The sequence below is a fragment of the Sus scrofa genome, chromosome X (genome assembly GCF_054392235.1).
Source record: "Sus scrofa isolate SSC_HxYL_T2T_F1_AM1 chromosome X, Sscrofa_HxYL_maternal_Yorkshire_Landrace_v2.0, whole genome shotgun sequence".
NCBI lineage: Eukaryota > Metazoa > Chordata > Mammalia > Artiodactyla > Suidae > Sus > Sus scrofa.
This window is the reverse complement of record NC_139401.1, coordinates 131858402-131926008: the sequence shown is the minus strand read 5'-3', so window position 1 is coordinate 131926008 and position 67607 is coordinate 131858402. Positions and strand designations below refer to the sequence as shown.

The window sequence follows — 67607 nt, the reverse complement described above, 5'->3', positions numbered from 1 at the left end:
CCAACTGCGGCCCTCCTGGGACTGTGGGGCGCCCTGGGGCTGGGCTGTCAGGCTGAGCACTCCCCCCGCCCCACCTCCTCAGCGACCCTGGGGAGTCAGAGTGCGGGTCTGAGGGGGGCAGGCTCAGGAGAGCAGAGTTGGAGTCCAGGTTCTGCTAAGGTCTAGGGGAGGACCAGGGGAGGACCGAGGGTCCGCAGGGAATCCATCTCGCTCCCTCCTGGCAGCCCTGGGAGACCCCTGGGAATGGGGTCTAGAAGGGCTATGCCCTGCTTCTGCCTGAGACATGAGATATGGGAGCTCCTGGGTCAGAGAGGCCAGATTTGGGTCCGCAGAGGGAAGGAGCCCAGCCCCGCCAGGGATCAGCGTAGAACCCTGAGGGTGTCTCCGGGGCCCCAGGGAATTCAGGTTCGCCCAGCCGTGGCCCTGGGTGACCCCAGGCAGGGTTGTGGGCATGACCACACACACTTCTCTCTCTGGGGTCCTGGCGGGGGGCGGGTTGGGGGGTGGAATCTGGTTCTAAGGGGAGCAAATTCAGGTAGGCAGAGGGTGAGGGACCCAGGTCTGGCTGGCGGTGGAGTTGAGGAGAGGGGGAGAGCGGAGGGACCCCACGGCATCGTCTCGGCCCCTGGGGTTCTCAGCGCTGGGAAGTCCTGGGCTTGGCGGTCTCATACGACCGCCCCAGACTCCCGTCCCCCCAGTGTCACAGGGCAGGCAGGGCCTTGGCGAGAGGATCCTGCCTGGGGTCAACACGGGGGGCATCCCAGGAGCTGCCAGGCCTCAAGCTGAGGACGCCGAGGGAGACCAAAAGGGACCCCACAGGCCCCCGACCCTGAGGTCAGCCCTGGGAGGCCCTGGGGCGGGATGAGCCCCTTGGCAGCCTGTCCTGACTTCCCGCCCTCCGGGTCCCAGAGAGCCTGGGGCCCAGGTCCCAGGCGGGGCGGGGCCTGAGGTGGGCCGAGGGGAGGGGCTCGGGCTGAGGCCTCAGGATGAGGGGCCCGAGCGCGGGGGGAGGGGGAAAGAGGGCCGCCCGGACCCCGAGTCGGAGGGGAGCTCAGCGACGCCCTCCCCGGAAGTCAGCCCCATCCCCCCGCCTCGGGAGCGACGAGCACGTGGCCCCGTGGCCTGACTTCCTGACATCCGGGTCTCAGGGCGGCTGGGGCCCTGGGATAAAAGGCGGGGCCTCCAGGGGGCAGAGGGAGCATCCGGGGTCCCGCCGGCACCCAGGTGAGGCCGCTCAGGGAGGCCCGAGAGACGCCGAGGCCTGGAGCGGAGGGAGAGGGCGCGGGGCGGCCCCGGGCCGGGAGGTGCACACGAGGCCGGGCCCGTCGTCGGCTCCCGGGGCTCAGGCAGACGGGGGCCTCGGAGAGACGAGCGGGCCCCTCACGGGCAAACGGGGCGATCCCGGGCCCTGCCGGGCGTCTGGGCTGGATGCCGGGCAGGGTCGCGGCCCTCAGACCCCGGCGCCGCGAGGGAGCCTTTGCCCTGGCGCGGGGAGCAGGAGGCCCGGGGGAAGGAGGAGCAGAGGAGGCGGTTCCTGACCTCTGGCTGAGGGTCTCCGGGCCAGGAGGTCCCTGGTCTGAGGGGTGGGGCTTCGGGGCGGCGGAGGTGGACGCCCAGGACCCCCGGGGAGCACGGAGCAGACCCCACCCCTGGCAGAGGGGCCCTGGCAGAGAGCTGCCCTGTGCTGGGTGCTGGGAGGCCAGGCAGGAGGGGCGCACCCAGCAGTCTCCCCGGCCTCAGACCCGGGGTGGGGGTGGGGGGGGCTGGGCAGGTGTGGCCACGTGTGGGCCCCTCACCTCTTCCGGGTCCACATGGGGTCTCGTTCTGAGTTTCCCTCAGGCTCGCAGGGGAGAGGGCCTGGGCCTGGCAAGAAAAGGCGAGCAGAGGCCGGAGCCCTGAGGGGACCACCCACCGGGGACTGGGGGCCCTCCCAGAGTCCGGTTCAACCGTCCTACCAGCACTGGAGACCCGGGCTGTGCCACGGTCTACACCCGCGGTGCCCCTCCATTCCTCTTACAGCGTCTCCAGGAACCGGAGGTGAAGGCCCAGGTGTGAGGCCCGCGTCCTCGTGTCACAGAGCAGGAGGCCCAGGCCGTGCCAGGCATCCAGGTGAGGTGTGGGCCCTGAGTGTGGACCCGGGGGCTCCCCATCCCAGAGCAGAGGGGACCCCACAAGGCCAAGTCACCCCGCCCCCAGGGACCCCCAGATCCACACGCTGAGCCGGCTGCACCCTGAGGAGCCACCTTGCGTCCCCCTTCAGGGTCACAGGGGACAAGCCGCCCAGGAGGAGAGCCCCCGTGAGGCCCGAGAGCCCCCCTAAGGAGGAGAGGTGTAGGGAGGTGGCTGCGGTGCTCAGCCCGGGCCCCTCCCCCCCCTCGGTCTCTCCAGGCCCAGGGTCCCCATCTGTCACCTGCCCACATTCCTTTCAGCTGTCCAGCCCTCGCATCATGCCTGTGGATCGGCTGAGTGATCTCCGCAACATGGTGGTCCAGCTGTTCGGGTCTGAGGAGGCGGCGACCCCGTCGCCCTCCTCCTCCTCAGGCCCCCCGCCCTCCTCTGTGGAAGCCGAGGCATCGCAACAAGATGCACTGCTGGCAATGATGGCTGACTTGGTGGAGTTCCTGCTCCTCAAGTATCGTGCTAAGGAGCCCATTGCCAAGGCAGAGATGCTGAACGTGGTCCCCAGAGGTGCCCAGGACCAGTTCCCTGACGTCCTGAGCCGCGCCTCCGAGTGCATGCTGCTGGTCTTTGGCTTGGATCTGAAGGAGGTGGACCCCGGCGAGCACACCTACGCCCTGTTCCCCACCCTGGGCCTCACCTGGGATGGGGTGCCGAGCGATGAGCTGAGCCAGCCCAAGACCGGCCTCCTGGTGGTGGTCCTGGTGGTGATTTTCCTACAGGGGGACCGCGCCCCTGAGGAGGTGGTCTGGGAAACGCTGGGTGTCATGGGGGTGTGTGCCGGGAAGGTGCACTGCATCTATGGGGAGCCCAGGGCGCTCCTCACCCAGGCGTGTGTGCAGGAGGGGTACCTGGAGTACCGCCAGGTGCCCCACAGCGACCCCGCCCGCTACGAGTTCCTCTGGGGTCCCCGGGCCCACGCGGAGACCAGCAAGGTGAAAATCCTGGAGCACCTGCTCAGGGTCAACGGGAGGGTTCCCAGGTCGTGCCGTTTCCTGGCTGAGGAGGTGGTGAATGAGGAGGAAGAGGGGCCCTGAGCCCGAGGGGCGCCCAGGCTCCTTGCAGGCCAGCAGCTTGTCCAGCAGCTTCGCTCTGTGTTTGAAGAGCGAGCAGTCAGCCTGCCAAGGAGCGGGGGCCGGGCGAGGGGGGTACACGGCGTTGGGTGCCTTGGGTGCCGTTTCTTTGTGAGCCCGTGGGTGTTCAGCCCTGTTTCCTTTAGTCGTGTTTGTAATGCTGTTCCGTTCACTAGAAATCTTGATAAACTTCCGGGTCTAACTTGGCGAACTGTATCAACCACACTCGCATTGGTACTTACCTCGTTCAAGAAGACGAATTTGCCTTTCTGTAAAAGACGTTTGTCAATGTGCCATTTGATTTAGTGACCTTGAGCCGCTGGAATCAGAATGGTTTGGGAAATGTGACAGTCCTTAGCAGTAAATGAGATGGGCCATGAATTCACTCAATAAAATTAAAACGGTTAAGCCTTGCTTCCTATCCTACCTGTTTGTCATTCTTTAAAACTAGATTTTTTCTCTTCTTTTTTCTTTTTTTTTTTTTTTTGCCTTTTCCTGGGCCACACCATGGCATATGGAGGATCCCAGGCTAGAGGTCGAATCAGAGCTGTAGCCGCCAGCCTCCACCACAGCCACAGCAACGCGGGATCCTTAACCCACTGAGCAAGGTCGAGGACCGACCCCCAAACCTCATGGTTCCTAGTCGGATTTCTTAACCACTGAGCCACGACGGGAACGCGGAAATACCTATCTTTCGTTGGATGTGTGTGGTTTTGTTGAGAAAGCAGGAGACGAGGCATCTGCGTCCGTAAGACCTCTGCTCCCTGGCTCCTTTACTCCCAGACTCTCCCTGAGCCTCTGCTCTCTGGAAGGCCCCGCGTTCCGAGTGGGGACACGGCAAGTCCGGACACAGCCCTCACCCAGAACGAGCGTCTAGGAGGCGCAACGCTGAGAAGGACGGTGGAGAGATGCCTCCCACGTCCCACAGAGCAAGTGGAAACGGGGCGGGCACGGGGGCTGCAGGAGCGAGCACCCGAGGCTAAGCGGCCCGAGCCGGGGCGGTTCGGGGCTGCGGGAGGGACGCCTTCTGCGGGAGGCGAATGTGATGACGTTGCGAGAGGTGGCGGCGGCCCAGCCTGTGGCCGCCGTGTCCTCGCGGGGAGAGGCAAGCCTGAAATGCCCGCTTGCAGGAGACGTTCCCTTTGGGTCATGGGCACAGCTCCCGGGGCCACAGGTGAACGTTGCCTTTGGTCAGGGAGAGGCAGACACCTGCTTCTCCCGCCTGAGGTTCTTCATGTATATTCCAAGGATATTCAGTATTTTCCAAATGGGCGATGCGTGGAGTTTGGTTCCTTATCTACTCGGTCTTGCTGTTATATCGTGGAAGCAGTTTTGCTACCCACCCCCAGTTTTTCCGTAGGATTTCAGTGGGGTGTCTGCTTTGAAACTGGCTCCTGGAGTTCCCATCGGGGCTCACTGGAAACGAATCTGACGAGCATCCATGCGGTTGCAGGTTCAATCCCTGGCCTCGCTCCGGGGGTTAAGGATCCGGTGTTGCCATGAGCTGTGGTGTAGGTTGCAGAGGCGGCTCGGAACCCGCGTGGCTGTGGCTCTGGCATAGGCTGGCAGCTACAGCTTCGATTCGACCCTTAGCCTGGGAACCTCCATATGCCGCGGGAAGCGGCCCCAGAAAAGGCAAAACGACAAAAAAAAAAAAAAAAAAAAAAAAAAAAAAAAAGACTTTTTGAAGTCCAAAAATAGTTAAATCACAAGAGTATATTGGTGGGAAGAAACCATTCCACTGATGCTGAAGCTCTCTGGGCTCCAGGCGGTGACCGCCCACCCCAGGGCTGGGCTCCCCCAGAAGCAGGAAGGGCTCCTGAGTGAGTGTGTGATGGAAGCCCTGCCCAGCCCATGTCCATTCAGGGCCCAGGCGAGGACCTGGGCGGCTGCTCCCAGGGGCACAGTCAGAAGGTGGCTGTGGGTGCTGGGCCTGCTGTCCCCTAGAGCCTCCAGGACAGCCGGGATGCAGAGAGGGCGGGGGACGGGACACCCAGGAGTCTGGGCACCTTGGGAGGTGTCCTGGGCTGGTGCCGCCAGAGGGGCCCAGGAGGGGTCCAGACCCCTGGGGGCAGGCGTGGGCGTGCAGCCCGGGGCGGGCGCTGAGCTTCAAGGCAAGAGCCAGGTGGGGCCCGTGCAGTCCCCTCCCCGCTGCCCTCCTTCCGGGCTCCCGGCTTCTCTTCCATTCTCCTCCCTGCGAGGCTGGGCTGGCCGGGGGGAGAGGCCAGAGCAGCTGGGGAGCTGGGGGCCCATCCGGGGATGCTGAGGAGGAGCCCCAGGAGTCAGGGCCGTTCTCCTCACCCGGGGACAGCACGAAGCGCAGGCCGCGCTGACGCGCCCCCCAGGAGCTCAAGTCCTGTGTGTTTGTCCCGGAATGGGAAGTGTCAGCCGCTGGCCCTTTCTGGGCCTGGGCAGGCCTGGAGCACATCCAGAGAGGCGCCCTCGTGGCTTGTGGAATTGCCCAGGCCAGGGATGGAGCCCGAGCCACAGCACTGACCCACGCCACGGCTGGGCCAGCGAAGGCTCCTTACCCCACTGCACCCCAGCAGGAACTGCAAAGCAAACCAACACACAGAACCACAGCTACAAACCTTTTCATCAGGGCCGTGGATGCAGACAAAGCCTTTGAAACCTCTTCAACACGGGCTCGTGGTCAAGCCTTAAAGCAAATAAGGGTGGAAGGGAAATCGCCTCTCCTACAAGTGGCAGCAAATAGCCAACACTGTGAAATACTAGGAGCATTCTCACGAGGGCCAAAGCCCAGGAAAACGCTGTCACCTCTGGTTTTTGAGGCTGCGCCGAAACAGAAAGCCGGAGCCACGGACGGCAGAAGAACTAAGAAGGGCCTATGCCGAAAAGAGTGACTACTTGGGGTCACAACAGGATCACCTGCCCAGCAGCTTCAAAGGAATGGGCCATGGAGCAGTCCAATGAACAAGAGACTTCAGAAAGCCAGTGGCTGGAAGGTCTCCACGGCCAAATCGAGAGCCTTGCCCGGCAAAGCAGGCACTATTCAGAACAGGTAACAGGAAGTGACTCGATTCAAAAGTGCAATACACTTTAAAAGATACCTGAGAAGAAGCACAAGAACCAAAAATGTTATGTACATGTAGTCTGCATGGAGGCATTACACAAGTTTAGTGGGAGACTCGGGTTAAAGAGATTCCCAGTAAATCAAGTAGACCCGTGTGTGCTTTGCTGGGGAACAGAATCCGGGGAGCAGGTCGATACTTTTTTTTTTTTTTTTACGATATGACGGAATTACTGCTATAAATTGATCTGTCAGGATGATAGTCCATCTTGACCTTCTGTCTTTTGTTCTCAAAATAAACCCTGGAGAAATATAGAAGGGAGACTGAATGCCTAACCCATATCTATAGCTATCTGTAAGTCTCTCCGTACATATATCTTTTTATATACGTGTAGATCTGTATATCTATCTGTATATCTATATCTGCTTATATATCTGCATACCTATATGTTTTATAGGTCTATACCTGTATATCTATCCATTTATCTCTCTGTATATATCCTTCTAAGTGCCTAATCCATATCTAATCTGTATAGACATATATCTGTATACATATGAACACTGCCTATCTATCTGTATATCGATCTTATATATATGCATATACGTGTGTTTCTATAGCTATGTATATGCATATATCCATATCTCTTTCTGTGTATACATGTAAATTTATATTTATATCTCTATATATCAAAATGGAGTTTCCGTGGTGGCGCAGCGGAAACGAAGCTGACTAGGAATCATGAGGTTGCGGGTCTGATCCCGGGCCTTGCTCTGTGCATTAAGGATTTGGCATTGCCGTGAGCTGTGGTGCAGGCCACAGATGTGGCTTGGATCCCACATTGCTGTGGCTGTGGTGTAGGCCGGCAGCTGTAGCTCCCATTAGACCTCTGGCCTGGAAACTTCCATAGGCCACGGGTGCAGCCCTAAAAAAAAAAAAAAAGCCAAAAAAAGACTCAAAACTCCCTAACCCATATCTATATCTATCTGTATATACATCTGTATATATGTTAATACCTGCATATATATCTGTGTATCTATCTGTACATATATATCTATCTGCATATCTATGTGTTTATATAGATATATATCTGCATATCTATCCATATATCTTTCTGCATATATATATCTACATGCCTGACACATATCTATGGCTATCTGTACATATATATTAATAGCTGCATATATACCCAGACATCTATTTTTAGATATCTGTATATCTATCTGTACACTCATATCTGTGTGTGTATATATGTATATATGTACCTGCATTATATCTGTATATCTACCTGTATGTATTATCTCTCTGTACTGTATTAATATGTATTAATACATATCTGTATCTCTCTCTGCATGTTTCTATCTGTCTATCTAAACGCCGACGCCACATCTGTATCGACGGGTAGCCTGCATAGAGCAGGTGACAGGACGGGGAGGGGAGAAGTTTCAACTTCTGCCTCTGCTCCCTGGTGGAAACTGGGAGCCAGCTGCTCAGGCCGCAGGGCAGGGTGGGGACAGGAGGAAGGAGGGGGCGACTGAGGGCAGCAGAGCTTGTGCTCATCACCCGTGAAGTCACCGTAGTGGCTGAGGACAGGCCTCTTGGAAACGGCCCACTTCCACACACAGCAGCGCGGGGCTGGACCAGACCGAGGGAGGGGGGAGCGTCCGGCCTCAGAGGGAATCAGGCCGCGGAGGACTTGGTCACGCCTTGGGAAACTCGGCCAGAAGCACAGTGTCCCTGGGAGGCTGCCTGAGGCTGCAGAGAATGAGGCTCCGTGCTCTGACCTGCGAGCGGTTCGCTCACGTCAGAAGCGCGGGCCCTGCCCGACGGCCGCGGCTCAGCCTCCTCTGCGCAGACAAGGAGTCTTTTCGAACAAAATGTTTCCACCGTGGAGCGGGCGGGTGGAGAGGCGCCGCTGGGAGGCGTGTGTCTTCTCTGGCCCTCCCCCACGTCGGGGGCGCTGCAGCTCCCATCCAGCAGGGGGTCTGGGTGCAGAGCCTTTCTGGGCCCGGGGTGCAGGGGGCAGAGGCTCCGAGCGCACAGCGAGCGAGCTTCTCCCAGCCAGCATCTCCGCGGGGAGGCGGGAGCCGCGCTCGGACCCTTGGCCGTGAGTACTTGGCAGTGGGGGGGGGCGTGCCTCGTGCCCAGGGGGTCCGGAGGATGCAGCCCTGAGGGACCCCGGGGCTTGCTGTCCCCAGGTGATTCCCCTGACTGCTGGCTGGGAGGTCTGAGGAGGGTGCGGGCCTGGGTCTGGGGGAGGGTCCAGGTCGGCCGAGAGGAAGGCCGGCCCCCTGGGAGGCAACGGAGGACCAAGGCCCCACGGGATCCTCTCTGCGCTGGGAGACCCCCGCGGGGCTGGCCAGGGTGGGTGCCCCCCCAGTTCCACCTCAAGGGGACGCGGAGGGGCAGGGCCTGGGTCTCGGGGGCAGGAAGCTCCTGTGGGCAGAGGGAGGGGCCCGGGGCCTGAGGGGAGGCAAGGGGAGGGGCTGGGGGCCTGAGGGGAGCCTGGAGCCCCAAACGGGGGTGGGGGTGTCCCAGAGAAGCCCCCGCCCGCAGGTGGCCCTGGGAGCCGCGGGCGGGATGAGCACGTGGCGGCGTGTCCTGACTTCTGGGTCTCAGAGCATCTGGGGACCTGGTACCAAGAGGGGCGGGGCCTCCAGGGGGCAGAGGGGAGGGTCCCGTGGTGCCTAGGTCAAGGTGAGAACCCTGATGGGGGCCTGGACCCCAAAATTGGGGTGGGGGTGTCCCAGAGAAGCCCCCGCCCGCAGGTGGCCCTGGGAGCCGCGGGCGGGATGAGCACGTGGCCGCGTGTCCTGACTTCCGGGTCTCAGAGCATCTGGGGACCTGGTACCAGCAGGGGCAGCGCCTCCAGGGGGCAGAGGGGCCAATCCTGGAGGGAGGACGGAGGGGACCCGGGACCCCAGGGCAGAGAGGGCCCTGTGGAAGCCGCAGGGCGGGGTGAGCTCGTGGCCGCGTGTCCTGACTTCCGGGTCTCAGAGCATCTGGGGACCTGGTACCAAGAGGGGCGGGGCCTCCAGGGGGCAGAGGGGAGGGTCCCGTGGTGCCTAGGTCAAGGTGAGAACCCTGATGGGGGCCTGGACCCCAAAATTGGGGTGGGGGTGTCCCAGAGAAGCCCCCGCCCGCAGGTGGCCCTGGGAGCCGCGGGCGGGATGAGCACGTGGCCGCGTGTCCTGACTTCCGGGTCTCAGAGCCTCTGGGGACCTGGTACCAGCAGGGGCAGCGCCTCCAGGGGGCAGAGGGGCCAATCCTGGAGGGAGGACGGAGGGGACCCGGGACCCCAGGGCAGAGAGGGCCCTGTGGAAGCCGCAGGGCGGGGTGAGCTCGTGGCCGCGTGTCCTGACTTCCGGGTCTCAGAGCATCTGGGGACCTGGTACCAAGAGGGGCGGGGCCTCCAGGGGGCAGAGGGGAGGGTCCCGTGGTGCCTAGGTCAAGGTGAGAACCCTGATGGGGGCCTGGACCCCAAAATTGGGGTGGGGGTGTCCCAGAGAAGCCCCCGCCCGCAGGTGGCCCTGGGAGCCGCGGGCGGGATGAGCACGTGGCCGCGTGTCCTGACTTCCGGGTCTCAGAGCATCTGGGGACCTGGTACCAGCAGGGGCAGCGCCTCCAGGGGGCAGAGGGGCCAATCCTGGAGGGAGGACGGAGGGGACCCGGGACCCCAGGGCAGAGAGGGCCCTGTGGAAGCCGCAGGGCGGGGTGAGCTCGTGGCCGCGTGTCCTGACTTCCGGGTCTCAGAGCATCTGGGGACCTGGTACCAAGAGGGGCGGGGCCTCCAGGGGGCAGAGGGGAGGGTCCCGTGGTGCCTAGGTCAAGGTGAGAACCCTGATGGGGGCCTGGACCCCAAAATTGGGGTGGGGGTGTCCCAGAGAAGCCCCCGCCCGCAGGTGGCCCTGGGAGCCGCGGGCGGGATGAGCACGTGGCCGCGTGTCCTGACTTCCGGGTCTCAGAGCCTCTGGGGACCTGGTACCAGCAGGGGCAGCGCCTCCAGGGGGCAGAGGGGCCAATCCTGGAGGGAGGACGGAGGGGACCCGGGACCCCAGGGCAGAGAGGGCCCTGTGGAAGCCGCAGGGCGGGGTGAGCTCGTGGCCGCGTGTCCTGACTTCCGGGTCTCAGAGCATCTGGGGACCTGGTACCAAGAGGGGCGGGGCCTCCAGGGGGCAGAGGGGAGGGTCCCGTGGTGCCTAGGTCAAGGTGAGAACCCTGATGGGGGCCTGGACCCCAAAATTGGGGTGGGGGTGTCCCAGAGAAGCCCCCGCCCGCAGGTGGCCCTGGGAGCCGCGTGGGGGATGAGCACGTGGCCGCGTGTCCTGACATCCGGGTCTCAGAGCATCTGGGGACCTGGTACCAGCAGGGGCAGCGCCTCCAGGGGGCAGAGGGGCCAATCCTGGAGGGAGGACGGAGGGGACCCGGGACCCCAGGGCAGAGAGGGCCCTGTGGAAGCCGCAGGGCGGGGTGAGCTCGTGGCCGCGTGTCCTGACTTCCGGGTCTCAGAGCATCTGGGGACCTGGTACCAAGAGGGGCGGGGCCTCCAGGGGGCAGAGGGGAGGGTCCCGTGGTGCCTAGGTCAAGGTGAGAACCCTGATGGGGGCCTGGACCCCAAAATTGGGGTGGGGGTGTCCCAGAGAAGCCCCCGCCCGCAGGTGGCCCTGGGAGCCGCGTGTGGGATGAGCACGTGGCCGCGTGTCCTGACTTCCGGGTCTCAGAGCCTCTGGGGACCTGGTTCCAGGAGGGGCGGGGCCTCCGGGGGGCAAAGGGGCGATCCTGGAGGTAGGACGGAGGGGACCCGGGACCCCAGACCAGAGTGGGCCCTGGGGAGGCCGCAGGGCGGGGTGAGCACGTGGCCCCGTGTCCCGACTCCCGGACATCCGGGTCTCCGAGAGACTGGGGACCGTGTCTCAGGCGCGAGGAGGCGGGGCACCCTCAGGTGGGCCGCGAAAGGGCCCCAGGCCTACCACGTGCTGCCTGGTCAAGGTCCGTGCCCTGAGGGAGGACGGAGGGGACCCTGGAGCCCAGGTCAGAGGGGACCTCTGAGAAGCCCGCGCTGCCGGGGGCGGGGACGCCCAGGCAGGAGGAGCTCACGTGGGGTGCCCCGACTTGCACTTCTGGTCTCAGCGCGCGCGTTGGGGACCTGGGGGCAGGAGCGGTTCCTCAGGTGGAGACGGGCCAGCCCAGGACCCACGGGGACTTTCGGTGGAGACCCTGGGGGAGGGTGGGGCCCTGGATCCCAGCCCGAGGGGCCCCCTCTCGGCCCCTGCCATCACTCTGCTCCTGGGTTTCGGGTGCCACCCCCTGATGGCAGCCTTGCACTTGGACCAGGTGAGGGTCCGGGTTGCCCGCCAGGAGGCTGCTGGTGGGCAGAGGGTGGGCCGGGCTCCCTCTGGCAGTGAGGGAGGACCCGAGGGAAGACTGCAGGTCCCTGCTCCCGCAGAGCTGGGACCCACGGCCGCGGCCGCCCCTGCCCCACCCTCAGGAGCCCGGGCAGGGAGCCCCCCCTCCTGCCAGGTCCTGGGGGTGCCAATGCCCCGGCCAGGGGGCAGTCCGGGTCAGCAGAGGTCAGGCCAGATGTGGGGCCCGTCACCCGCTTCCATTCCTTGCGAGGAATGGCTTTCGAGGAGTTTCCCTCAGACCAGCCGCGGGGAGGATCCCGGCCGGGCTGGGGGGAAAGGGAGCAGCTGCCTGAGCCCGGGGGGTCGGGGGGAGACCACCCACCCGGGACTGGGGGGCCTCCCAGAGTCCCACCCACCCCTCCTACCAGCACTGAGGGCCCCGGGCTGTGCCACGGTCTACACCCGCGGTGCCCCTCCATTCCTCTTACAGGGCTCCAGGAACCGCAGGTGAAGGCCCAGGTGTGAGGCCCGCATCCTCGTGTCACAGAGCAGGAGGCCCAGGCTGTGCCAGGCATCCAGGTGAGGTGTGGGCTCCGAGTGTGGACCCGGGGGCTCCCCATCCCAGAGCAGAGGGGACCCCACAAGGCCAAGTCACCCCGCCCCCAGGGACCCCGAGATCCACACGCTGAGCCGGCTGCACCCTGAGGAGCCACCTTGTGTCCCCTTTCAGGGTCACAGGGGACAGGCCGCCCAGGAGGAGAGCCCCCGTGAGGCCCGAGAGCCCCCCTAAGGAGGAGAGGTGTAGGGAGGTGGCTGCGGTGCTCAGCCCGGGCCCCTCACCCCCCTCCGTCTCTCCCAGGCCCAGTGTCCCCACCTGTCACCACTGCACACCTGTCAGCTGTCCAGCCCTCTCATCATGCCTGTGGATCAGCTGCGTGATCTCTGCAAGATGGAGGCAGAGCTCCAGGCCCCAGCTCAGCCCCAGACCCTGGCGGAAGCCCTGCCATTCGGGTCCGAGGAGGAGGCCGAGACCCCATCGACCCCATCGCCCTCCTCCTCCTCAGTCCCCCCGCCCTCCTCTGTGGAAGCCGAGGCCTCACTCTGGGATATAAGGCGTGTGATGATGGCTGACCTGGTGGGGTACTTGCTCCTCAAGTATCGTGCTAAGGAGCCCATCACCAAGGCAGAGATGCTGGGCGTGGTCCCCAGAGATGCCCAGGACCAGTTCCCTGACGTCTTCTGCCGTGCCTCCGCCTGCATGCTGCTGGCCTTTGGCTTGGATCTGAAGGAGGTGGACCCCGGCGAGCACACCTACGCCCTGGTCCCCACCCTGGGCCTCACCTGGGATGGGGTGCTGAGCGATGATGAGCTGAGCCTGCCCAAGACCGGCCTCCTGGTGGTGGTCCTGGTGGTGATTTTCCTGCAGGGCGACTGCTCCCTCGAGGAGGAGATCTGGAGAGCCCTGGGCAGGATGGGGGTGTGTGCCGGGAAGGTGCACTATATCTATGGGGAGCCCAGGGCGCTCCTCACCCAGGTGTGTGTGCAGGAGGGGTACCTGGAGTACCGCCAGGTGCCCCACAGCGACCCCGCCCGCTACGAGTTCCTCTGGGGTCCCCGGGCCCACGCGGAGACCAGCAAGGTGAAAATCCTGGAGCACCTGCTCAGGGTCAACGGGAGGGTTCCCAGGTCGTGCCGTTTCCTGCCTGAGGAGGTGGTGAATGAGGAGGAAGAGGGGCCCTGAGCCCGAGGGGTGCCCAGGCTCCTTGCAGGCCAGCAGCTTGTCCAGCAGCTTCGCTCTGTGTTTGAAGAGCGAGCAGTCAGCCTGCCAAGGAGCGGGGGCCGGGCGAGGGGGGCACAGGGCGTGGGGCAGCCTTGGGTGCCGTTTCTTTGTGAGCCCGTGGGTGTTCAGCCCTGTTTCCTTTAGTCGTGTTTGTAATGCTGTTCCGTTCACTAGAAATCTTGATAAACTTCTGGGTCTAACTTGGCGAACTGTATCAACCACACTCGCATTGGTACTTACCTCGTTCAAGAGCAAGAGTTTCCTGTTTTAAAAAATATTGGGAAATGTGCCATTTTATTTTGTGGTCGTGAGGAAGATAGCATGGAATTGGAATTCAAATTTTAATTGAAAAATGAAAGTACTTGCAGTAATATCGATGGGGACATAGGCCCGCCGTCAATATGGCCAAGCGGTCTAAGGCGCTGCGTTCAGTATTTGCTGAATAAAAGCAAAAGTGGTGAAGCCTTGCTTCTTCTGCTCTTGTCTGTCGTGTGAAAGTATAATGTCTGTGTTTATGGGGTTTGCATTGGTCATTGAAGGAAGCAGAAGATTCATCTTCATCCAGAAACCTCCGCTCACGGGCTCATTTATTCCCAGGCTTTCGCTGACATTCCTTTTTCTTACGTTGTTCTGTTTAATCGAAATCTTAATATAGTTCAGTGTCTAACTTTGTGAACTACATTTATCACATGTGTATTTGAATTAATCTAGTTGAAGTACAAGAATTTGCTGTTTGTAAGAGAGCTTAGGAAATGTACTATTTTATTTTGTGATCCTGAGCAGGTAACATTCAATTGGGGTTCGAATATTTTTGGAAATATGAAAGTAATTGGCAGTAATATAGACGGGGCCAGGAGAATTAAAAAAAGAATTAGAAAATAAAAGCACAATAGTTAATCCTGGCTTCTTATCCCTTCTTGTCTGTCACTGGATAAAAGTCAATTGCATCTAGTTGGGTCTCCATGACTTCTTGGAGAAAGTGGGAGAAAGATTCATCTGAGTAAATAGCTATACTGCATACCCGCGGCGCTGGTTCCTGGGGTGAGGGGGGACCCCCCGACTTCGGGGGCTGGGCTCCCCCAGAAGCAGGAAGGGCTCCTGAGTGAGTGTGTGATGGAAGCCCTGCCCAGCCCATGTCCATTCAGGGCCCAGGCGAGGACCCGGGTGGCTGCTCCCAGGGGCACAGTCAGAAGGTGGCTGTGGGTGCTGGGCCTGCTGTCCCCTAGAGCCTCCAGGACAGCCGGGATGCAGAGAGGGCGGGGGACAGGACACCCAGGAGTCTGGGCGCCTTGGAAGGTGTCCTGGGCTGGTGCCGCCAGAGGGGCCCAGAAGGGGCCCAGACCCCTGGGGGCAGGCGTGGGCGTGCAGCCCGGGGGCGGGCGCTGAGCTTCAAGGCAAGAGCCAGGTGGGGCCCGTGCATCCCCTCCCCATGAGGCTGGTCCGGCGGGGTGGTGGTGGGGTGGAGAAAGGGGATAGGGATCAGGCCCTGGGTTGTCAACAGGATGCTGCGCTAGGCCTCCAACATCCTGAGAACCAAGTGTGGATTTGGCCAGGAGCCAGGCATGAGGGAGAGCCTCGGTTTCCCTCAGATACACCTTTTGAAGATGCTCATTTCAATCATGGTGGAAGGATGGGGCCCGAGGTCACGTCTGAACTGCCCTGCACTGGCCACTGGTGTGACCTGGTAGCCCTTTCCCTGAGAAGCCACCATCCCCCAGCCACAGCTAAATTCTGCTCTCAACTCCCGCCTCCTTGGCAAAGAGCTGATCTCCTCCCTGGCTCTGGCCTACCATCCTCTGTGGCAAACATTGCTGGCTGCTGCTTTAGGGGCCTTCGTGAGCCAGTAAAGGATCCCAAGTCTTTGCCTGTCCTTGGTCCGTGAGTTGGGGCTGGGCACGGGGTTGGGCTGAAACAGTGGTGGGATGCAGGGTGTGAAGCCAAAGGACACTCACAAGACAGCCTCAGGACGCAGGGCCGCATCTGCTCAGACACCCAGAAGGAGGTTTGTCCGAAGCACCCAGGTGGTGTCAGGGTCCACCAGCCCCTGGGCACTGCGCTCTGACGTACAGGCTTGCTGCCTGCCTGACATCCAGTCTGCCCAGCGGAGTGAGCCTGCAGGAGAACGCTGGGTCACCAGGTGAGCTGGGAGAGAAGAGTAGAGAGGCCTGTGGAATGAGGGAGCAGGGCCCAAGCACCCGTGCCCAGGGCCCTTCTCCATCCTCGCACTCTCTGCCGTAGACCCCAGCTCTCGTGTAGGGCCTCCTCCTCATCTCCCAGGACGTGTTGTTTTGTTTGTTTGTTTCCGCTTTTTAGGGCTGCACCTGCGGCATATGGAGGTTCCCAAGCTAGGGGTCCAAACGGAGCTGTAGCCGCCGGCCTACGCCACAGCCACAGCAACGCGAGATCTGAGCCGCATCTGAGACCTACGCCACAGCTCACAGCAATGCTGAATCCTTAATCTACTGAGCGAGGCCAAGGATCGAACCTGCAACCTCATGGTTCCTAGTTGGATTTATTTCCGCTGCGCCACGACGGGAACTCCAGGGGACATGTGACTTGAGGGGCTTTGGAAAGTCCACATGGGCAGCGCCCAGTGTCAGGCTCTCAGTTTCCTCATCTCTAGAATCAAGAGCATGAAGACCTTGATAAGAGGCCTTGATGGGACATTCGTTTCCCAGAGCCGCCCAACAGGTCCCACAGATTTGAGTGGGTGGCTCACTTTTCTGAAGGCTCAATTTCAAAATTCTGGGTGGCAGGGCCGTGCTCCCTCTGATGGCTCTGGAGGAGGGTTTTTCTTGCCTCTTCCATCTTGGGAACGCTTGTGTCCCCACGTGTTCCCTGGTTTATGGCCAGATTACTCTTTTCCCACACGACCGACTTCCCTCCGGGCAGGTTGATGTCCAATTTCCCCTCTTTTTACAAGGGCCCCAGTCCCGTGGGGCCAGAGCCACTTCAATGACCTTATCTTAACTCGACGACATTTGCAAAGACCCTATTTCCCCGTAAGTGGCCCTCGCGGGTTCTGGGGGTGAGCATTTCAGCATGCCTTTTGGAGGGCAGAATTCAAACCCCAGCAAATACGGGACAAGGTGTCCCCTGCCTGTGAAATGCCTGACCCGCCGTGGGGGCTCGAAGAGAAGGGGCTGTTATTACTGCGGGTCCGAGATGCCTCCTCCCCGACGTCTGAACATTCCTGAATCTGTATGTGTCTTATGATCCACATGTACAGTGACTGATGCATTTTTTCCCTTTTCATTGAAAATCTGTGGTCAGATGGATGGTCCGTCTCACACCTGTGCATTCAGGGTGGAACTTGTCCTATGATACGACTCAAAAGGCCTCACCGTGTCCAGGCCCAGCAGCAGTGCTGGGAAAGTGGTCGCCCTGTTGGCAGATACCACCTATAGCCACGGGAAACTTGGGAAGCAGAGAACATGGCTCTGGCCGAGGTGGGGAAGGCGGGGTGAGGCACGGAAGAGGGGGAACTGCCTGCCTGAGGGACCCTTGGGTGGGTCCGACCCCTACTTTGTGACCTGAGCACTCCCCCAGCAGTGTGATATACCAGGCGGCAGGGGGTGGCTGTGGCGTACACAGGGGAGCCCCACTGGACTGCAGGCAGGCCAGGGCAGGGCAGAGCGTGCTGTCCATGGGGCTGGAGAAAACATCCACGGTGGTGGCAGGATCCCAGTGTAGACTGGAGACCAGGACAGAGCCGCCTACCTGGCTGACCAGGTATGGAACCGCCTCGTTGAGCCGTCACCTCCCACTGCCTGGCTCTGGGTGCTGTGTTTGCACAGAATCCAGCACGGCCTGGGCTGAATCCTGTTCTGATCCAGGGGCCGGTCCGAGAGAAACAGTTCTGTGACACGCTCTCAGCGCACAGACTGGAGGACCTGCCCTCAGGTGGGAGCTTCAGAGACGTCACAGAGGACTCAGCGCACATGGCTTTGTGTTCTGGAAGGCTCCGCCTGCCTCTGACTCGCTGACTTCCGTCCCTTTGCAAGTGGGGTTCCCTCTGCCTGGAATCCTCTTGCTTCTCCTCCTGGCCTGAAACCTTCTGAGATATCCTTTCAGCTTCAGCTCAGCGGTTCTCACGTCTCGGAAGCTCACCACACACAACACGCATCTTGATTATGTGTAGCTGTGTCTTCCCACGGCCTCCCGTGGTGCCTGGCACAAAGCAGATGTTTCAGAATACACGGGGCTGGATGAAGGTGACGAAGGGCTCAAGGTTACAGGCTGCCCCAGCCACCAGGGTGCATTAAGAGAGGGCATGGGAGTTCCCGTCGTGGCGCAGTGGTTAACGAATCCGACTAGGAACCATGAGGGTGCGGGTTCGGTCCCTGCCCTTGCTCAGTGGGTTAACGATCCGGCGTTGCCGTGAGCTGTGGTGTAGGTTGCAGATGCGGCTCGGATCCCGCGTTGCTGTGGCTCTGGCGTAGGCCGGTGGCTACGGCTCCGATTTGACCCCTGGCCTGGGAACCTCCATATGCCACGGGAGCGGCCCAAGAAATAGCAACAACAGCAACAAAAATAAAATAAAATAAAATAATAAAAAAAAAAAGAGAGGGCATGGGGAGGAAGGGGCATCTGATTAGTTAGGGCAGAGGGTCCTGAGGAAAGTGACAGGAAGCCAGCGTGGAAGCACAAAGGGCAAAGGGCAAGCAGTGAGGGGAGACTCAGGGGCAGGGCTGAGGAGAGAGAGGAATAGTGTGGCAGCTGGTTGGTGACCCAAAGCAGGTTCCTTCCTGTCTGCCCCATGGACCTGGTCACATGCGCTCTGCCCAGACTTTGCAGGTGCGGCTACAGGGAGGAGGGGGCCCAGGAGCCCCCATCTCCACCTGGGAAGCCTTCCTGGAGCCCTGGGCAGCCAGAGAGGTCCCGGGGGGAAGCACAGAGACACCCTGGTGGCTCTGGAGGCGCAGACACAGCCACCCCACTCCTCCAACAGGAAATGGCCCTTGCTCCCTTGGGTGGGAAGCTTGCCTGGGGTGCGGGGGCGCTGCTCCACTGTCTCCCCGGGGCCAAGTGACAAGAGGGCCGGTGCAGCCTTGAAGCTCCCCGCTCTCCCTCCTGTCTCATCAGCTGCAGTTTGCAACCCCCCAGGGAAGCCTCCCTGGCGAGCGGAGGCTCTGTCTGGGCTCCGGAGCAGACGGAAGACAGGGGCGATGCAGCTGCTAATCCAAGCTGAGCCAGAAGCCCTACCACCTCAGTTCCTTCCATTGCACCCCAGCCACCTCCCCGAGCTCCTCAAGCCCCATCACACACCTGTCCAGACTCCAGCCACCTCCCAGGGAGCTCTTGGGGACAGAAGGACCACGCCTTTACCAAGTCAGGCTCAAGTAGCCAGAAACAAAGGGCCTTCTCAGGAAGCGGTGGGCGGGGTTACATCTTGTAAGTGGCGTTCTGGGGACTCCAGGGATTTTCTAGCAGTGACATTCAGGCTGCGGCCTTTCAGGAACTCAGGGTGGAGAATTTGGGGCCTGTGGCTGGCACCTCGCATCTCCTGGCTAAAGAAGTTATCAAGCTGGTCCCCCAGGAGCCCTGCGGCAGGCCCACTGGCCTGGCCCGGGACTGGACCCCAGCTGTCCCCCCTCGGCTGCAGCAGTGGTGAAGCTGGTCTGAGCGCTCTGCTGCTGCAGCCCGGGGGAGAAGCCCTGGCGCTGCGGAGAGCTGGGCCACAGCCACTGCCCTCCGGGACCCGAGTGCCCAAAGGCACCAGGGAGCTCTCTGTCCGGGCCCTGCTCTTCCGAGGTCTGCCCTCCACCCCGTCACATTGGAGTCAATATGAATGCTGAACTGCACGAGTCACCACCTTCTCAGAAAGGTGGCACAAATCCAAGGTCGTCTTTAAACCCACGGTCCAGATATACACCGAAGCTTCTGGAACACTGGAACATGTGTCAACTCCAAAGCCACTCGGATGTGCTTTCTGATTTATTTGGGGGTCATGCCTTTTCAGTCCAGAGCCATTTCTCACGCCTTTGTATGAAGACTGTTGGAAGCTTCTAGTAAAGCGGCCCTGAAATTTGGTGGCCAAGGTTGAATGGTTCAGGGTCTTTCCTCAATGTTTGGGTCATTCACGGGTCTGTCCGCACAGGTCAGTGAAGCTTTGGGCCGCTGTCCAGGGTGGGACACAGCGGGAGGGCTCTGAGGGGGGGAGCCGATGGACAGCACAGTCTCTTGTACTGGATGGAGCGGGGATGAGAGGGTCACCCGGATGCTGTAATTCTTCCTGCCGTGAGAGCACCAGGAGAGAACACGGCTGGGCCCTGGGTGAAGTCAAGGCAGTCCAGGCACTTTGCCTTCTCGAAGATTGAGGACGGGAGGCCTTGGGGCGGTCCAATTCATCCCACTTGTTCCCGTGGACAGGCCTCTAGGCGCCTTTGGCGATTTGTCTTTTCAGAGCAAGAGAGAACGCTGACAGTTGTTTGTGTATCAGCGGCCCCCCAGCCTGGTCATCTCTGGGCGGGCCTGCAGAGCAGTGGTTCAGCCCTGGGACCCCTGGGACCTCACTAAAGTAGTGCCTTCCCTCTGCTTTGGCTCTGGACTCTGAGCAGCCCGCCTGGTCTCCATCTGTGAAGCTCTTGAAAGGGCCACAATGTCTGTTACTCAAGTGTCTTAACTGATGAACAATCGCACTCTTAATGCCTATTTGGGGTAAGGCCACCGGAAATTAAGGCGGCGCTGGCCAGTCTGGTCCCTACTGGTAAGCACCTCTTTTTTTGCAGAGCGTAGGCTGCAGTTTCAGCAGGACACCAAGTTGCATCCTCGCTCCTACCTCCTTAGTAGCTGAGCAGCCCAGGAAACACTGCACAAGCTTCCCTGTGCCTCCTCATTTTCTTCTGGATTTAAATGTTCACTAGGAGCCTCCTCAGGGGTAGACACTGGGCTCCACCAGGAGGATGGGCAGGGGAATGAGACCAAAACTCTGGGACCGGGCTCTGGGGCTCCAGCAGCTAACAAACCTGACTCAGGTTACTCATCCTCAAAACCAGCTCATGTAATAATACCCACTTCCCAGTGGGTTCGGGAAGCCTAATGACCACTTGTGAACCGTTTTCAAGTTCTCAGAAGAAAGGTGATACATCATGGCAAACACGACTATCGTAATTGTCATCTTCTCAAGCTGCCCCCACGGCCAACCCTATAAAAGTGCCATTTGTGAAACTCTGCTCCTGTAACCAAGTACAGCTATTATCCATAATGACACTAGACTAATGTCTAAGGTATTGCTGTGCTCATGAAAAGTGCTTAAATCAGCCGGAAGTAAGAAGGCAGACGAGGTCACCTGCCGTGAGCTGCGCTCTCACTCGGCGGCAAGGAAACAGACTCCTCGAGGAGGCAGGCCCTGGAAAGAGCACCAGCGCGCACCACCGTGCTCTGAGCCCCGAGCGTGTGCCGCGCACGATTTCACAACATCTTCCCCAACGAGGTCAGGAAGTAGGTTTTATCATCTCCGTTTTGCAGAGAAGAAAAAAAAAAAAAAAGGCTCCAAGACGCTGACCTGCCCAAGAAAAATGAACCTACTAGGTATAAACAGGACAGCTTAGAGTGGAGGAAGAGCAGGGCCAGGCGTGAGGGGACCACAAAGACAGAAGCCAGGGAGTCTCTGAACTAGGTTAGCAAAAGGAGGATGGCTTCCAGATCTCCAGCAGGGGCATCCCGCCTCGTGAACGGGTGGGCTGCCGAGGAAGAGAGGCACCGGGAGGGCAAGGCGGTAGGGAGGGCAGAGCACTCTGGGGCGGGGTAACCCGAGGGAGTCTGGGACGGCTGGCAGGTGTCCGCGCGCTGGCCTGGGCCTTGGGAAGGAAGCGGAGACGCAGCCTTGGGGGTCACTGCCAGACTGGACAGGTGACGCCTGGGAGGACATCGCCAAAAGGCAACCTGTCACCCGTGGCCACTACCCTCCAAGGCTCAGTCCTCGCGGGGGAAACCTCTAGAAGGCAGAGCGGGCCAGGGGCACAGGTGTCCGCGAGGACCTTCCCGCCGGACTCCGGGGCGGGGCGCTCGCTCCCCGCGGGCCTGCGCCGAGGGCCCCCGCCGCCCCCGCCGCCCCCGCCGGCTCCTCCGCCCGGCGCCGGCAGCCGGGACCGCGGCGTCGCGCCAGGGCCGGCCGGCCGGGCGGGGCTCGGGCGCATGCGCGGCGGCCGTACGGAAGCCCGGAAGGAGGGGCGGGAGGTGCGGCTCGGGGTCCTCGGGGCGGCGGCGGCGGCGGCGGCGGCGGCGGCGGGGACGCGGCTGGCGCTGGCACCATGAACCCGCTGTAACGCGCAGGCTGCGCGGCGCGGGGGGCGGGGGGAGGCGGAGGACGGCGCTGCGAAGTTCTCCGCCATGAACCTGAGGGGCCTCTTCCAGGACTTCAACCCGAGGTGAGGCGCCGCCCGCACGGCCCCGGGGAGGCGCGGCGGGTGTGATGCTGCGGGGGCCGGCGGGGCGGCCGCGGCGCCGGGCGCCGGCCCGAGCCTCCCCGCGCGTGCGAGCGGCGCTCCGGGGGAACCGATCGGCCTCGGCGCCGGCCCGCGCCCACCTCCCGCGCCCGCCGCGCCATCTAGCCCCTCCGGGCCGCGCCCCGGGCCCCGCGGGAACCCGGTGCCCCTCCGCTGGCCCTCCCTCGTTGCTGTCCCAACTTCCCTGTCTCCGGTCCATCTTCTGGCACCCCGCTGCCTGCCTCGGTTCTCCGCGCCAGGGCTGTTCCACTTGACCCGACACCCCTACACCCCCATCCCAGCTGTTTCCTCCAGTTCCTCTCAGCCCTTGAGGTCTTCCTTGGACGAATGCCCATCCCTTGCTTGTTTGCTTCTTTGTGGAACTGATGTCTGAAACGTTGCTGACTCCTTGGAGTCGGTGTCAGGGTATAGCAGTACCTTACATAATGCCTTTTGAGGGTGAACCTGCCAATTTTCCGTACGCATTTGCTCGTCAGTCTTCACCCTAAGTTTATTTGCAGGAAGTGGATGTTGTCCTATTCCCCAGATGGGGGACAGCCAGTGGACAAGGGTGGAAGGAACCCTGGCCAGGGAGTCAAGCATCTGCCCTTGCACTTGCCCAAGTGTTCTGTAACTCCTTCCTTCCCCCGGTCTGTGAGCTCCTGACAGCAGAGACGTTTCCTGCTCCAAGCTCTGGGCCCAGCAGCTCCCGCTCTGTCCGACACAGAGTGGGCACTTAGAAAATGTTTGTGGAACTAAACGGAGCCAGAAGCCCTGGATTGGAGGCCAGGCTGTGTGTAACTGGGTGATTCTCTGCTCATCTGAAAAATAAGGAGTTGGCCAAGCCGATGGCTTAAGTCTAGGACCCTGAAGGGAATGCCGGCCTCCCTTATTTGCTGGTGGAATCTGTGCACTCGGTAACCTTCGGTATGCTACCTCCCGGTGCGGGGTGCTTCAGACGCTGAGAGGTCCAAGCGTGGGAGTGGAGAAGGGCCGGTACAAAGACGGTTTACAGCCCCGTGCAGCCTTGTACTGGCAGAGCCCAGTGGAGACCACTGTCTGGGCTGCTTGCGGGAGATGCAGGAAGTCTCGGGGGAGAGAGTGAGGATGAGTGCGTGTTGGGAATGCAGTCTTTAGGGATGGTGACATTTCAAGCTATGAGCCGTTGTGACGTCCTGGGTGCTCTTATTCCTTGTTGAGCACCGCCAAGTTCACAGTCTAGTCCAGGGTGCCAGTGTCCCAGTCCCCGTGCCGTTGTTACCATTGTTGGCCCTGAAGGCACCCTGCAGAGAGGAGCTTGTGGAGAACAGGTAACGGAGAAGTAAGTGCAGCACCTTCCTCTGCGGCTCTTAGAGGTTAGGATTGGTCTTCAGGGTCGCAGGAGTTGGATAGGCCCTGGGTGCCTATATTGTTTGGCGATGGCGATAACAAAAATAAGTAAAGGCTGAATTGTTTTGTGTCCTTGGGCCCCTCGCTTATCTGTCTGTTTAATCTGTAGAATGAGTATAATCTCCAAGCAGGATAGGGAGGCCAAATTAACGATGGATCGATTGCGGAGCACTTTATAAGTAGAAAGTTCCAGGACTGTTTTGCAAGATGACAGATCATTCCAAAGCCACCAAAAAACTGCCTGGAGTGATCGAACTGGCGAACAGAGTTGCCAAAGCAAAATAGTGCTGCGCAGATAACATCCTTAACCATTTTTTCTTCTACCTTCCCCCCCCAAAAAAAAATGGGTACATGACAATTATAGTTAATATTATCGTCTGAGCAGGTGCAGAATGAACATCAACATATTTCGCAGCACTTTGGTTCGGCCGGGATGGAAACGCACCCCTCCCCGAGGCGTGGAGATCTTCTCTCGGATGCCGACCTGCTGATGCGGTGTTGAGTCAGTGGGAGTGAGTGTGTTTCCTCTCGGTGGTGACTGCTACGACAGTGGCCGGCTAATGTCGCCAGGTTCCAGTTTTTCGCTGACGGTGTGTCATGCCTCAGGGATACGCCTCGTTTTTGACATCGTTCTGTGTTCTTTAGTCTTGCTCCGTGCCAAGGAGGACCTTCCCGATGACTAGGGAGCAAAACCGAGGGCCGTAAGCAGGAGGATACCTTGGGCAGGGGCCTCAAACTTTGGCAGTGCTGCCTCGCTCCCTGCCTCGAACTCAGAGCCAGTGGAACACCTGTCCCCAGCCCGGCACCTTGGCGCGTGCTGTTCTCTTTGCCAGGAAGGTTTCCCGCTCCGCCTCGCCTGCTTCACTCCCGTTTCTCCTCGAGGTCTCAGCCCGTCTTTGCTTTGCTGAGGGAAGCGTTTCTCACTTCCCTGACCGTCCACTGATGGCTGATTGTACGGTCTGCGGAGTAGGCTGTACTCCGAAATGCACGCATGTGTACCTTTAGGTTTGTCTGTGTGCTTGTTTGATTAGTGCCTGTCACCCCTGCTAGACTGTCAGCTCATGGGGCAGGGCCACGGCTCTGTTCACTGCGGTGTCCTGCGTGCCTGGAATAGATCTGGCTCCAAAGATGTTTGTGGAGGGAGTGGATGAATGAGTGAATGAGTGAATGACTCGCTCTCCAGAGCTCATAAGAGAAATCTAGAGCTGCTTTCAGCCCCTGCTGTCCTGGTGATCTGCGGCCTGGCTCTCTTTCACCCGCTTCCCTCCTCCAGAGTGCAGCCGTTCCATTGGAGAAGCCCCATGACACCAGGGCAGAGCACGCTGCCTTGACCTTGCGGATTATGTATGTCATCTGAGAGTCGTGACTGTCATGGTTTGCTGGGTCCCAGGGCATGGGCCATGGCTCCGGATCTCCTTTCCAACCCTCTGATGTTGGCAAGTCTGAATCTGCTGCTGTATTGCCAAGGCCCTGGAAAACTGACAGTGACAGAGAAGGAGCCCCAAGTGCCAACACTCAGATACACAGGACTGCCAGCTGACCCTCTGCCTGTTTCCATCTGGCACGAAACTAGTTGAGCATGGACTTCTTTTGAGTTACACAGGTTAAGGTTCGCTGAAACACCAGACCCACCAAGTCCTTCCCCGAATGCCCAAGGCTTCTTAACAGCCAGGGAGCCCTGTCTATTGAATGGGCAAACTGTCAGAAGTATATAGATTGACAAACTCTGATTCCAAGGTGTCCTGGGAGTGGGTGGCATTGAGCCGGCGCCCTACCCCTGCCACAGAGCCTTGGCATTTCCTGCTGCCTGTGGAGTTGCTGGCCCAGAGAAGGCCCTTGAGCCTTGGTAGCCAGGCAGTGCTCGAAGGCTGTGAGAATTCCGCTAGGCCTTCTGAGTCGGCCGCAGTGAGCTCCTGATGGAATGTGACACATCCCACCGGTGTCCTGGCCTGGGACAGAGGCTGAGGGATGCTGCTCTCAGGGTTCTGCCATGTGGGCGTGGAGTACTGAGGTCAGTAGCAGTTAGAAACTTCCATATGCTGCAGCTTCTAAAGCCATTCTGCAGCCTGTGCAAATGATGGTGTTTCTTATTTGAAGTCAGGACAAGTGAGTGTCACCGCTGGTAATTAACAAGAGCCAGCTACCTGGCCTTTAACAGGTGTCTGTAAAGCCCACTGAAAGCATTCATTCCTGCAACGTCTCCCTGGTTCCTACTGGGTGCTGAGAGGCATGCTCGGCGCTGGAAGACAGAATATGGTCCCTCTCCAAACTCAAGCCCAGTGGGAGAAGCAGGAATGGAAACAAATTAAAGTTCAACACAGGAGGAGGTGCTCCAGAGACAGGAACCAAGAACCAAATGCTGTGGGAGCAGGAGGGGAGAGCCGCTCATTCTGGGTAGAGCGGACCTAGAGGGACCACAGGTCGATGCGAAGGTATAATTGGAGGGAGTTCCTGTCTCCGCTCAGGGGAAACGGATCTGACTAGTATCCACGAGGATGCAGGTTCCACCCCTGGCCTTCCTCCATGGGTTAAGGATCTAGCATGGCTGTGGCTGTGGTGTAGGCTGGCAGCTGTAGCTCCAATTCGACCCCTAGCCTGGGAACTTCCGTATGCTGCACCTGCAGCCCTAAAAAGAAAGAAAAGAAGGTTTCATTGTAGGCTATTGTCAGACCAGAGGGCAGGAAAGGCATCTTAGGAGGAACAGTAAGCAGAGGCACGGGGTCCCGCCAGGGCCTGGTACGTTGACGCAGTGGCGAAAGGTCAGTGAGGTAGGAGCACTGCAGGCGACACTTGCCATGTGATTGAAAATACTGCACACAGTGTTAACAGTCCCTGTGAATGTTATTTACATACAACTGGTTTTTTTAGGAAAGCAGGCTCTAGATCCACCGATAGTGAGTGTCTGTCGGTGCCGTTAGTGAAGTGTTCAGCGCCCAGACGTCTCTTTATCTGTTGTTCTGTCATCTCACGCTGCCTGGCGTGAGAAAAGCCTGCTGATCACACCAGGGTGATTGTTGATAATGGCTCTGACTTCTAGGGCACCCACCCCATGCCCGGCCCAGTGTCCGTGCTTTACATCCATTGTCTTGAATCTTCACAGCAGCCCCGGGAGTTCACCATCAGCCTCGTTTTGCAGCGTCTTAGCTTGTGACTTCCCTGATGTCACCTAGGCGGTGAGGGGCTATAGGTCAGGATTCTGCCACACGTGTGTCTCCTGTGGAAGCTCTTTTCTGTATGCTGTGCCCCCTCTCTAACTGAGTGCCACCCCTGCAGCCCGGCCATGACACAGTAGGTCCCGTATTCTAAGGAGCCTTATATTTATGAATTGTGATTAAACAAAGTAAACCTTGAATTTGAGCTTTCTGCACCTTCATTCAGAGAAGTTCCTTGGGAAAAAGATAAATATACACACACACCTATTCCATTGCCTCTACTCCTGGCTACTCATCTGAAACTTCCTTTGAAGCACATCATAAAAGAAAATCTGTCTCATTGCTTTATAATTGTATGTCATTTTTTAACCATAATAGTGCCACCTAGTTTGACCACACAGCTTATTCACTAAACTTGGCTCAGACTGACTTTTGGCCATTTCCAAAAATCCACTCAGTGAGGATTTGGCAGCGTTGAGGATACTCAGGAGAGCAGACTGCAGGCTGTCAAGGCGATTTCAGGAGGAAAGCTCCAAAGATGGTTTGAGCAGTGAAGTGGAATTAGTGCATTGCCTCTCAGGGGGGCTGTTTAAAGGAGACAAGTCTCATTTGAGTGCATAATTTCTGGTTTCAAAAATATCATTCCCATTACTTGCTAATTACACACATTTTTCTTGGCCGCGAGTTCCTTGAAGGCCAGGACGTCGAGGTGCTCTGAATGTGCTGCAGGAGTGCATGTTGAGGACAGATAGACACGAACTCTGGGGAGCTCTGTGTTGTAGGGGAGAGACTGTGGATTGGAGGCATTTTAGATGCTTTCCTAGGACTCTGGGCGTTAAGCTTCCCGATCCTGAGCTTGGAGTTTCTAATTGCCTGGCCTGATCGCAGGCCGCGCCTGTACAAGGAGCTAGAATTTAAGATGAAAGCCTTGAGTTGAACTCTGGAGAGAGGCTCTTTGTCACTGATGCTTCGTACTTTGTCACCTGTGACCTAATAGAAAAATGATTGCCCAACGAGATTGTTACAACTTTGCTTTCTTGTAAGGCCAGTAACAGCTGAAAGAGGTAAAACTGATCTTTAACACCGGGCTCTCCTGCCCCCTTACCTTACCTCCACGGATACGGGAGCGAGCCAGTGTGGGGACAGGCTTAAGAAGAGGGTGACCAGTTCTCAAAGGCCTGGGCTCTTTCTAATGTTCCTTAAGAGTGCTTTGTTTTTATTTGGCTTTTGTGTTGTCTTATATTTACTGCTTAGATGCTCTCGGACATCTTTTGTCTTAATAAAACCAGTTGAAATTGCCACCAAGTGACTGTAAATTTTGTCAGTCAGGTTCTGCTCAGTGTAAGAGATGCAGTTCCTTTAAAACGTCAGGAGAATGTCAGTTAGCAGTAGGTCAGGTGGAGCCATTCTCTAAAGATGCAGCCAGAGAGGCGCTCACAGGGCTGTGTGTGTGCACGTGCACCTGCTGCAGTTGGAGCCAGCAGTGTTCACGGAGGAAACTGATGGCTCTGAAAAGAGTCTAATTGCATTCTTTTGGCTTGCAGAAAACAAGATACGAGAACTTTTATACTCACAGTGTCGTGTTTTTACTAGGTATGTTCCTTCCCTGCCTGAATCCTTCTCCCTCCCCGCAAAGCGGAGAGCTGGAATTGGAGCCTCAGCAGAAAGCTCCATGTACGTTTCAGGGCGGGTACTGGCTTTGTAGTTTGACCCATGTGACACTCCTTAGTGATCTTGCGCTGCTACTACAGATTCAGATGAGAGCGGAGTAAATCCATTTTAAAGGTGTAATTGGAAAAGTGAAATGTAGGAAGTAGTGGTTTGATGCCAGAATATCCATTGGAACCTCCATTTGCCGGTTTGTGGAGAATTAAGCAAAGTCTATTTTTATACTTGGACTCTAATCTGAATGTTTCTTGAAAAGTAACTCAATGTAGTTTAGGCTTTTTTTTTTTTTAAATAAACTTTCTTATCACTGTGTTACTGCTGTGTCATAATCTTTTCTTACCAATCAGTTTGAAAGTTCCCGTTTAATATGCAGTTATCTTTTTTACTTGGCTCTAAAATGTATTAGTAGAGTTGATATACTATTCTTCTTCTTTCAATTAAAAGCGTGTACAAATTACATCTTTTACAGTTTCTGATGATATTACTGTATTTTGTTCGGTGGCCTCTGGAGTTTGGTCATGTTTTCAAAGAGCCAGCTGTTCATGTTACCTATCAATTTCGTTTTTGTATCTGTATTTCTACATTTATTATTTCCATATTTTGGCTCCTCCCTCCCAATTTCTTAGATACAAACTCAGTTCATTGGTTTTCCTTTTGTCTCTTTTTTCTTTCTTTTTTCCTTTTGTTTACACTTTTGAAGTGGATATATTTTCTCATAGCTTTACTTTGGCAGCAGCCCAGGTGTTTGGTGTTTCAGTAGTATTTTAAATATTCTGTAATAGTTTCCTGTTTCATCCTTGATTTAGTCATTATCTAAGGAAGGAAACAAGCATTATTTATTATCAGATGCTTGGCGCCAAGCCCTGCACTGAGGGCCGCCTGGTAGGTGATTTAATCCTTGCCTCAGCATTGCCTGGTAGAAGTGGTATTATCTGCATTTTGCTTGTGGGGAACCTGAGGTTCAAATAAAGTTGGACAAATAATCTCTTCCACTCCACTCCACTGCCTAACACGTGGCTCTTGAAGAAGCTCCATAGGGTTAGGCAATTTTCCGTGTATTTTTGTCAGTTGATTATGACTTGGGTAGAATTTCTGCCTCCAGTCTCTAGCAACTGCAGTCTGCCTTACATATTCTTCTAAGCCTTCTGTCAGTGTTTCACTTGGAAAATCTTCTGTGGCCCCCTGTTGCCTATTAATAAATTCCAGGGACTTTGCCTTGATATTCAAATCCCCCTACCTTCTTCCTCAGTCTACCTGTCCCTTATTTCCTCTTGTCCTGTCTCCCCAAGATTTACAGAGTGTGCTCCCTGTGTTCCAGTCTCCTGGGGTACACAAGACTCTCATATCTCCTTTGTCTGGAATTCCCTGTCCCCCAAGCCCCAGGAAAGGAATCTTCCATGTCCATTTTACCATGATGTATAGTGACTTTCTGCTAGATGAGCCCCCTGTGCTCCTGTTAGGCTGGAGCATCTTTGAGCATCTTTGGGGCAGAGACTGGTTCTTTTCCACACATTGCAGGCTCTCAATGCCTGTAATGAAAGCATTTTTTTTTTTTTTTTGGTTCTGCTACTTAATTCTCTTGATAGAACCTTGCTATCTTTATCTACTCTAGTGTTCATTTCCATCGTTCCTTTCGTCTGCTTCATCTACTGATAAAACTGACTTTATCTGTCATGATTTAGTAGTAGCACATAGAAGCCCACAATGAAAATATCTCCAGGAATTCCCTGGTGGCACAGCAGGTTAAGGATCTGGTGTCACTGCTGTGGCGTGGGTTTAATCCCTGGCCCCAAGAACTTCTGCATGCCATGGGCGCGGCCAAAAATACAAGGAAATATCTCTGTATAGTTTTAAAAGAAATATTGTCAGGTTATTTTCATATCCTGTGGTCATTTAGGTTTTCATTATTTAGATTTTCTTGATTAGTCATTTTAACACTTTTTGCTTTGAAATCTAATTTATCTAATCACTGTACTAGTAAACTGCTCTTGTCCTTACTCAGTCACGACAAACCTGTGTCACCTCCTTTCTTGTAGTTGATTTGACTTTTGACATTGGCTGCAAGCTTGACTCTTGACTGCAGCAGATTTAGGTCTTATTTTTTAATCCAGCAAGTGACCTTTCTTATTTCAGGCCTGTGATAGGCAGAATGATGACACCCCTCCCCCAAATATGCCCACATCCTAATCCTTGGCACCCGGGACTTTGTTCCACTGCATGGCGAAGGCGAATTAAGGTAGTAGCTGGGGTTGTGATTGCGAATCCGATGACCTGAAAATAGGGAGATTATTCGGGGTTCTCTGGCTGGACCCATAACCCCAGGTCTTAAATGGAGAAGGAGGAGGCAGAAGAAGCGGTCAGAGTGAACCAACATGAGGCGAGATGCTGGAGCTCTGAAACTGGAGCAAGGGCTCATGCGCCCAGGGGCTACGAGGCAGCCCCTAGAAGCTTCTCTTCTAGAACCTGCAGAGGGATCACAGCCCTGGCAACACCTTGATTTTAGCCCAGTGAGACCCATTTCAGACTGTCGACACTCAGATCTGTCAAGAAAATGTTTGTGCTTTTTTAAGCCGCTGAGTTGGTGATAATTTTGTGAGGCAGCGCTAGAAAACTAACACCAGGACACCTCATCCTACGTGTGTTTCTCCAATACCAGTACCCGCAGTTATTTTCTATACTGTTATTTGTCCTCTTGTAAGTTCATCTTGTTTCCTATTTTTCATTCTTCACGTAGTAGCCCCAGAACTCACTTTTCCAACATCTTAATCCTCATTATTTCCACTTCTCTCCTATTAAGTAAGAAAACTCTTTGAGGGAAGGTAATGAATCCAGCTTACAGGGTTTACCTCCCACCACCACCTCATCTGCTTTTTGCTTTAGAGTCTGAAACTCCTTTAGAAAATATTTGCTTCGGCCTGTTATCTAATTTACCTGTGACCCTATGTGTTTATCATTGTCCTTGCACTTGGCAATGTTCTGATCTACTGCTTTCCTTGAACGGTTCTTCCTGCTTTCCAGACCTTTGTTTCTGGTAATGATACGTGGAGCCGTGGGCTTTGGTTGACGGATTGCTTCTGATTTTCTAGATTTTGTGATCTCTCTCCCCCTGTGCTTCCAGAGAGAAAAGTGCTCGCAGCTGGTTCTGTTGTCCATGTGAGCACTCGCTTCTCCTAGCTTGTGAGGTCCCTTCAAGTCCTTTTCTTCTCCCAAGTCTAGGGACAAAGTCCTTCTTCTCTTGGCATTTTTCGGTGGTAGATCTCTTTCTTCGCAGCAGCTTGTAAAAGCCTCCTCTTGTTTCTGGGCATGAGTCATCATAACTGACATGTATTTAGTGCAGCGCTTAACAAAATATTTTTCACAGCCCCCCTTGGGGCCTTGAGAACCTTTCCAGGTGTCTGGTAGGTCAGACCTATTTCCATAATAATACTAAGGTTGTTAGTTCCCTTGTGGCACAGAAGAAATGAACCTGACTAGCATCCATGAAGATTCGGGTTCAATCCCTGGCCTCGCCCAGTGGGTGAGGGATCCGGCGTTGCCGTGAGCTGTGGTGTCGTCGTTTGCAAATGCAGCTTGGCTCGCACGTCACTGTGGCTGTGGTGTAGGCTGGCAGCTGTAGCTCTGATTCGACCCCTAGCCTGGGAACCTCCATATGCTGCAGGTGTGGCCCTGAAAAGCCAATCATAATAGTAAGATGTTCTTTGCCTCTTGCTCTTGGCTGACATCTGCACTGATGGTGCGAAAGCAGAGGTGGGTAAAGTGCTGGCACCTGAGCATAAGTCAAGCCAGTGATACGAAATCATACCAGTTGTCACTGGATATTTCACATGGTGCCTGCAGTTAAAAAAAAAAGTCAGCTTCACTTAAGAATGTCCTTAATAAAGCAGAAAATATACCAGTCTCATTAAATCTTGACCCTTGAGTGCACGGCTATTTTAATACCCTGAGTGACAAAATAGGAAGAATGCATAAAGGCCATCTGTTATATACTGGGGTATGGTGGTTGACTCAAGCAAAAACACTTGTATGCCTGAGTTGCAAGCTGCTTTTTTCATGGAACATCATTTTTACTTGGGAAGACAACTAGCAGACAAGATTGTGGCTAAATGTATTTGTGTATTTAGCAGACATTTGCTCAGAAATGCAAGTGACCCTGTCACTTCAATGAAAACAACTGATGGTGTGGTTTTTTTGCAAATGGTAAAACTTGAGCTTTCGAGGGACAATCACAGTTTTTGGAAATTTGTATTCACTACCGTAAGCTTGACAGCCTTCTAAAACTTAAAAGTATTTCTGAGGAAAGGGGTTGTGATAGTAACGCATACTAATATGATTTGTTTGTTGCTGTTGTATAGTGAAATGTGTCCGCATTTGAAATATCTTCATTACTTAGTGAACCCATATTCTCTGGTCACCCTACATGGCATTATAGTCATGTGAAGATAAAAGATTCGTTCAAGTGCAAGAGAGAATGCAAAGTAGCAGATTTTAATGTGGCAGATTCCACACCACAGTTAACTTTCAGGGAACTACCACTGGTTGAGTTTGGGTGTCCTATCAAAGAAAAATATCCGGGAGTTCCCGCTGTGGCACAACAGGATCAGTGGTGTCTCTGGAGCACCGGGACGCAGGTTTGATCCCGGCCCAGCACAGTGGGTGAAGGGTCCGTCCTTGCCGCAGCTGTGGTGTAGGCTGCAACTTCAGCCCCGGAACTCCATATGCTGCAGGGCGGCCAAAAAAGAAAAAAAAAAAAAATCCTCCATTATCTGAAAGAGCAACTAAACACTCAGTTCTTTTTTGACCGCATATCTGTGTGATGTCAGATGTTGTTTATATGGTTGAACTCAGACAACATATCTCAACAGAATGAATGCAGATGAGGGTACTATAACCTAGGGGCCTGCTAAAAAAAATTGCAAGACTCTAAAAACAATTTTGGAAAATAGTTTTTTAATTAAAATAATGTTCATGTTAATATATAGCGAGGTTATTATTATTTTTCATGAAGTAATACATATTTTTAAATAACAGTTGTAAAATATGATACAGTAAACAGCACTAGGTATAACCCATATAAACAAAGCTCATTGGAGTCCTCAGTCTTTTTTAAGGGTGTAAAGGAGTCCTGCTACCAAAACTTTTGAGAACCACTAATTTAATGCTTTACACAAAGCCCTTTTCATACCCTCTATTCCCAACCATCCGTCCTATGGGCTACATATTACTCTGATTCTATGGAGGAGAGCACTATGAAAATATCTGTAGTAGCCTAATAAAGCCTGAATGCACTCTAGTCAGCAGCCTCTCCAGATCTGGTGGCGTGCCCGCTGGAGCTGCACTCCCGGAGGCTTGTTTATGAGTTGAATTTGCTGAGTACCATCTCCTTGAAATCGCCCCATTTTTCTCCAATGGACGTTGCTTATGTTACTGTTCCTAGTACAGAAGTAGCGGGTGTACCTTTCAGAAAGAGGAGCAGTCTTAAGCAGAGTATAAAGCTCGGCCTTCATCCTCCCCACTGGAGGTCACTGTTAACCCTCTGTGTGTATCCAGGTGCTTTCCAAGAATTTTGAATCACTACTGTAAAGTCAGCATTGTATGGTACTCAGTTAAAGGGACTTTGGAGTCAAATAGATCTTAATTCGAGAGCTCTGTGAGCTACTCGCTGCTTGGACAAACACTCTCCCCTCTGGCAACCACCTATTCTCTGCGTGTATGACTTTGTTTCTGCTTTGTTATGTTTGTTTTGTTTTTTGCAGTCCACATACAAGTGAAGTTATACAGTATTTCTCTTTCTCTGACCCGTTTCACTGGGCATAACACCCTCTGGGTTCATCTGTGTTGTCAGAAATGGCAAGAGTTCGTTCCTTTTTAGGGATGAGTGAGATTCCATCACACACATACCCCACATCTTTTAAATACTCATCTGTTGGTGGGCACTTAGGCTGCTTCCGTTTCTTGGTCATTGTAAGTAAGGCTGCAGCGAACATAGGAGTGCACATATCTTTTTGAATTCATGTTTTCATTTTCTTCATATAAATCCCCAGGTGTGGAATGGTTGGATCATATAGTAGTTCCGTTTTTAATTTTTAAGGAACCTCCATACTGTTTTCCGTAGAGGCTGCCCCAGTTTATGTTCCTGCCAGCAGCAGTGCATGAGGATTCTCCTTGCTCCGCATCCTGCCAGCAGTATTTGTGCTTTGTTGTTTGTTTGTTTTGGTCTTTTTGAGGGCCGCACCTGCGGCACATGGAAGTTCCTAGGGGTCGAATCAGGCTGCAGCCACTGACCTACGCCACAGCCCCTGCAACGCGGGATCCGAGCTGCATCTGCGACCTGCACCACAGCTCTCAGCAATGCCAGATCCTTAACCCACTGAGCAAGGCCAGGGATCAAACTCAATATGGATTAAAAAGTTAAATCTAAGACCTAAACCCATAAAACTAGAAGAAAACATGGGCAGTGTGCTCTTCGACACCAGCCTTAGCAATATTTTTTTGGATATGTTTCCTCAGGCAGGAGGAAGAAAAGCAAAAAAAAAAAAAAAAAAATGGGATTACATGCATCGAACCTTTAGAATAATCTGATGAGTGTGAAAGGCTAAATGATATTCCTCAAAGATAGCTACTTCCTAATCCGTGGAATAGTGAATATTTCCCTCTGTGGCAGAAAGGAAAATATTATCTTGTGTGGCAAAATATGTGATGAAGTTGAAGATTCTGAGATGGGGAAGAGTATCCTGGATGATCCAGGTGGGCTCTAAATGACTTCATGGGGTTCCATAGAAGAGGGAGGCGGAAGGAGGTAGCATTAAGAGGAGGAGGGAATGTGATCGAAGCAGAGAAAAGAATCTGAAGATGCTGCCCTTCTGATTTTTTTTTTTTTTTTTTTGTCTTTTTGCTATTTCTTTGGGCCGCTCCCGTGGCATATGGAGGTTCCCAGGCTAGGGGTCGAATCGGAGCTGTAGCCACCGGCCTACGCCAGAGCCACAGCAACGCGGGATCCGAGCCGCGTCTGCGACCTACACCACAGCTCACGGCAACGCCGGATCCTTCACCCGCTGAGCAAGGCCAGGGATCGAACTCGCAACCTCATGGTTCTTAGTCGGATTCGTTAACCACTGCGCCACAACGGGAACTCCCGCCCTTCTGGTTTTGATGACGGAGGAATGGACCCAAGGTGTGCAAGGAATGCAGCTCTGGAAAGTGGAAAAGGCAAGGAATTGATTCTCCTCTAGCCTCTGCAGGGAGAAGGGCCCTGCTGACACCTTCTTTTTAACCTAATGAGCCTCGCTTGGGACCTTTAACCTCCAGAGCTATGAGAATAAACGCGCAGTGTTTTAAACCAGGGTAATTTGTTAGAGCAACCGGAGGAAACGAGTAGAGGGTGTAGATTTAAACAGGGTTGAATTTTCTAAACTATAAAAATGGTGTCTCTCTCCCCTTTTTATTTAGATCTTCACATTTTTTGGTAGTGTTTGTTAGGTTTCAGAGTATAAGTCCTGCACATATTTTGTTCAATTTACCTCTAAATCTTTCATATTTTGATACTGTTGTAAATAGTAGTTTTCCATAAACGTTTCATTTTAAATATTATTAGGTTTATAGGAAAATTGCAGTAAATGATAGTTTTTTAAAAAAGACTCCGTGTCCATTTTCTCATTGCTGACATATAGAAATGCAGCTTTTTTGGTGTATTGCAACTCTGCTAAATGCACTTATCAGATTTAGTAGCCGTTTTGGTAGAGTACTTAGGACTTTCTACATAGATAGTCACGTTGTCTGCAAATATCAGATTTACTCCTTCCTTTCAAATCTTTATCCCTTTTATTCATTTTTCGTGTATTATTTTTGTGAGTAGGATCTCCAACACAATGTTGAATAGATGTAAGGAAGTGGACGTACTGGTCTTGTTTTCAGTCTTAACGGGGAAGTATTTAGTCTTTTACCGTTAGGCATTTTTAACTAGTTGTTTTTTTTTTTTTTTTTTTTTGTACAGATAAGCGTTCTATTCCTAATTTGTTCAGAGCTTTTATCTTGAATGATGAGTGAATTATGTCAGATGTTTTTTTCTGGAACTATTGAGATAATCGTATGGCTTCTCTTTTTCATTCTGTTAATTCAGTGAATTACATTAATTAATTTCAAATGTTATTGCCATCCTGGCCAAACCACACTTAGTCATAACGTAATATTCTTTTTATATATTGCTGGAGTCCATGTGCTGGTTTTTTTTTTTTTTTTTTTTTTTTTAGGGGGTTTGCATCTGTCTTCATGAAGGATAATGATTTGTAGTTTTCCTTCTTGGTCAGGTTTGGGTATCAGGATAATGGTGGCTTCATAAAATACATTGGGAAATGTTCCCCCCTCATCTTTTTTTGCAAGAGTCTGTGAAAAATTGGTGCTATTTCTTCCTTGTGTGTTTGGTAGGTGTTTTCTGAGTCTGACATCTTATTTGCAAAAAGTGTTCCAACTACAATTTCAGTTTCTTTAATGGATAGAGGGCTATGAAAGTATTTCTTCTTGTATGAACTTTGATAATGTCTTCAAGAAGTTTACTTGCATAAGGTTGTTCATAATATCCCCTCCTAATCCCCTGTAATTTTTGTAGGATTTGTAGTGATGTCTCTGCTTTCATTCCTGGTATTGGTAATTTGTATCCACTATTTTTTCCCTGATTGGTCTAGCTATATAGGTTTACCAATTTTCTTTTCAAAGAACCAGCTTTTACTTTCATTGATTTTCCTAACACCTTTTTATTATAGTCATTGATATTTGTCTGTATGTTATTTACTTTGACTTTTAAAATAAATTTCCTTCTCTTCCTAGTTCTTTATGGTGAATTGTAGATTGTTGATTTGAGATCTTTTTTACTAAGCATTTGATACTATAAATTGCCCTTAAGTATTGCTTTAGCTGTATCTCACATATTTTGATATATTGTATTTTCACTTTATTTTTTTATTTTATTTCTATTTTTTGTCTTTTTGCCTTTTCTAGGGCCGCTCCCATGGCATGTGGAGGTTCCCAGGCTAGGGGTCTAATTGGAGCTGTAGCCACTGGCCTAAGCCAGAGCCACAGCAACGCGGGATCCGAGCCGCATCTGTGACCTACACCACAGCTCACGGCAACACCGGATCCTTAACCCACTGAGCAAGGCCAGGGATCAAACCCGCAACCTCATGGTTCCTAGTCAGATTCATTAACCACTGTGCCACAATGGGAACTTTTGTATTTTCACTTTAACATAGTCCAGAATTTGAAAATTTTACCTTGTGTTTTTTTCTTTGACCTATGTGTCATTTAGAAGAGTATTGTTTAACTTTCAAGTATTTGGAGAATTTTTCAAATATATTTGTTATTGATTTTTAGTTCAGTCTCATTGTATGATTTCAGTCCTTTTACACTTGTTAAGGCTTGTTTTATGGTCCTGAATTTGGTCTGTCTTGGCAAATGTTCCATGTGCACTTGAATTCGTATTCTGCTGTTGTTGGGAGGAATACTTTATCAATGTCAATTAAGTTAATGTTGGTTGATAGTGTTATTGCAGTAATTTTCTACGTGTTATATCAGTTACTGAGAGAGAAGTGTTAATTTCCAGTATTATTTTCTCCTTAATATTTTAATTATTAATATTTTCTAGATTTATTTTGAAGCTTTGTTATTAGGTACATAAATATTTATGGTTGCTAGATCCTCCTTTGACAAATCACCTCTTTAACATTATGAATGCCCCTGTTTGTCCTTGGTAATACTCCTTGTTCAAAAATACTTTCTAGGAGTTCCTCTTGTGGCTCAGTGGTTAACGAACCCGACTAGCATCCATGAGGACGCGGGTTCGCTCCCTGGCCTTGCTCAGTGGGTTAAGGATCCGGCGTTGCCGTGAGCTGTGGTGCAGGTTGCAGATGCGGCTCGGATCCTGCGTTGCTGTGGCTCTCGCCTAGGCCGGTGGCTATGGCTCCTACTAGACCCCTAGCCTGGGAATCTCCATATGCCATGGGAGCAGCCCTAGAAAAGGCAAAAAGACCAAAAAAAAAAAAAAAAAAAAAAAATCCTATCTGGAGTTCCCATCTTGGCTCAGTGGTAATGAACCCAGCTAGTATCCATGAGGATGCAGGTTCGATCTCTGGCCTCACTCAGTGCCTTAAGTATCAGGCATTGTCAAAATCTGTGGTGTAGGTCACAGATGCAGCTCGGATCTGGTGTTCCAGTAGCTATGGCATAGGCCGACAGCTGCAGCTCCAATTCGACCCCTAGCCTGGGAACTTCCATATGCCGCAGGTGTAGCCCTAAAGAGAAAAAAATGTATTCATCTTATATTGCAGGAGGCAGAATGGTCCCCCCCCCCCCCCGCCGCCGCCCCAAAAGATACCCAGGCCCTTAAACCCTGGGACCGTGACTATGTTATGTTACGTGGTAAAGGGGATTTTGCAAATGTATCTAAGATATTAGTTTCTGTTGCTCCCATGAAAAATTACCAGAGACTTATTATCTCGCAGTTCTATAAGTCAGAAGTACAAGAACAGCATGGCTCAGTTGGATCATCTGCTTAAAGTTTCACAGGGCTGGAATCAAGGTGTCAGCAGGGCTGTGTTCCTTTCTTGAGGTTTCTGCTTCCAAACTCAGTTGGGTTCTTGTCAGAATTTAGTTCCTTGTGGTTGTAGGGCTAATGACCCCATTTCCTGGCTGGCTCTCAGCTAGGAGTCTTTTTTTTTTTCTTTTTAGGGCCGCACCTGTGACATACGGACGTTCTCTGGCTAGGGGTTGAGTCAGAGCCCCTGCTGCAGGCCTACTCTACAACCACAGCAACACAGGACCCAAGCTGCATCTGCAGCCTACACTGCAGCTTGCAGCAACACTGGGTCCTTAACCCACTGAGCAATGCCAGGGATTGAACCTGCATCCTCACAGACAGGTTCTTAACTCGCTGAGCCACGATGGGAACTTCAGGAGTCCTTCTTAACTTCTGGAGTCTGCCTGCATTCCTTGGCACATGACTCCCTTCCTCTGCCTTCAAAGCCAGCAAAGGCAGATTGAGTCCCTCTCGCTTTTGGAATCTCTCTGACTTCCCCTTCTGCTTCATCTCGCTTCTGCCACATCTCTCTAACTTACTTGTATGCCTTCCTCTTCTCCTTTTAAGGGATCATATGATTACATTAGACACACCAGGATAATCCTGGATAATCTCTCTATTTTAAGGTTGGCTGATTAGTAACCTTAATGCCTTCTGCAAAGTCTTTTCATGGTAGTATGTAGATTAGTATTTGATTGAATAATCGAGAACAGGAATTTGGGGAGCGTATTTAGAATACTGCCTACCACAGTTGTGAACTTTAGGATACGAATAGTAGCCTGGATTATCCCGGCGGAGCCAGTCCACTCACATGAGCTCTTAAAAGCATAGAACTTTCTTTGGAAGCAGGAGCAGTATGGCAGAAGGAGAAGTCAGAAGCATGAGAAAGACTCAATATGCTGGTGCTGGCTCTGAGATGTAAAGGCCTATGTACAGGGATCAGAGAGCGAGAGAGAACTCTAGAAGCTAAGGGCAGTCCCCAGCTGACAGCCAGCAAAGAAACTGAGGGCCTAGTCCTGCAACCACAAGAAACCATATTGCCAACCACCCGAATGAACTTGGAAGCAGGTTCTTCCCAGAGTCACCTGAGAAGAACGCAGCTAACTGACACCTCGATTTCCGTTGCGAGGCTCTGAGCAGAGAAACCAACCAAGCCTGTTTGGATTCCTATCATTCACAACTGTGTTTTAAGCTGCTAAGTTTGTGATAATTTGTTGTAGCAGCCGTAGAAGACTGAAACAGATGTTAATATAGTCACTCTGACTTCTTTTGGTTAGGATTTGCCTGACATAACTTTTTCTATCTGTCACTTTGCAGGTAGGTAAAATTAGGTTTCTTATAGGTAGCATATAGTTGTCTTGCTTTTTAAAATCTAGTCTGGGAGTTCCTGTCGTGGCTCAGTAGTTAACAAATCCGATCCCTGGCCTCGCTCAGTGGGTTCAGGATCCAGCATTGCCGTGAGCTGTGGTGTTGGTCACAGACGCGGCTTGGATCCCACATTGCCGTGGCTGTGGGGTAGGCCAGCGGCTATAGCTCCAATTAGACCCCTAGCCTGGGAACCTCCATATGCAGCGGGAGCGGCCCTAGAAAAGACAATAAAATAAAATAAAATAAAATCCAGTCTGACAATCTTTGTCCCTTAGTTGATATTTAGACCATTTATAGTTAATGTAATTGTCAATAGGATTGGGTTCTAATTGCCTTCTTCTCTTTTTTTTCCCAATTTTTTTCTTCTTTCTAACTGCCTTCTTACTGAAGTCTGGAAATCACCCCCAGGCAGCAAGCTGGGAGCATTAACAGAGTTTATCTCCTTTGTTTTCTTTCTTTCTGCCATCATTGTCCTTTATTGCCTGTTGTCCAGAGTCTGAAAACTGCTGTTTCATATATTTCATCCAGTTTCTTGTTTAAGGTGGGAAGGAAAATCCCATCTCTCTTATTATATCAAAGCTGGAAGTAGAAGTCCTCAGCAGTGTAATTTCTTTCTCTTCTTCTTCTTCTTTTTTTTTTTTTTTTTTGTCTTTTTGGGGCAGCCCCTGCAGCATATGGAGTTTTCCAGGCTAGGGGTCAAATCGGAGCTGTAGCCGCTGGCCTGCACCACAGCCACAGCAATGTGGGATCCGAGCCGCGTCTATGACCTATTCCACCGCTCACGGCAACGCCAGGTCCTTAACCCACTGAGCGAGGCCAGGGATCGAACCTACGTCCTCATGGATACTAGCCAGATTCGTTTCCGCTATGCCACAGTGGGAACGCCATGTAATTTCTAACTAATATTTCTAAAACATCCTCTTCATGAAGTCCCTTTTATGTGAAGTATGAGCGCGTATGTATGTGTATATAATTTAATTAGTCACAAACAGTTTAATACATGTACTAAAATATTACCGTATATGAATATGGCAGACGGCTACCTTTAAAAAAAAACAGACTCAAGTAATCAGTCAGTGGCAGAACTTGCCCACATCCTGAACATGTCGGCCTTTTTCAGTCTCCATGCCTTGGTATGGCTCGTTCCTTTTGCTTGGAAAGCTTCGCCATCTCACGGCCTGCTTGGCAGCTTTCCAGGTATCCCCCAGAACCAGCTCCAGGGTCACGAGCTCTCTGCTTCCCAGTGCCCTCAGACAGAATCCGTATTTCTTCTGCTGGGCTCCCGTCACACTCCACCCATGGACCCGTTTTGGCACATGCCATGCTCTGTTATAATCTCATGTTTCTGTGTGGACTCCCTCCTCCCAGGCGGCCCTGGAAAGCAGGGAGCTTATTTTGGGTCTCTTTATATTTCTCTTCTCCTCTAACAGCAGGGTGCCTACTGCACGGAACTTCTCAAGAAATGAAAATGTTGAATGAGGGACTCTTTTCATGTGCTGGAAAATGGTGCTGTATTACTCGTTTTAATATCACGTATTTGTAAATGTGAATCCTCTGTAATCATTTGACTTTTCTCCTAGTAAATTCCTCATCTATGCCTGTCTGCTGCTGTTCTCTGTGTTGCTGGCCCTTCGTCTAGATGGCATCATTCAGTGGAGCTACTGGGCCGTCTTTGCTCCCATATGGCTGTGGAAGCTAATGGTCATTGTTGGAGCCTCGGTTGGAACCGGAGTCTGGGCACGAAATCCCCAATATCGGTAATACTTCTCTACCAAACCTGCTGGTCTCTACCCTGAGAGGGTCGTTTCTTGCTTTTCACGTTTGAAAAAGTAAGGACTATTTTCTTTTCTGCCTGCCTGAGGGTTTATAAGAACTTTAATATAGGCGAGCTGAGTTCTCAGTTTTTAAAAATGAAGTGTTTGATGTCCATTTTTCTACAAAACGCTGCTACCTGAGGCACTTAAGTTCCGAGCCAGCACAGAAGAGTTTGTGTAACCTGAAGTGCATCCAGACTACAGAAGCTTTATGCTGTGCTAGGCAAGGAAGTATAAAGCCCCGTGTTGGCAGGAGCAGCTCTGTAACCCCTCGGACATATAGCCTTCTCCAGTTCAGCCCTGGAGCGCTCCCCTCGCCCCGCTCTCCTAGTTCCGAGGTTTTAGGGCTGTTGGTGGTGTGGGGGAGCAGCTCGGCCAGGATACTGGGAGGCCTTGAGACAGGAAAAGGTGAGACCCAGATGCTGTGAAGGAGAGCAGAGCCTCAGGGGCCAGGTAGAGACGGACCCTTGACCTTCCCCGATAGGCCTTTCTTCTTGGGTGCCTTAGCTGGTCCAAGTCCCTGGACTGGCTCACTCCGGTGTGCAGCCTGCTGCTGCTGGGGCCCATGGGACTCTCCCTGCTCTCCCTTGCAAAGTCGAGACCTTTAGAAAGGAAGAGGGGGGACTTGAGAGTGAGGGCCTATCCTAAACCATCACCAGGAAGATGGGGAGTGAAGAAATGCCCAGTAGGCAGTTGGCAAGGGCAGAGGGGGACACGGACAGCTGCTCACGTGAGAAAACTGTAGAGTTTGGGACCATCTCAACTTGTTGAAATCTTCCTATGAACTTTAAAAATAAGATGTAGATCATGTAGGATGCGTTAGCACAGACATATCTAAGAACTTAAAAATAGCCACCCAGAGAGCCTTGGCAGATGAGGGCCATTCGTGTGTAGCTCAGGTTTTTTAAGTTCTTAGTTTGTTTTTGTTTTTGTTTTTGAGATTACCTGTGTGCCACAAACCTTTTATTTTTTCTGAGATATTTTCAGATATCTAATGGTTGCTACTCAAAGAATGAAAAATTAAATAGCTAAACATTTTAAGTTCCACCAGTTGATATTTGGAAGCCATTGAGCTTTACTGGTTTCATTTAAGATTCAAGATTCCTTTAAGAAAAGGAATTGTGTGTGCATCCTTGCGTGCCCTGAATGTAGAGACATGGTCATTCCAGTGTCAGCATCGTCCAGTGGGACAGTGTTGGCTTCTCTAGAAATAACCCGCTGGCCTCATCTGGTCTGTGTCCTAAGCTCAGGTGTATTTATCACCGACATGGCACGTCACAAACGTTCGTGTATGTTTTGAATGCAACACCATTGGCCTTGCAAAGGCATTGTTACGCATTTTCCTGATTAGTGACCTTACCGTTTTTCAATTGTTAACCTCTTAAGTCCATGCATGATCCTTTAAACAGCTTATACTGACTTAAGAACCGTTTTAATGGCTCGTCTTTAATGGGCATCTGCAGATGTCAATTCACCCTAGTGGAGAGGAAAATAAAAAGTCATTCATGATTTTTTTTGCATTTTAAAATAGCTTCTAACAACTGTTACTATATTTTCTTGAAATATAACCCACACGTGTTCGTAGCACTAGAGTCAGTGTTGTAGTATTGCATGAAATGTGGCTGACGTGGTTTTTAATTCATCGAGAGATGAGGATCACGAGATTTAAGGGATAGTTGTCAGTTTTTAGCAGTAGAAGCACTCAGCTTAAATCATCTTGGACGCAGCTGCATTTAAGGTTATGAACAAAAGTGGTTTTGTGCAGTGTCAGGAAACAGTGCCTCTGCCTGTTGCTCCTGACACTATCTTCACACGGCTCAAAGTTTAAGTCTCGTTTGGTCGTAAATGTTCATTTCTTGCTGCGTAGTAGGTCTTGGATGTTTGAAAGATTGCCTCTTAAAGGTTAGCTTAGCTTTTTCTACCTGATTTGCCTTCCCCTTTTGTCAGATTTACAAATACAATCCATGTATCCACTTAAGCGGGTGTTTGCCCTGAGCCGCTGGCTTGTCGCAGAGACTCTGAACTGAGGGTCTTCCTCTTCCTCTTCCTCTTCTTCTTCTTCTTCTGTCCGTCTTTAGAGCAGAAGGAGAAACCTGTGTGGAGTTCAAGGCCATGCTGATCGCCGTGGGCATCCACCTGCTCCTGCTGATGTTCGAAGTGCTGGTCTGTGACCGGATCGAGAGAGGCAGCCACTTCTGGCTCCTGGTCTTCATGCCGCTCTTCTTCGTCTCCCCGGTGTCCGTGGCAGCTTGCGTTTGGGGCTTTCGGCACGACAGGTCACTGGAGGTGAGATGTCATCCGTCGAAGAAAGTTTTCCCAAGCCCAGGGTCTGGCCGGTTCCTGTGGGGCAGACTTCCTGTCCCCCGTGAGGAAGCGGGGCACCCCGAACCCTGGATCACGGTGTGCGAGGCGACAGATGACGCCGGCACTAGTCGTGTGTCTCTCTGTTGACCCAGAACACTGGGTTTTCAGCCAGGCCACGGGCGAAACCCGGAGGGGGAGCGCCCGCAGAGGGAGGGCGATGGAGCGGGGCTCCGGGGGGACAGGCCCCGAGCGCCAGGAGTGGGGAGCAGGTTCCTCCGCCCGCTCTCGGCCTCCCTGCACCTGCCCCTCGGGCTCCTTGCCGGTGGTTTGGACTTGCCTGCGCCGCGGCGGGAGAGGGAAACAGGTCTGCACAGACTCCTCTGAGGCCCTCGCTGCCCCTGGCGCTTTGTCGCCCGCCCCCCTCCACATGGGGCCTCCCTCCCGGGGCGGGCCTGTCCCCCTCCTCCTTCGGACCCTCTCCGCTCCTGGTTCCTTGAGCATTTTGCTCGCGAACTGAGGATACACGCTCTCGCCGGTAGCTGTGGTCTCTCCTCTGGAAGGAAAAGCAGAACAGCAGCAGCAGAAGCCCCGCAGCCCCGCGTCTGGCTCTTGCGCCCCTTCCTTCTGTTCACACAGGGGCCCCCGGAAGCAGTGCTCTCGTGACTCCATGCCCTGTGGCCTCGTCTGGGGGGCCTCTTCTTTCGTTTTGTTTTTTGTCTTTTTAGGGCTGCACCCGTGGCACTTGGAGGTTCCCAGGCTTGGGGTCCAATCAGAGCTGCAGCCGTCGGCCTACACCACAGCCACAGCCACGCGGGATCTGAGCCACGTCTGCGACCTACACCACAGCTCACGGCAAGGCTGGATCCTTAACCCACTGAGCAAGGTCGAGGATCGACCCCAAGACCTCATAGTTCCTAGTCAGATTCGTTTCCACTGAGCCACAACGGGAACTCCCCAGGGGGCCTCCTCAACACTCCTCCTGCCCGGCAGCTGGCCCCTCTCCTCCTGGCACTCCCGGTCCCTTGGCACAGTGCCTCGGCCGAATCCTCCTTCCTCCGTCTACTCCTCACAAGTCGCTATTCCTTAGGATTCTGGTATTTTCTGTCGTCACTGTGCACACTGCCTCTGAATGGCCTCGTTCACACTTCCTGCCAACACTGCCACTTAGGTGCTGTCACGTCCTAGAGTCACATTTCTCACCTCACATTTCCCCACAGGCTCCTGCCCTCTGATCTAACTCGCCCAGATCTGTATGCCCAGTATTAGGTAAAGGCACCCTTCCCACTCAGTCTGCCCACCTTTCCTGCTGCCTCTGTTGCTTTGCATTTTTTCCTGTGATCTGAGCAAATGAAGGAAAAGCAAGCTTTAAAAAAATCATTTGAACAAACTTGCTGAGAGCAGACACTGGAGATGTGCGCACTCAGGGTCAGTGGTTCCCAGTGGGGCATGGGTGCGCTCTTGGCCTTTTGGGCAGGAAATGTCGTGAACAGGACTGTCCCGTGCCTTTCGGGACGCTTCTCCCTGACCTCTGCCCACGAAACACGAGTGGAGCTGTCCACCAAGTTGCCGTGACCCCCAGCAATGCCCCTGCACATTGCCTAGCTCCCCGTTGGGCGAGTCGCATGGCCCAGGTTGCAGAGCGCTGAGAAAGTGCTGTCGAGACTGCTGGCTGAGGGCTGAGGAGGAGGTTTAAGAAAGCAAAACACTTGGAACTTGGTGTCTTAGAAAGTAAAAGCACATACAGGGGCTAGGCTCACACTGGGCAGGAAAGTGTATTTTCCTGATGCAAAGTTTACGTCGTTCATATGGCCACACTCTTGGCAGTCCACCTACGAGAAGAAACAGCGTGCCAGGAGTTGAGCTCCTCCGGAGAATAGGCTCACCCAGAGCCGTGAAGGAGGAGTCCGGACTTGCCAGGGTGCCCTTTGCAGGTGGGGAAGGGGATGGTGTGTTTTAGGCAGAGGGCAGCACGCTTAGGAAGACATAGAGGCACAAGAAATCTGTCACACTGAAGAGACCCGTGGCTCAGATATGACTGGAGCACAGATTTGCAAGATGCAGAGAGTCCTAGGTATGGAATGTGGATGGCACCATGATGTGATCGGAATGACTCGATGCCATCAAGCTGCGCACCTAAAGAGGCTTAGAATGGTTTTACAGGATGTGTATCTTTCCACAATAAAAAAATACCTGGAGGAGTTCCCACTGTGGCTCAGTGGGTTAAGAACCTGACTAGTGTCCATGAGGTTGCGGGTTCGATCCCTGGCCTCGCTCAGTGGGTTCAGGATCCGGCATTGCTGTGCGCTTTGGTGTGGGTTGCAGACACAGCTCGGATCCTGCGTTGCTGTGGCTCTGGCGTTGGCCAGCGGCTGCAGCTCGAATTCAACCCCTCGCCTGGGAACCTCCATATGCCATGGGTGCGGCCCCAAAAAGACAAATTAAAAATGCCTGGGACATGAAGTGTAAAGCAGGGAGTTGGGGAGAAGGGGGCTGCACAGAGGGATTGGGCTGAGGAAGGGCCAGATGCTCAGTCTTCGAGGCCCTGGCCGAGCTGCCCCAGGGCACAATTGTGAGTTCACGGGGGCACCTTGGGATATTGGACATTTTCAGGGCAAAGCAGTGCTTCCTGACCTCTGTGGGGGTCCTCTATGAACTACAACTCCAGGGAGTTTCCAGATTTATAATTGGGTCTCACCACACCCCTTCTGCTGCTGTCAGGGAGGAGCTAGGTTCTTGGCGGTCGCTGTGGTGAGAAGGTAGGACGCTGCCGAAATGCATCTGGAGGACAGGGGCCGGGGGTGGAAGTGTCTTGTGGCACGTGCAGTAGCCAGCAGGCATGCTCGGCCCACTAGGAGCCACTTGTCGTTACTTAATGAAAAACACTTTGACTTACTGTGCGGTGTTTTTTTATGTGGCTACGTAGACAGAGATACTCACTTTAGATCTAGTGACTTAGATCAGTGGAAGCCTCGGGTGTTTCTCGGCCCACAGGCCTCTGAAAGAATTGCTGACTCCTTCAATGCCCTGTGAACTGGGAGCTCGGGGGCAGCTCTGGGCCGGGTCAGGCGGCCTGTGACTTCCCTCCTGTAGGCGGAGGTGAGCCGTGGAGGAGCAGTGAGCGCTGGGGCCAGAAGGCAGGCAGCCTGCGGGCCGTTGGGGAGCCAAGGGCCTGCACGACTGGAGGCTGGGAGGCTAGTCGGGACGCTGTGGGAGCAGGGTTGCGAGTTGGGGCACCTGAGTAGGCAACGGTCGTCAGCCTGGAGACCCGCTAGCCATTCTAGAGAAGTCTGCATGGTGCGGCCCGGAGAGTCAGGCCGCTGTGGTGCCTTCTGGTGGGAAGGGAGGCTGTGGGACAGGTGCAGGGGTCATGAACTCGGGAGGGATCGGCTTCATCTGAAGTGCCTCAGGGCCGGGACTGAGGTGGAGACGGGTTCAGAAGCCCCGGGGCCGGCTGTGGAGGCCACGCCTCCGCCCCGCCCCCAGGGCGGAGCTTGTGTGTTTCTGCCTGGGCGCCTCTAGCGGGAAGAGAGGGCTGAGTTTAAGGCTTTGGGGAGCAGGGCCACTTAAGGGGAGGAAGAGGCAACCGAAAGGGGCAAAGGGACGTGTCAGAGACAGGAGGGTGGCGACTGCGGGCTGGGGTCCCCGGAGGGAGAAGGCGTGGCCAGAAGGCCGGACGCTGCCGAGAGGCCGGAGGGTGCGAACCGAAGTGGTCTGCCGCTGCAGAGGATATTGGGACAGTCTCTGGAGGGTCGTGGGGTGGGAGACCAGGTCCCAGTGGATGGAGCTTAGAGTGGCGGGCAAGGCCATAGGGACTTAAGCGTCCATGGTGGCTCACCAAGCTTGAAGGAAAGGGAAAGAGAGAGCTAGGGCCAGGAGGGGGTGCCGGACCAGGGGAGGGGTGGGTTCATTTGGTCTTGGGGTTATTTGTGTTTAATGGGAATGGGTGGGACACGTTTCTGTGCTTCTCGGAAGAATCATTAGAGGGGCGGGGTTAAAGATGCAGTGAAGAATCCATAATTGATGTCTTGATGGGACAGGGTTCGAGAGGAGCCAGAAAAGAAGGATGGGGATGCGAGGCTGAGTCCCGGGTACGAGAAGGTAGTTGAGGGCTGATTAGGAACAGAGATGTTTGTGTTGTAGGTGCAGGAAGGAAGCTTGGGGAGTCCACCATGGACGGCCTCCATACAGATCGAGAACCTGGAAACAAGGTCAGGGCCTGGACGAGGGTAAAGGGCCGAGCAGCCACTGAACAGAGGGGACGAGGCAGAAGGCCAGGGCCAGGTTTCTCCTTGGCACAGCACTGCTTCATTCCTCTGGTGCTAAAAAATCAGGAGGCCCCAAGAGCGACAGGGTAAAACTTTTGCTGCGTTGTGATTTGCATTGCCTTTCAGTGTGTTAACCCTGTAATTGCAGTACTGAATACAACCATTCTTTTAACTGATTCTTCTCTTCCCTTTCAGTTAGAAATCCTGTGTTCTGTCAACATTCTCCAGTTTATATTCATTGCCTTAAGACTGGACAAGATCATCCACTGGCCCTGGCTTGTATGTAACTTTTTACATCCTTAAGAAAACTTTTTATTTTAAAAGTCATTCATGTTCATTGTAGAAATCTCGGAAAAAGACAGACGAGCAGAGGTGACATAATAAGAACCACCCATAATCCCCTGGGAGATAACGTGGTCAGTGTTTTTCTTCCCTTAGTTGAGGGTTCATTGCCTCCTAAAGATGATTGAGATCATACTGCATATATAATTGGATATCCGGCTTTTTTGTTCTAATGTTGTGTCATAAGCATTTTTCCATGTCAATAAAAGGTCTTTATAAACGTAACTTTTAAGTTTAATTGATGCAAAATATTCATCAAATACATTTACCAAACCCTCCCCTCCTTTCTGAATATTGAAGTTGTTACCAGTGTTTTATGGCTATAAATCATGCTGTAGCATATATTTTTGTGCATAAAAATCTTTGCCTATTTTTTTCATTGTTTTCTTAGGAAAGACTCCAGAAACAGTATTACTGGGCCAGAGGGTGGGAACTTTTTGAGGTTTTCAAATGCAAACTGCACTGCCAACTCCCTTTTCAAAAAAGCTGCACCAGTTTACACTGCTGCCAGGGGTGAAGTCTGAGTCATGCTAGTGACCTCTGGCTTCCATGAACGGTTGTTTGGTTAAAATGGATTGTGCACGGAGAGAAGAACGGCAGGCTACAAATTAGAGAATGCGGTACTGTTTCCGCTAGTAACACATGGAAAGATGAGAGACAAGGCAGAAGGGTTACAACGCCTCTGGGAGGTGAGGCCATGCCAGGGTTTGGGGTCCCCCCACCGCCCCCGCTGCTTGATGCATACTTTTGCACACAAGGCGTTTTCTGTCATGAACACGGTTTACCATTTTTTAAAAAAAAAAAAAAGGTTAAAAATATAGTAAAAAAAAAATATTCATTTGGCAACAAGGAAGACAATAAAGGCACATAAGTCACCTCTATTTTGAATAAAGACGAGACTCCTCAGTTCTGCCTTTAATAAAACGTTTGTAATACAAATTATTGTTCAGACACCCATCTTATACCTTCAGGGTGCTGTCCCTGGAGGATGATAACTGGGTTCAAAGCCTCCTGTTGTGCCAGGGAGGAAACAGATCTCGCTAAGACTGAAATCTTAGCCTAAGGCACAATCAGGGAAAAAAAAAAGATGCGGGCTTGTGCGTGTTTCCTCCAGATGAACAGAGGACTTTGTCCAGCCCCAGTCCTGCGCAAGTCCAGCGTACGAAGCTTATGAGTCTGTGACTGCGCATATAGCCCCACGGTGTTCAAGAGAGACCAAGGCGGGCCGGCCGCTGGCATCCCACCCACCAGGGCCAGGTTGCTAAGCGAGTCTGACCACGGAAGTGCTTTCGGAGGAGGAGCTGTCCAGAGACTCTACGGGAAAAGCTCCAGTCAGGAATTCCACGTTACTCAGGAGGATGAAAAGTCATAAACCAACGCAAGCCTAGGTCTGAAAACAAAATACAAAACCAAATAACTGTTAGAAGAAAACACACGAGAAAATCTTTGGGGCCTGGAGCCAGGTGAGGAGTTCCTGAAAATGACACCAACAACATGGCCATAAAAGAGGCTCGACATTAAAATGAAATTAATGAGAAGACAGGCCACAGACTAGGAGGAAATATTTGCAAAGCATGTGTCTGACTGGGGACATGTATTGAAAATATCGAAAGAACCCTCAAAACTCTAAAAACTAAGCAACCTAATTTTAAAATTGACAAAAGACTTGAACAGACCATTCACAAAGAAGATAGACATGTGGCAAATGCGCACAGGAAGAGGACATCCTTAGCCATTAGGGGAAAGCAAATAAATCCCAGGACGAGGTGCTGCCACACGCTCAGCAAGTGGGCAAAAATAAGAACCACTACACCAAGTGCTGGGGCGGACCTGAGGGACCAGGACGCTGCCCGTGGCTGCTAGAAACGCCAAATTGGAAGACACTCTGGCAGGTAACTTGGCAGTTTCTTACAAAGTTAAACATGCAGTTGCCTTGTGACCTCGCACTGCCAATCCTGAGTGTTGCCCCCGGGAGAAGTGTAAATGTACAGCCACACAAAAGCCTGGGCGCAGATGTTTGTAGCAACTTTATTTGTGATAGCCCAGAGCGGGAAGGCACCCGGAGCTTCCTTGGTGACCGCTTCAACAGGCCGGGGTGCCTCCGTCCCGGGCAGCACGGCGCAGCGATGGGAAGGAACAACCTGTGGATGCTCGCAGCCACCTGGCCGGATCTCGGAGACGTTCTGCCGAGGGGGAGGAGGCGGTCTCGGAAGGGGCTGTGCCGCACGAGCCCACCGACGGCGCGTTCTTGAAGAGACAGCAGTGCAGTGATGTTGGGCAGAGTGGCGGCTGCCCGCGGTGGGGGCGGGTGACCCAGGGACGGACGAGCACCAGGCTGTCTGGCGGGTGAGGAGGGAGCTGCACATTGGCACATGGGTGCTGAAAAGTCATGGACCTGGACACCGGCGCAGAACAGTCAGCGTCACTGTGCATAGCACCAGACGGCGGACAATGGCTCCATTGGGCGGGCGGGGGGGGGGGGGGTGCAGAGGGAGAGGAGGTGGCACGGGAGGCGCGGTCAGGCCCCAGGACTCATCCTGGGGGCTTATGCGGGGCTGAGACAAGGTCTTCCTGGGATACCGGCCACAGAGCCGCCTGGGCCGGGCGGCCGGGACCAGCGAGCGGGGGGCCTGGGCCGCCTCGGGCTGGGGAGATGCGCATGAAGAGGGCCTGTCCCGGGGAGCTGGGCGGCCGTGGGGCCCAGAGGCTGGCAGGGCCCTGGGCGGGCCAAGCGCGCTCCTCCCTTAGCACGAGCGGCTGCCAGGCGCGCCACCCCAGAGCAGGCAGTGGCCCCCGCGGTGAACATGGCGGCGCCCTCTGGCCTGCGTGTCCCCGTGGGTGCCTGGCACTGATCCTCAGCGCAGAGAGGGCAGCAAGGAGCGGGCTCGGGCTCTCCTCAGAGGCCCCTCTCTCCTCCTGGCCTCAGGTGGTGTGCGTCCCCCTGTGGATTCTCATGTCCTTCCTGTGCCTGGTGGTCCTCTACTACATCGTGTGGTCCGTCCTCTTCCTGCGCTCCATGGACGTGCTCGCAGAGCAGCGGCGGACGCACATCACGATGGCGCTGAGCTGGATGACCATCGTCGTGCCTCTCCTTACTTTCGAGGTGAGCTTCTCCCGAACGCTCCTCGAGGCCCTGCAGCCCGCGCCTCCCCAGGACAGCCCCCGCTCCCTGGGGATCCCCGTGAGCCACGCCTTGAGAGCACGCCGACAGGGGACAGCGGGTCTGGGGGTGCGCGGTGAGCGGCGTACCTATGGAGCATCTGCACGTGTCCGTTTGTCTCCTCCTGGAAGGAGGGAGTCGGATGTGGTGGGTGTGTATTCACGTCCTGAGGGGGAATCAGAGCGCGCAGGGTGACTCCCCAGAAAAGACAGCACGGAGAGTTTCCCATAGCGACCCTGATGTTGGAAATTCTCTAAGTGGATGGATTTTGCTGGGTCCCGAAGGGAGAGAGGACAGCTCATCTCGTCCTTCCCCCAGAGGAGAGGCTTTCTGTGGCCTCCTGGGCAGCGAACGTCCGTTCTGGGACCTGACACGGGAGGGGCCGTCTGGCCTCAGGCAGGGCCTCTTTTCAGATGCGCCGTCAGCAGCGTCTCGACTGTTTCTCTTCCTTTAGATCCTGCTGGTGCACAAGCTGGACGGCCACAATGCATTCTCTTGTATCCCGATCTTCGTCCCCCTGTGGCTTTCCTTGATCACCCTGATGGCAACCACGTTCGGCCAGAAAGGCGGAAACCACTGTATGTACTTAACAGTTCAGAAGGCCTTGAAATGCGCGTGGGCACATGTGTGTCCGTGTGCCTGTCTTCTCTGTGTGTGTACGCACGTGCGTGTGTGGCCCTGCTGTATGAAAAGACAGGCCTAAGGGCCCCCATTAAGGAGGTTGCACGGGGAAGCTGGGGCTCGAGAAGGCCCAGCGTCTTCCAAGGGGAGGGCACCCTGGCAGCCTTGCTTACACTGCCCTGCACTACAGCCTCCCCAGCGGGGCCTGCTGCCGTTTGAGGAAGGACCGACCGGGGCAGGTGGTCTCTCTGAGCCCTGTCCCCTCCCCTGCAACACAGGGACCAGTGTACCTCCTTCCCAGGGGCTCCTGAGGCGTAGGTGAAAAATCTCCATCATTTTTAAGACCCTGGGAGTCCTCCCGGCGTCAGCTTCCTTCTCGCTCCCCCTGTGTCACTCTGGATGTCACCAAGTCCTGTTGGTGGCATGGGGCTCCCTGTCCTCCTCTCCAGCTGGGCCCCATGCCAAAGTCCTTTTCCTCACTGGCCTTTGAGCTCCTCCGTGTGTAGCCCCTGAGCATGCGCTTCTGGAAGCTAATGGGATGGGGTCCTGCCCCAGAAGAGCCAGCACAGATGGGAGGAGCTTTCAGGGGACCCCATGCACTCAGGCCCCCTGCTGACCCGGGCCAACACATGCCCGCCCGCTTCCCGGATTCCAGCGGGAAACAGAAATCCTTTGCTTGGATGGTGTTCTCTGTCACACAGGAGTTTCTCCAGGCCGGGAACATTGGAGGATGGCGGCGGAGTCTAGACTCCGCAGGTATCTGAGACTCACTGGAGCAGTAGGTCTCAAAGTGGTGGCCCCATCAGGAGCTGCGGACTGCCCCCCCCACCCCGTTTCCCATTTCCCATAGGGAGGTCTGGGCTGGGCCAAGGTCACGTTGCTAACAAGGCCCTGGGGAGCCGTCTGGGTCGCCGCCGGCCCAGGAAGCGCATCTGCAGAACCACAGAGCTCCGGCTCCTCCTGCCGCACTCAGCTGGTGGAGGCCTGGCTCGGGCTTCATCCTCAGACTTGGGGAGGAAGCGCTTCAGTGCTCGAGTAAAAGCTCTCCTTAGGAAAGGAGAGGAACCTGCAGTTCAGTGGAGGCTGGTGTCTGAGAAAGTGCATTTCTTCCTTTTCAGGGTGGTTTGGTATCCGCAAGGACTTCTGTCAGTTTCTGCTTGAAGTCTTCCCGTTTTTGCGAGAGTACGGAAACATTTCCTACGACCTGCACCATGAAGAGAATGAGGAAACCGAAGAAACGCCGGTTCCAGAACCTCCGAAGATCGCTCCTATGTTTCGAAAGAAGGCCAGGGTAGTTATCACCCAGAGCCCTGGAAAGTATGTCCTGCCGCCTCCCAAGCTAAATATCGAGATGCCAGATTAGACGCCCCTTCCCGGGACAGATGGTGAGCGGCCCTGGCCCAGCGCTCCCTCCTGCCTTCCCTCTGCCTGTCCGCTCACCCCGCCCGGAACTGGGGCTGGAGCTGGGTCTCCGGCCACGTCCATCTCATGCCTTGTTTGCACTCAATGCCTCCCGTGACTCACCGCAACGGGGCACGCAGGTGGCAGGTGACTGGCACACGCAGTGTGGTGTGGGGCGTGTGGCAGCGGATGTGGGTCTGCGGCGGGGGGCGCGGGTGGGAAGGGGAAGGCGATTCCCCTGGGCAGGCGCCCGAGGAGCTGGCACGGATCCACCTGGGATGGCCAATTAGGCCAGAGAAGCAGGGTCTACGCGGCTGGTATTATTCAAAAGTGTTACTTCAAGGTGTATCTTTAGACCAGGCCGGCCTCGCCGCGCGGATGCTCCCGTTGTGGCGTGGTCGGTGGGAGCCGTGGCCACGCCTCTGGCCGACGAGCGGGGGCGCTCCGCCAGGCTGCTTGTGCTCCTGCCGTGGACGTAGGTTCTCTCGGGCATGCCGACCGCAGTTTTTAATGGCCCCGTTGGCGAGCCCTTTCTAATGGAGTGACTCCGTGCCTGTATAGTATTTATACAAATATTTTAGCATTGTAATATACCGTGTTAAATCCTAGTTCTGTACAGTATATTCTGTTAAAGTATTTTTTTACAAGCTTGTACTGGAGACTTACACGTTCTGTTGCAGAAGTAGACGCCAGTGGCACATCTGCCCTGCCCATTGGGGTGCCACCCCTTCGTGGGACATTGCCATGACCCCTGAAATTTCTCCATCTACCTAGTAGCTGCTACTGCCAGAACAGCCACAATAAGCAAGACATGGTTTATGCTTTTTCTAGCATTCTGGGAATATTGGCTTTGCAGCAAACTGCAAAGCACGACTGGAGACTGAACACCAGGACTAGAAACAGCAAGCAGCGTGTGTGTTGAGCTCCGGGGCTTTTTCTCTGCCCCCAGTGAGAAGGTTTCTGGCTGGGCACACGCTTTTAGCTCGGAGTGCTGTTGCTCCAAGAGCCGGGGCTGCAGCCTTGGAGCAGAGGAAGAAAGCAGATGCCCTAGGGGAAGAGCCTTCTGCCTGGGAACGAGGAGGCCGGCCTGTAAAGAGGGTGCGAGGAGCATCGACGTTCGCACCCCGGAGTGGAGCCAAGGGAGAAGCGGGCAGCTGCTACAGTGTCCCCGTGGAGCGGCACTGGCAGCCACTGTGTACAGCCCCGCAGCCTGGCACCGGCCTGCGGCTGCCTGTCGATCTAAAAGGGATGATGCAGTGGTGTAGCCTTTCCTGCTTGGTGTGTAACAAATGTAGCTCCATCCACTGTTTTTGCTCCCTACAGCAGCTCAATAAACTGGTTCCTCATTTTCCAAGTGCACTGTGTGAGTCTTGCTGTAGATGTGGCCCGGGGGCCCAGGGGGTGGGGGAGCATGTGTAAGGGCTCTCTAGGTGCAGCCTGGACATGAGTGTGGGGAGGGAAGAGGGGGGCATGGCTGGGGAGTGCATGCCACCCTCATTACAGCTCAGCAGGTGCCTGGGGCTGCTCTCGGCTCCCAGACTGTCTACGACAGAACGCAGCTTTCCGCTGGGCCTGAGGCACCGACCCGTCCCGTCGGCGCTGTGCACCGCTCACGGCTCCGGAAAACACCGCGGTTTCTGTGCCGCGTGCCCTAGCTGTCTCTAAGACACTTCAGCCGGGGGGCGTCCATGGTTTGCAGCCATCGGGCAGGAAGCACACCCCTTGCTGGTGATGGAAGGAGTCCCACTGGTGCCCAAAGGCCAGCGGTGGATCGGTTCTTCGCGCCGCAGCGCTCAGACTTGCTGTGTGACCCCTCGCCCTTCTCCGGAACCGCAGGAGCTCTGAGGAAAGTGTCGGGAACCGTGGCCCCTGCTGGGCGTTCCTCGAGGTCTCAGGACCTGGGGAAGCACGTGCTCTAGGAATATGCAGTTACCCGCGGGAGGCAGCGGAGGCTCCAGGCGAGCCACGCAGCAGGGGGACGGCGGGGCTGCGGGGCCAGCCTCGGCCTCTCCTGGCCCGGCCCTGGCTCTCCCCACTGGGCCGGGCACTGGGGTTTGCAGGCCCGTGACGGTGCAGAGGCAGTGGGGGTGGGGGACGGTGGAAACCCGAGCTGGACGTGGCCTGGTGCCGGGAAGCACGGCTGCTGTTCGCGGCCGTCGAGGCCCGTGGCCTCGGAGGGCAGCTCGGACCTCGTCGGCCCGACGTCCGGCCGTGTGCATCTGCCTGGCCCCGGAGCTGCAGGACGAGAAGGCCGGGCCCGGTGTGCAGCAGCAGCGCTCGGGCTGCGGCGTCGCACCCGTGCACGAGTGTCCCCGGGCCTCTGCAGGGACCGGGCGTGGCACGGCATGCTGACACGCGGACCCGCCCGTGTGGCCCCTGGCCCCTTGTTAGGTCACTGGGTGATGTCAGCGCCCCGAGCAACCATCCCTTTATGACAGGCCGAGAGGCATTGTGAGCCCGGGGTGCTGCTGGCCACCCTGCAGTGTCCCGGCCGCCCGAAGGTGGGACACACGGCCTCTGCGCATGGCTGGAGACGAGGAGGGCCCCGCGGCCGGCCGGCCGCCTCTTCCTCCCGCCACAGGCGCCCCGGCCCTCGGCTCGGCGAGCTGGGCTCCCCCGGAGGCCGAGGCCGAGGCCGGGCTGGCGCTGGGCCCTCCGGGGCCGGCCGGGCGCCCGGACCTCAGGCTGCTCCTCGAGGAGGCTGCTTTCCAGGCTCTGATGGAAGAGCCTTTGTTCAGGAGGCCGCCCGCCGTCGGCAGGGCCCCGTCCCAGGGGGAGGCCAGCCTGCTGTCCCTCCCCTTCCCCGAGAAGCTGTGGAGGATCGTCAGCAGTGAGGAGTTCACGTCCATCTGGTGGGACGAGGACGGGGCCTGCATAGGCATCAACGAGAAGCTGTTCCAGAAGGAGGTCTTGGAGCGGGCCGGCCGGGCCAAGGTCTTCCAGACGGACTCCATCAAGAGTTTCGCCCGCCAGCTCAACCTCTACGGGTTCAGTAAAACGCGGCAGGACGTGCACACGTCCGTCTGCCAGACCAGCTTCCTCCACGAGGGGAGGCCCATCTCCATCCTCAGCAAGGTACAGGGGAGGGGGGCCTCGGGGGGCCTCGGGGGGCCGGGGGGGGGACAAGCCCAGGGCCGGCCTGCAGCGGAGCCAGGCCGGGCGTGGCGGGAGAGCTGGGAGGCAGCTGCAGGCAGGGACCGGCGGGGTGGCTGGGGCGGGCGCTGCTGCGGGTGCCCAGGGCGCAGAGGACCAGGGCCGGAGGCTTCTGGGTTTCTGCCTTGGGTTTCTCCGGGGTTTGCATCGCTGCGGGAGGGGGAGGGTGCTGGGGCCTCCCTCTCCCCGGTGAGCCTTTCGCAAGCCACCAAGGCAGGTGGCACGTGTCCCCAGCTGCAGGTTGCTTGCAGCTCCGCCCCTCTGGGGAAGGAGAGGACCTGGAAGCGCCCGGCCTGCGTGTCCCCCAGCTTGGGGACGAGCAGCCTCCGAGGCGGGGGGCGGGGAGGTGTGCGCACCGCGAGGGCCCCAGCCCCGGGCTGGAAGGGAAGGGGGGGCTTTCCTGGGCAGCAGCAGGTCCGGTCTGGCCCTGGGAAGTGCTGGCCCAGAGCAGCGTGCGAAGCCCACGGAAGGGGGCTCGCGCGCGCAGGTGGAAGGCGTGCCTGCCGAGGTCAGGGGGCGCCGGGGACTCCCAGCAAGGGGGCCTGGTGTGGCCACCTGACGGGCCCTGCCAAAGCCACCGTGCCTTTCTACCTCCAGTCCGCAAACTCCCAGGCCCTGCCCTGGGCCTCGTGCCCCGTGTCCTGAGTGGCCGCGGTCAGGCATTTCCCGAGGGCGAGGCAGGGGCGAGAACGGCAGCGTGCACGATGGAAAGGCTGGTGCACAGCTTCTCCTCGGGACCTTGGCCTTCGCTCGGTCTCCAGAGAGGCCTGGGGGCGGGGGTGAGAGCGCGGGGGCCCCGCGAGGTGGCCGTCGAGGCCGCCGCCGCCACCGTCCTGTGACTGGGGCTTGCTTTCTTTGTCTGCACACGGTGCACCTCAGATCCAGTATTACCGCAGCCCCTGGTTTAAGAGGGACTGCCCGCAGCTGCTGAGGAGGATGAAGAGGAGAGTGGGCGTGAAATCGACCTCGCGCCAGGAGGGCGGCAGGCCGGCGGCCCCGGCCCCGGCCTTTCCCGTGATGGAGCCACCAGGCGGCCTCGCCCTCTCTGCAGAGCCCAGGCAGGAGCCCCACCATCTCGCCGGCCTGGCCCCGACGCCCTCTGTGCCCCCGGCCCCTCTGGGGAGCGATCCCCACGCGGTGCCCGACCTGCCGGCCACCATGCAGGACAAGGGCACCCAGACGTGCGAGCCCTTCGTCCCCGTCCTGGCCCAGGTGGCCTGGCCTGTCGAGTTCCCCTGGCTCTGTGTCACTGTGCCTCCCACCCAGGTGGCTCCTTACGGGTCCCTGGTGGGCCCGGCGGCCGTGCCGCCCCAGCTGCTCAGCCTGCCCCCTGAGCTGCTTCCTCTTTGTGCCCCCCGGGCACCTGTCGCGGCGGCCAGACCCGCCGCCTGCCCGCAGGAGATCCCCCAACCCCCAAGCCCCTTCCACGACTGCCCTGGCCACTGGGGTTTCCCAGGACACCTGCCACCTCGGGCCGGGCCCCCAGAAGAGCACCCATAGAGGCGCTCCTGCGGTCAGAGCACGGGCAGGGCAATAAAGAGCACCCTGGCACCACGAGTGGTTGTCTGCTCCCAACGAGGGTTCAGAGCCTCTGTGCTGGGGCGCTGGGCGCTTGCGGTCCCCTCGGGTGTCTCTGTGTGGCGGGGCGGGGAAGAAGGCCTGGGGCACCCCTCCTACCCCAAGGGCCTCGAGCCGCCTGTAGACACTTGGCGACCGGACATGTGCCTCCGCTCCTGACAGAAGACCCTGGAAGGGCTCCGCGAGGACGAGAACGCAGCGAGGGCACGGGCTGGTGCCGGGACACTGTGTCCCTGGGGTCCTCCCTCTACAGATGAGCGGGGTCAGGCCTCGGCTCCTCCTGCCGAGCCCGCGCAGGTGCCCTTCCGTCCTGTCCTCAGACGCACAGCCGTGGAGGTGGCCGTCCCTGCTGGAGGCCTGCGTGTCCGGGGCGCGGCCACTCGCTGGTGTCTGCACGGCAGGGTGACTGTGGCTTTCCCTGCAGGGCCTGGGTCCGGTGACACGTTTCTGGTCTCTCCTCCTTCCCTGGCTGAGCTCAGCACCCCGAGGCTGTCACGTGGCGGGCCCTCTGGCGGCTGCGCCCCGGAGCCCGGGGTGCCTGTGCTCGGGGACGGGCCTCTCGAAAGAGCGATGGTCTCAGGCAGCACAGGCAGCGAAGCCCAGGCGCTTCCCGTGGAGCCCAGGGGGCGCAGACGCCGCCCGCGGGGCCTGAGACCTGGGCGGAGGGCGTGCCCGCGGCAGCCCCCGGAACCGAAAGTCGGGGCCCTGGGTCCGCTTTGGCGGCCGCAGCCGAGGCCCCGAGGGGGGCCGCGGGGGACATGAGCGCTGGGACCCTGGAGGCCGCAGACCTGGCCCGAGGCCCCGGCCCAGCTGCTGGCTCCCTGTCCCCGGGTGCAGGGGGACCTGGGGCCGCCCGCCTTCAGGGCAAGGAGCCCCTTTCTCTCCTCCTCGGCGGGGACTCCCCAGTGCCTCCTGGCCTGGAATCCCGCTGCCCAGATGCTGCCCTGGACGTTTTGTGTTTGCTCTTTAGGGCCACGCCCGCGGCCCCTGGACGGTCCCGGGCTGGGGGTTGGATCCGGGCTGCAGCTGCCGGCCTCCACAACACAAACTCCGGGACAGGCTGCTAGTGAAAAACCACTTTCCCCCACACCTCAGCCCGTGTGGACCTGGCTTTCGTGGCAGTCTCTAGAGAAAGGGGCCGATGTGCAGACGTGTGATATCAACGGAGCTGCTTTGCACACGCTTTACAAAATCTCGGCAGCCTGACCTCAGTGAGAGGCCGGTTCCACGTGTGACTCCAGCCACCCGGTCGCTTCCAGAGGTTGAACTCGCTGTCTGGGTGGGGCCTGACACCGGCTGCCCCGGCGACCTCCTGGCTGGGGCAGTGGCAGCCCCTGTGCTCCCCCAGCACCGCCCAGAGTGGGAAGGGCCTTCCCACGCTGGCCCGGGACAGCCCGGCAGAGGCTCGAGAGCCTCCCGGGCTCGGGCCGCCAGAGGAGAGGCCAGGCTGGCCCTGGATGCTCCTTCTGCTCCCAGGCTGTCCAGGGACGGTGGGTGTCCGGGACAGGGAAATGCCATTCAACCACCAAGGGTGGCAGAGAGAGGGGTCGTGACAAGGGCTCAGGGTACCGAAGGGTGACCTGTGGGGCCTGAAGGGGCAGGGCCAGCCGATGTGGGCAACCAGTTTGCCCAAGCTCCACCCTGCCCTGGCTCGGGCCACACCCACCCGAGAGCTCCCTCTCTACCCCAAGGCGCTCACCCTTTCCTGGACTTGCTCGGTGGGACTCGGGGGGCGGGGGGCGTCTCCCCACTGTGCTTGTGGTCACTGCGGCTCCCAGACGATCATTCTAGGTGAGGGCCGTGTCCTGATTTGCCAGTGGCCCCACTGGGAACATAGGGCCACCCAGACAGCAGAGGCTCAGTGAAAGCCTGGGAATGAATGAGCCAGTGAGCAGAGGTCTCAGGGAGGCAGATGCCTCGTCTCCTGCTTTCCTCAATAACCAACAGAGAGCCCGCTGCACGTGGACATTTCACTTTCACCCAACGACAGACGAGAGCATAGGAAGTAACACTTGGAGCTCCCGTCGTGGCTCAGCAGTTAGCCGCCCAACCAGTATCCATGACGACGCGGGTTCGATCCCTGGCCTCGCTCAGCGGGTTAAGGGTCCTGCATTGCCTTGAGCTGTGGTGGAGGTCGCAGACGAGGCGCGGAGCCCGTGTTGCTGGGGCTGTGGTGTAGGCCAGCGGCTGCAGCGCCGACTGGACCCCTTGCCTGGGAACCTCCCTGTGCCATGGCAGTGGCCCTAAAAAGACGAAAGCAACATAAATAAAAAGAAATGACACTTAACTGCTTTGAAGTCTTTTAATGCTGCAAATCATGCTCCCTCTCTACGACGGCTAAGCACTTCCGCATTTCCAAAACCATTCTCATTGCACGTCCTCTTGCTCGGGATCACAAAATAAAATGGGACATTTCCCAATCTCTCTGACAAAAGAGCACATGTCTCACTCTAGAACTGGGTAAGGACAACTACGGGGGAGAGCAAGGTCACTCACGACCTTGGACACTCCTTCTAGTAAGAGATCATCATTGGAAACACAACTGAGGGAAACAGGGCTGAACACCCACGGGCTCACAAAGAAACGGCACCCAAGGCTGCCCCACGCCGTGTGCCCCCCTCGCCCGGCCCCCACCCCTTGGCAGGCTGACTGCTCGCTCTTCAAACACAGAGCGAAGGCTCCGCCTCCCTTCCCGGCCCGCAGGACAAGCTGCGGGCCGGGGGCCTGCAAGGAGCCTGGGCGCCCCTCGGGCTCAGGGCCCCTCTTCCTCCTCGCTCACGGCCTCCTCAGCTGGGGATGGGCAGGACCTGGAACCCCTCCCACGAACGCCAAACAGATGCTCCAGGACTTGCAACCTGCTGGTCTCCGCGTGGGCCCGGGGACCCCAGAGGAACTCGTAGCGGGCGGGGTCGCTGTGGGGCACCTGGCGGTACTCCAGGTACCCCTCCTGCACACACGCCTGGGTGAGGAGCGCCCTGGGCTCCCCATAGATGCAGTGCTCGCTCCCCACACACAGCCCCAGACTGCCCAGGGCTCCCCAGACCACCTCCTCGGGGGCGCGGTCCCCCTGCAGGAGGATCACGCCCAGGACGATCACCAGGAGCCCGGTCTTGGGCAGGCTCAGCTCGTGACCGCTCAGCACCCCATCCCAGGTGAGGCCCAGGATGGGGACCAGGGCGTAGGTGTGCTCGCCGGGGTCCACCTCCTTCACATCCAAGCCAAAGACCAGCAGCATGCACTCGGAGGCGCGGCGCAGGACGTCGGGGAAGCGGTCCTGGGCATCTCCGAGGACCACGCTCAGCATCTCTGCCTTGGTGATGGGCTCCTTGGTGCAATACTTGAGGAGCAGGAACCCCACCAGGTCAGCCACCTTCTGCTGCAGCGGGCCGAGCTCGGGGGCAGCAGCTTGCTCCTGGTCGGGCCAGGGACCCGGGCTCTCACCATCTTGGCTGCTGGAAGCATCATCCTCGGATTCGCTCCAGGGCGGGGGCGAGGGCCAGACACCTCGAGGGGTCAGGGGGGGACTGGGGGGCCCAGCCTCAGCGCCCCCAGCCAGGGGGCCCAGGAACAGGGCCGAGGAGGAAGAGGAGACGGAGGAGGGGGAGCTCGAGGGGGAGGCAGGCTCCTCCTCACCCCAAAACAGCAGGGCCTCTGTCAGGCTGTGGGCCTCTGCCGGGTCCTCGAGTTCCTTCTGCATCTTGCAGAGCTCTTTCCGCTGAAACGGAGGCATGAGGACGGGGCCGGACAGCTGAAAGGAATGTGGGCAGGTGACAGATGAGGGCCCTGGGCCTGGGACAGAGGGAGCGGGAGGGGCCCGAGCTGAGCACCGCAGCCACCTCCCTACACCTCTCCTCCTTAGGGGGGGCTCTTGGGCCTCACAGGGGCCCTCCTCCTGGGCGGCCTGTCCCCTGTGACCCTGAAGGGGGATGCAAGGTGGCTCCTCAGGGTGCAGCCGGCTCAGCGTGTGGATCTCGGGGTCCCTGGGGATGGGGTGACTTGGCCTTGTGGGGTCCCCTCTGCTCTGGGATGGGGAGCCCCCGGGTCCACACTCGGGGCCCACACCTCACCTGGATGCCTGGCACGGCCTGGGCCTCCTGCTCTGTGACACGAGGACGCGGGCCTCACACCTGGGCCTTCACCTCCGGTTCCTGGAGACGCTGTAAGAGGAATGGAGGGGCACCGCGGGTGTAGACCGTGGCACAGCCCGGGGCCCTCAGTGCTGGTAGGAGGGGTGGGTGGGACTCTGGGAGGCCCCCCAGTCCCGGGTGGGTGGTCTCCCCCCGACCCCCCCGGGCTCAGGCAGCTGCTCCCTTTCCCCCCAGCCCGGCCGGGATCCTCCCCGCGGCTGGTCTGAGGGAAACTCCTCGAAAGCCATTCCTCGCAAGGAATGGAAGCGGGTGACGGGCCCCACATCTGGCCTGACCTCTGCTGACCCGGACTGCCCCCTGGCCGGGGCATTGGCACCCCCAGGACCTGGCAGGAGGGGGGGCTCCCTGTCCGGGCTCCTGAGGGTGGGGCAGGGGCGGTCACGGCCGTGGGTCCCAGCTCTGCGGGAGCAGGGACCTGCAGTCTTCCCTCGGGTCCTCCCTCACTGCCAGAGGGAGCCCGGCCCACCCTCTGCCCACCAGCAGCCTCCTGGCGGGCAACCCGGACCCTCACCTGGTCCAAGTGCAAGGCTGCCATCAGGGGGTGGCACCCGAAACCCAGGAGCAGAGTGATGGCAGGGGCCGAGAGGGGGCCCCTCGGGCTGGGATCCAGGGCCCCACCCTCCCCCAGGGTCTCCACCGAAAGTCCCCGTGGGTCCTGGGCTGGCCCGTCTCCACCTGAGGAACCGCTCCTGCCCCCAGGTCCCCATCGCGCGCGCTGAGACCAGAAGTGCAAGTCGGGGCACCCCACGTGAGCTCCTCCTGCCTGGGCATCCCCGCCCCCCGGCAGCGCGGGCTTCTCAGAGGTCCCCTCTGACCTGGGCTCCAGGGTCCCCTCAGTCCTCCCTCAGGGTACCGACCTTGACTCGGGCAGCACGTGGCAGGCCTGGGGCCCTTTCGCGGCCCACCTGAGGGTGCCCCGCCTCCTCGCGCCTGAGACGCGGTCCCCAGGCTCTCGGAGACCCGGATGTCCGGGAGTCGGGACACGGGGCCACGTGCTCACCCCGCCCTGCGGCCTCCCCAGGGCCCACTCTGGTCTGGGGTCCCGGGTCCCCTCCGTCCTCCCTCCGGGATCGCCCCTTTGCCCCCCCGGAGGCCCCGCCCCTCCTGGAACCAGGTCCCCAGACGCTCTGAGACCCGGATGTCAGGACACGCGGCCACGTGCTCATCCCACACGCGGCTCCCAGGGCCACCTGCGGGCGGGGGCTTCTCTGGGAAACCCCCACCCCAATTTTGGGGTCCAGGCCCCCATCAGGGTTCTCACCTTGACCTAGGCACCACGGGACCCTCCCCTCTGCCCCCTGGAGGCTCCGCCCCTCTTGGTACCAGGTCCCCAGATGCTCTGAGACCCGGAAGTCAGGACACGCGGCCACGAGCTCACCCCGCCCTGCGGCCTCCACAGGGCCCTCTCTGGTCTGGGGTCCCGGGTCCCCTCCGTCCTCCCTCCGGGACCCTCCCCTCTGCCCCCTGGAGGCCCCGCCCCTCTTGGTACCAGGTCCCCAGATGCTCTGAGACCCGGAAGTCAGGACACGCGGCCACGAGCTCACCCCGCCCTGCGGCCTCCACAGGGCCCTCTCTGGTCTGGGGTCCCGGGTCCCCTCCGTCCTCCCTCCGGGACCCTCCCCTCTGCCCCCTGGAGGCCCCGCCCCTCTTGGTACCAGGTCCCCAGATGCTCTGAGACCCGGAAGTCAGGACACGCCGCCACGTGCTCATCCCGCCCGCGGCTCCCAGGGCCACCTGCGGGCGGGGGCTTCTCTGGGACACCCCCACCCCCGTTTGGGGCTCCAGGCTCCCTTCTCGCCCCCCGCCCCTCCCCTTGCCTCCCCTCAGGCCCGGTGCCCCTCCCTCTGCCCACAGGAGCTTCCTGCCCCTGAGACCCAGGCCCTGCCCCTCCGCGTCCCCTTGAGGTGGAACTGGGGGGGCACCCACCCTGGCCAGCCCCGCGGGGGTCTCCCAGCGCAGAGAGGATCCTGTGGGGCCTTGGTCCTCCGTTGCCTCCCAGGGGGCCGGCCTTCCTCTCGGCCGACCTGGACCCTCCCCCAGACCCAGGCCCGCACCCTCCTCAGACCTCCCAGCCAGCAGTCAGGGGAATCACCTGGGGACAGCAAGCCCCGGGGTCCCCCAGGGCTGCATCTTCCGGACCCCCTGGGCACGAGGCACGCCCCCCCCACATACTGCCAAGTACTCACGGCCAAGGGTCCGAGCGCGGCTCCCGCCTCCCCGCGGAGATGCTGGCTGGGAGAAGCTCGCTCGCTGTGCGCTCGGAGCCTCTGCCCCCTGCACCCCGGGCCCAGAAAGGCTCTGCACCCAGACCCCCTGCTGGATGGGAGCTGCAGCGCCCCCGACGTGGGGGAGGGCCAGAGAAGACACACGCCTCCCAGCGGCGCCTCTCCACCCGCCCGCTCCACGGTGGAAACATTTTGTTCGAAAAGACTCCTTGTCTGCGCAGAGGAGGCTGAGCCGCGGCCGTCGGGCAGGGCCCGCGCTTCTGACGTGAGCGAACCGCTCGCAGGTCAGAGCACGGAGCCTCATTCTCTGCAGCCTCAGGCAGCCTCCCAGGGACACTGTGCTTCTGGCCGAGTTTCCCAAGGCGTGACCAAGTCCTCCGCGGCCTGATTCCCTCTGAGGCCGGACGCTCCCCCCTCCCTCGGTCTGGTCCAGCCCCGCGCTGCTGTGTGTGGAAGTGGGCCGTTTCCAAGAGGCCTGTCCTCAGCCACTACGGTGACTTCACGGGTGATGAGCACAAGCTCTGCTGCCCTCAGTCGCCCCCTCCTTCCTCCTGTCCCCACCCTGCCCTGCGGCCTGAGCAGCTGGCTCCCAGTTTCCACCAGGGAGCAGAGGCAGAAGTTGAAACTTCTCCCCTCCCCGTCCTGTCACCTGCTCTATGCAGGCTACCCGTCGATACAGATGTGGCGTCGGCGTTTAGATAGACAGATAGAAACATGCAGAGAGAGATACAGATATGTATTAATACAGACGGATGTACAGAGAGATAATACATACAGGTAGATATACAGATATAATGCAGGTACATATATACATATATACACACACAGATATGAGTGTACAGATGGATATACAGATATCTAAAAATAGATGTCTGGGTATATATGCAGGTATTAATATATATGTACAGATAGCCATAGATATGTGTCAGGCATGTAGATATATATATGCAGAAAGATATATGGAAAGATATGCAGATATATATCTATATAAACACATAGATATGCAGATATATATATATGTACAGGTAGATACACAGATATATATGCAGGTATTAACATATATATAGATGTATATACAGATAGATATAGATATGGGTTAGGGAGTTTTGGGTCTTTTTTTTTGTTTGTTTTTTTTTAGGGCTGCACCCGTGGCCTATGGAAGTTTCCAGGCCAGAAGTCTAATGGGAGCTACAGCTGCCGGCCTACACCACAGCCACAGCAATGTGGGATCCAAGCCACATCTGTGGCCTGCACCACAGCTCACGGCAATGCCAAATCCTTAATGCACAGAGCAAGGCCAGGGATCAGACCCGCAACCTCATGATTCCTAGTCAGCTTCGTTTCCGCTGCGCCACCACGGAAACTCCATTTTGATATATAGAGATATAAATATAAATTTATATGTATACACAGAAAGATATATGGATATATGCATATACATAGCTATAGAAACACACGTATATGCATATATATAAGATCGATATACAGATAGATAGGCAGTGTTCATATGTATACAGATATATGTCTATACAGATTAGATATGGATTAGGCACTTAGCAGGATATGTACAGAGAGATAAATGGATAGATATACAGGTACATACCTATAAAACATATAGGTATGCAGATATATAAGCAGATATAGATATACAGATCTACACGTATATAAAAAGATATATGTACGGAGAGACTTACAGATAGCTATAGATATGGGTTAGGCATTCAGTCTCCCTTCTATATTTCTCCAGGGTTTATTTTGAGAACAAAAGACAGAAGGTCAAGATGGACTATCATCCTGACAGATCAATTTATAGCAGTAATTCCGTCATATCGTAAAAAAAAAAAAAAAAGTATCGACCTGCTCCCCGGATTCTGTTCCCCAGCAAAGCACACACGGGTCTACTTGATTTACTGGGAATCTCTTTAACCCGAGTCTCCCACTAAACTTGTGTAATGCCTCCATGCAGACTACATGTACATAACATTTTTGGTTCTTGTGCTTCTTCTCAGGTATCTTTTAAAGTGTATTGCACTTTTGAATCGAGTCACTTCCTGTTACCTGTTCTGAATAGTGCCTGCTTTGCCGGGCAAGGCTCTCGATTTGGCCGTGGAGACCTTCCAGCCACTGGCTTTCTGAAGTCTCTTGTTCATTGGACTGCTCCATGGCCCATTCCTTTGAAGCTGCTGGGCAGGTGATCCTGTTGTGACCCCAAGTAGTCACTCTTTTCGGCATAGGCCCTTCTTAGTTCTTCTGCCGTCCGTGGCTCCGGCTTTCTGTTTCGGCGCAGCCTCAAAAACCAGAGGTGACAGCGTTTTCCTGGGCTTTGGCCCTCGTGAGAATGCTCCTAGTATTTCACAGTGTTGGCTATTTGCTGCCACTTGTAGGAGAGGCGATTTCCCTTCCACCCTTATTTGCTTTAAGGCTTGACCACGAGCCCGTGTTGAAGAGGTTTCAAAGGCTTTGTCTGCATCCACGGCCCTGATGAAAAGGTTTGTAGCTGTGGTTCTGTGTGTTGGTTTGCTTTGCAGTTCCTGCTGGGGTGCAGTGGGGTAAGGAGCCTTCGCTGGCCCAGCCGTGGCGTGGGTCAGTGCTGTGGCTCGGGCTCCATCCCTGGCCTGGGC

At 55.9% G+C, this 67607-nt stretch overlaps 5 protein-coding genes across 11 annotated transcripts; 4 read left to right on the top strand and 1 right to left on the bottom strand.

The window, feature by feature from the left end:
- Window positions 1–1194: 1194 nt before the first annotated feature.
- LOC100514940 (melanoma-associated antigen 10-like) lies at window positions 1195–3664 on the top strand. The gene is made up of 3 exons (XM_085006996.1): window positions 1195–1224; window positions 2020–2109; window positions 2430–3664. Exon 3 carries the CDS (start codon window positions 2448–2450, stop codon window positions 3213–3215), a length of 768 nt encoding a protein of 255 aa, XP_084863122.1. The 5' UTR covers window positions 1195–1224; window positions 2020–2109; window positions 2430–2447; the 3' UTR covers window positions 3216–3664.
- A 4288-nt stretch (window positions 3665–7952) lies between these two features.
- On the top strand, window positions 7953–14305 carry LOC100156285 (melanoma-associated antigen 10-like). 6 transcript variants are annotated; one of them, XM_085007391.1, is made up of 3 exons: window positions 7953–8387; window positions 12116–12204; window positions 12485–14305. In XM_085007391.1, exon 3 carries the CDS (start codon window positions 12542–12544, stop codon window positions 13364–13366), a length of 825 nt encoding a protein of 274 aa, XP_084863517.1. In that variant the 5' UTR covers window positions 7953–8387; window positions 12116–12204; window positions 12485–12541; the 3' UTR covers window positions 13367–14305. The 6 variants fall into 6 exon arrangements, with proteins under 6 accessions (XP_084863517.1, XP_084863522.1, XP_084863519.1 ...); XM_085007396.1 differs by having other exon boundaries at window positions 8236–8387; window positions 12356–14305; XM_085007393.1 differs by lacking the exon at window positions 7953–8387 and adding an exon at window positions 8566–8644.
- Window positions 14306–21583: 7278 nt separating this feature from the next.
- On the top strand, window positions 21584–55236 carry TMEM185A (transmembrane protein 185A). Of its 2 annotated transcripts, none has more exons than XM_085007389.1 (7): window positions 21584–21777; window positions 41556–41732; window positions 43873–44075; window positions 48554–48637; window positions 51627–51803; window positions 52315–52438; window positions 53600–55236. In XM_085007389.1, exons 3-7 carry the CDS (start codon window positions 43902–43904, stop codon window positions 53842–53844), a joined length of 804 nt encoding a protein of 267 aa, XP_084863515.1. In that variant the 5' UTR covers window positions 21584–21777; window positions 41556–41732; window positions 43873–43901; the 3' UTR covers window positions 53845–55236. The 2 variants fall into 2 exon arrangements, with proteins under 2 accessions (XP_084863515.1, XP_020935549.1); XM_021079890.2 differs by having other exon boundaries at window positions 43868–44075.
- Window positions 55237–56282: 1046 nt separating this feature from the next.
- LOC146394816 (heat shock transcription factor, X-linked-like) lies at window positions 56283–58586 on the top strand. The gene is made up of 2 exons (XM_085007390.1): window positions 56283–56957; window positions 57915–58586. Exons 1-2 carry the CDS (start codon window positions 56406–56408, stop codon window positions 58533–58535), a joined length of 1173 nt encoding a protein of 390 aa, XP_084863516.1. The 5' UTR covers window positions 56283–56405; the 3' UTR covers window positions 58536–58586.
- A 2315-nt stretch (window positions 58587–60901) lies between these two features.
- LOC146394815 (melanoma-associated antigen 8-like) lies at window positions 60902–65106 on the bottom strand. Its single transcript, XM_085007459.1, has 3 exons — window positions 64948–65106; window positions 62681–62770; window positions 60902–62361 (listed from the first exon to the last, which is right to left on the bottom strand). The coding sequence occupies exon 3, from the start codon at window positions 62341–62343 to the stop codon at window positions 61366–61368; it is 978 nt and encodes a 325-aa protein (XP_084863585.1). The 5' UTR covers window positions 62344–62361; window positions 62681–62770; window positions 64948–65106; the 3' UTR covers window positions 60902–61365.
- Window positions 65107–67607: the final 2501 nt, after the last annotated feature.

What these genes read in the sequence shown, in the direction of transcription:
- LOC100514940 (XM_085006996.1), top strand. Translation starts at nt 2,448, where the DNA reads ATGCCTGTGGATCGGCTGAGTGATCTCCGCAACATGGTGGTCCAGCTG.
- LOC100156285 (XM_085007391.1), top strand. Translation starts at nt 12,542, where the DNA reads ATGCCTGTGGATCAGCTGCGTGATCTCTGCAAGATGGAGGCAGAGCTC.
- TMEM185A (XM_021079890.2), top strand. Translation starts at nt 21,740, where the DNA reads ATGAACCTGAGGGGCCTCTTCCAGGACTTCAACCCGAG. An exon ending in GGCACGACAGGTCACTGGAG is followed by an intron (nt 44,076 to 48,553) that starts GTGAGATGTCAT and finishes CTTCCCTTTCAG; the next exon opens with TTAGAAATCCTGTGTTCTGT. An exon ending in CCAGAAAGGCGGAAACCACT is followed by an intron (nt 52,439 to 53,599) that starts GTATGTACTTAA and finishes CTTCCTTTTCAG; the next exon opens with GGTGGTTTGGTATCCGCAAG.
- LOC146394816 (XM_085007390.1), top strand. Translation starts at nt 56,406, where the DNA reads ATGGCTGGAGACGAGGAGGGCCCCGCGGCCGGCCGGCCGCCTCTTCCT. An exon ending in CCATCTCCATCCTCAGCAAG is followed by an intron (nt 56,958 to 57,914) that starts GTACAGGGGAGG and finishes GGTGCACCTCAG; the next exon opens with ATCCAGTATTACCGCAGCCC.
- LOC146394815 (XM_085007459.1), bottom strand. Translation starts at nt 62,343, where the DNA reads ATGCCTCCGTTTCAGCGGAAAGAGCTCTGCAAGATGCAGAAGGAACTC.